The sequence below is a fragment of the Pinus tabuliformis genome, chromosome 8 (genome assembly GCF_031772625.1).
Source record: "Pinus tabuliformis cultivar Carrire ecotype Pingquan chromosome 8, CPIR1, whole genome shotgun sequence".
In the NCBI taxonomy this organism is placed as follows: Eukaryota; Viridiplantae; Streptophyta; class Pinopsida; order Pinales; family Pinaceae; genus Pinus; species Pinus tabuliformis.
Window position 1 is genome coordinate 1,493,407,085 of NC_142294.1, and position 72,089 is coordinate 1,493,479,173.

At 38.6% G+C, this 72,089-nt stretch overlaps 1 protein-coding gene across 1 annotated transcript; it reads left to right on the forward strand.

Moving 5' to 3' along the window:
- The first annotated feature begins 31,994 nt into the window (after positions 1 to 31,994).
- LOC149241478 (calcium-transporting ATPase 8, plasma membrane-type-like) lies at positions 31,995 to 53,841 on the forward strand. Its single transcript, XM_089370557.1, has 4 exons — positions 31,995 to 32,574; positions 52,446 to 52,532; positions 52,634 to 52,679; positions 53,744 to 53,841. The coding sequence occupies exons 1-4, from the start codon at positions 32,332 to 32,334 to the stop codon at positions 53,839 to 53,841; spliced, it is 474 nt and encodes a 157-aa protein (XP_089226683.1). The 5' UTR covers positions 31,995 to 32,331.
- Positions 53,842 to 72,089: the final 18,248 nt, after the last annotated feature.

Sequence of the window (72,089 nt, forward strand, 5' to 3'; positions counted from 1 at the left end):
AATTCCTTTGATGCATTGAAGGAAAAGATCAGTATAGCTCCAATACTTGCACTTCCAAACTTGAGAGTCATTTTAGATTTAGACTGATGCTAGCGACTACGTTATGGGTGCAGTCCTCATGAACTATGGTAAGCCTATATGTTTTCATTCGAAAACTTTTAATGGTGGAGTGATTAAATATCCTACATATGACAAGGAATTGTATGCATTGGTGCAAAGTGTGAAAAATGGAAACGCTACTTGATGGGTAGGGAAACTATCATTCACACTGATCATCAAACATTGCAATACTTGTAATCTCAATCAAAGTTTCAGCAATCGAGACACTTCCAATGGATGGGTTTTCTTAAACAATTCCACTTGGTAATCAGGTATAAGAAAGGTATCTACAATAAAGTTGTTGATATTCTTTCTAGGCCTATTTTTAGTGCAACTACTTTACTCAAGAATAATTATGTTTTATATGAAAGTTATATTGATCAATATATATTAGATAATTACTTTCAAAATGTTTATGCAATCTTGAGTCAAGGTAACCAAGTAGAGGAATTAGATTGTCATTTGCATGATAACTTGTTGTACCATCTTGGCAAGCTTTGTATTCCATGGGGAGAAAGAGTTAACATCATAAGAGAGGCACATACTTCCCTTATTACTGGTTATTTCGGTGTAAGTAAGACAGTGGCACATCTACAAAGGTATTGTCATTGGCCTCTTATGCTTGAAAGTGTGTCTCATTTTATTAAAGGATGTTCATTATGTGCAATGAGTAAGCCTGGCAATAGGACGTTAGGATTGTACACACCACTTCAGGTTCCTTCACGGAGTGTTTCTATGGATTTTGTAGGAGGTCTTCCATTGCCAGAAAGAGATCATGATTATTTGTATGTAGTTGTGGATAGGTTTAGCAAAATCTGTATTTTGATGCCATGTAAAAAACAAGTTACAACTGAACAAACTTCTCATTTGTTCTTTCAAAATGTTTGGCTCTATTTTGGATTGCCCAAATCCATTGTTAATGATCGAGATTCTCGCTTTGTTGGGAATTTTTTGTCAAGCTTGTGGGGATTCATGGACACCAAATTGAAAAAGAGTACAACTTCATCCACAAATAGATGGTCAAATAGAAGTGGTGAACAGAACAGTGATACATCTTCTTCGTGGGTATTGCAGCAAGCATCCTAAGTTGTGGGATGAACATTTTGCACTATATTCAACATGCTTACAACCGAGTCAGGCACTCTTCAACTCAAACTTTACCATTTGAGGCATGCTTGGGATACTTGCCTAAATCTCCTTTGGATTTTATTTTTGGCAAAGATGTTGCTATTGAAGGTCATAGTGACATAGACAAAGAAATAAAGTTTATTGAACAAATCCAATTACTACACCAAAAGTTTCAAGAACAACTTGAGAAAATCCAAGGCAAGTACAAAGAAAGGCACGACAAGCATCGTCAAGATCACAAGTTCCAAGTTGGTATGAATTTTGGCTTCACATTAACAAAGAGAGGCTCCAAGGAGAAGGTAAAAAGCTCAAACCAATTAGATATGGTTCATTTAGAATTTTGGAAAATATTGGTAACAATGCCTTCACGTTTGATTTGCCTTCATATATGTAGGTTTATGTTGTTGTTAATGTTGAGAATTTAAGGTTATATGAGCCTCCTTAAATTGAAGATCAAGGAGAGAATATTCAAATTCCATCTATTGAATATCTTTCTCTAGAATTCCTTGATGAGCTTCAGCAAGACACTATACTTAACAAAAGAACAAGGATATCGAAAAGGGGAAGTGTTGATTATCTTCGAGTGGGCTCAAGGGTAAAAATCCTTTAAAAGTGAAATGGATAGAGGTTGGAAATTTGAGGGAACTATACCCTCACCTACTGGACAATTGAAAGTGATATTTTGGGGTCCAAAAGGCTTCAAGTGGGGAGGAGTGATCAGATGCTCAAAATTAGGCTCAAAACTCAAACTGGTAGAGTCTCAATAAAATTAGCTTCAGATCGAAGTGCTCATTGTCCTGATTCCAATGGTGTGAACGACACTCGAATCTGAGCTCACATGAAGAAGTTAGAGAAAGTCAAAGTTTAGGTTTGACTTAGACAGATGGTAGGAGAAGATGATGTGGCATGACTCTTCAGCGAATGGGGAAGTGCCAAGTGGCAGGCCACCATTGTCCCTGCATTTCGCAAATCGCATATCACAGGCGGTTCGACATTAAAGAATCAGCCCCAGAGAAAGCCAGGGTGCGATGTGATAATTGCAATCGCACATCACAACCGAGAAGGCATTAAAGGGTCAGCCCTAGAGCAAGTCAAGGTTGCGATGTGATGATCACAATTGCACATTGTAGAATGGAAGTGTTACAGAATTGGCCCTGATAGGATCAAGTTACAATTGCGATATTGCGATCGCATATCACACACTTCAAAGTTTTGTTATATGTATTACACTAGCTCTGTCGATTGCGAGATATAATTTAGATGCAAAACAATTATACTGCAGTTGATAGTTTTGTCAGGTTTGTCTTTTATTGCAATTGTATATCGCCCACGCCAAGTTCACAAACCATAAGACCCGCCAGTTCTCTATGATTGTGATTTGTGATGGAGTTGCTGGTGCCGATGATTTATGGGCACCGCGCGGCGATGTTTTCGCCTAGTTAGCACTTTTTGGAGCGAAATTGTAGGATCGTGCTGGAAATGGTGCAATTTGTGGAGCGAATATTGGGAAAACTAGGAGACGTCATAAATGATTCATTTTTCCACCAAATTGGATGCAAAAAGAGGGCAGATAGCCATTTTTGGACATTCTAGACTCATTGGAGTAGGTTTCAGAAGCATTTGAGCTTTGTAAACACATATTTTTACATTTTCTGAGCATAATTGAGAAGCCCACACCATTGGAAGCTGGACCAAGGAGATGTAACCCAAGAGGGGTAGACTCCTTTATCATTTTCCTGTTGTAATGTGTTTTTGATGATGTTTTGTACATGTTTATGCTACTGTTCAGACTTTTATTTATGTCAAATTGCTCATAAAATTAACATAAAAACCCATCATTTCACTTGAAAAATTTCATGAATACTTAAGCACAATGAAAGAATTTTGTTTTTAATCTTAGGAGGATCTTAGCACAACAATCTAATATTCTAAAGCAGATCACTCATAGAAACCCACTATTGTTATTATTGTGCCATTACATTATTATTTTCATTTAATCTCTTATTATATTGTGACCCCGTAGACTCCTATATATACCAAGGAGGTCTTATCATTTGTATAATTTAGGAATTGTTTATTTATGTAATGTAAAGGAGGTTACCCCCCCAAAGAGGATAATATTAAAGTCATTGATCTATCTATTTTGTGATATGGTTACATAAAATTTGGTATCAGAGTTTTGGATTTTAAGGTTTCATTGCTGCAAACATGTCATCTTCGAATTTTCTCTATAACACTTTTTTACATAAAGGTTCATAAGATGAAATTATGACCACATGGATCCGAAGTCCTGATGAAATTCCTATAAAAATTTTAGATTCTTTTCACAATATTTTATGAGATATGATTCGAAGAAGTTAGGGTTTTCACATGCTCCAAAATTCCGTCTCAAATAGGTAACCTTAGGAAAATTGTCAGAACTTCCTCTATGAGCATCAAATTTGAATTTCATAAAAAGTGTCTGAAATTGCACGAACTTTAGTATTTTTTTTTATCATTTTTAGGGCCAAATTTCGAAACAGTGACAAGTGTCACTCCGTACAAGTCCACCCTAATGATCTAGTCTATAATCAGGTCATCGCGGGATATTAGGCATAAATTTAACTTGAAGAATCCAAATTTGGTCTAACTTGTGGCATTGGAAAGAAGACTGAGAGGGATGGTCTAGTATTGAACTTAAGATCTTGGAGATATGAAATCATAGATATACAACAGTTTCAATATCAATCTCCTAAAAAGAAAGAAAAATGTGTGTATTTTTTAAATTTTGCATAATTTTTGTTTGAAAAATCAGTTTGAAGTGATTCAAGGTGTATAGTGAAATATAAATATCATTCTTTGATTCTACAATTTATAAAAACAATAAAATAGACACACCTAGTAAGCAACCAGAAATATCTTCTACGACACATGAAGAAGAGGAAGAAATGCAACATGATATATCAAATTTACAAGACCAAGTGCAACAAATTTTTCTCTCGCAAAAAGTAATAAAAACCAAATTGGAAGCCATGATGAATGTTAAGCTAGATGGTATAAAAAGGGACACAGGAATTAAGATATATGGTATAAAAAGGGACATGGGATTTTTGAATGATGGTTTAAAAGCACACATGGAAGAAATGATGAATGTCAATATAAAGGGGTTGAAGGAAGTTTTGACGAAGTTGCTAAAAGAAAGGTTTCTCAGTGGTGACAAGGTAATCCATGAAAATCATTATGAGGAAAAATAAATATGAATTATGATTTAGAGAATCCAATGTTGGGTTTAAGAACCACCACATTCCAAAGATCGATATGAGGAAGTTTGATGGTAAGGATCCAGTCACATGGATACAACACATGGAGCAATATTTTGATCTCCATGACGTGAAACAAACACAAAAGGTATGTGTTACAATTTTATATTTAGAACCCAATCAATTTGTAATATGGTATCAATGTCTTTGTTCTAATAAACCACTTGTCACTTGGTTATGAGGATACAAAGAGAAACACCCTCTTTAGCCAATTGATAAATATAAAACAAAAGGTTTTAATGGAGGAGCACATTAAAGACTTCCAAAAATTGAATATCAAAATAAATGATATTCCAGAGGAGCATAGGATTGATATCTTCGTAGGGAATTGTAAGGGTAACATCCAACATGAGGTTCGCTTTTTGGAACCTTATTCATTGGAGAAGGCATTTAGGGTGGGAATAAAAGTTGAAAGTAAAATTATGGAAACAAGGAAGTATACCACTCGCAATTACAAAGATGGAAGAGTTGTTGCTCCTAGCCTTCCACAACCTACAAGTTTGACACCACAACAATTGGAGGAAAAAAGAGAGATAGGACTTTGTTGAAGTTGTGATAAAAAATACACTAAAGGTCATAAGTGTGATGAGAAGAAATTATTCTACATAGATTTTGAAGAGGAGGAAGAAAGGGAATAAGAAACATCAAAAGAGGAGGATATACACTAGGGACCAACCCATGAGAAAGAAGAAATGGATTTGACCATTTATTGCAATGCATTGGCAGAAATTAAGACTCCTCAAACTCTCAAGATAGAAGGATATATCAAGAATAGAAAGGTAATAATGTTAATTGATTAAGGTATTACTCATAATTTTTTTCATCGTAACATAGCCAAGGAATTGAATTTCTTCCTGTATCCAACACTAGAGTGTCAAATGATGGTTTCAAATGGAGGAACTATAAATTTCTCTAGAAAGTGCCATATGATGAGTGAAAGTATTGCAGCAAAGATGTTGCAACTCCTGGGCTACCAGCTTTACTTATCAACTCAGGGTTCGTACAAACTTGGAGGTGACAGTGCTATATGCACAAGTAAAAGTGAAGGTTCTGCCTATTGTCACTGTTCATCTGGCGAAAGACCCCAGGGGTTCCAAGTTAGACTTCTTTAGAGTCAGAAGAAGCTTGATTCTTTGATGGAAGTAGAGCAATTCTATTCTAAGAGAGCTGCTCTACTGCAATAATGAAGAAAACAACATGTAATGCTAAATCACACCATATCCTAATTAACCATTTAAATAGCTATGCTAAGTAGAATTTCTAAATCGACACTAACCTAATGCTGCTCTCTAAGTTACAGAATTAAAGAGCACCAAACCATACTAATGTGTAAGCAAGGAAACTAAACTAAATCGGTTTTAACTTTTTTGGTAAAATCAAGCATGCAATTTAATTGTTCTTGTGGATGTGACAGGTGCATGGAAGGTGGTTGAGGATGGCTAGAAGGTCTATGGAGTGTTTGGATGGTGTGGAAGGGTCCTAGGAGGCATTTTGTGAAAGGAAAGGCCACTGATATAGAAGATCAAGCCGAGAACGAACTCATTGTGTAAGTATTTATTTATTAATATAGAAGTGTGATTTATGAGTTTGTGTGGTGTGTATTGAGTAATTGAATTATGAACTGTGTGTGGATTAGTGTAATTCTGCATAACATAAGTGTGCAGGGAATTAAAAAAGAATTTGAGAGAGAGGATAGTGCTCAAAGGAGTATTGTGATGATCGGACAGTGTTTGAGTCTGATTGAATAACCAAATAAAAGCTTAGGAGTGGCAGCATTTAAATAATACGCAAAAGAAAGTTCAGGAAGGAGTCAAGTGGAAGAGAAAACGAACATCAAAACTAGTGAAAGGAAGAAGTAATGAAGCAGCAGTGGACAGGAACTGTTGGATTGGTCGTATCAACAAATAGGATTAACGGAAGATGAGCGACAGAGATCTTATCACAGGAGATTAAGTTAATAGATGGATGGATCACATCAAGTCACGTGTCGACAGAAGGGTGGAAAACGTGTAGAATGATGGAGCGGTCTTTGTAGGTGGTAAGCAGTATCTTGCGTGCCCTAAGAGCTGTAAGTGGTATTCCTAAATTTCATCTAATTAGCCTAAGTGGGTGACTTGTAGCATGGTAAAGCCACTTCTCTCGTGCGCCCTCGATCGGATATCGATCATGCAAGAATTCATGTGAGATTGCGTGATAGCGGTTGGATCATGCGGGATTGATCAATGGTGGAGATCGGACAAGCTAGTTGGCGAGCGGGTGACGTGATAGTCGTTGGATCAAGTGAGACAAATGATCCTAAAGTCAAATGTTGAAATGAATACGTCAGTTATGCAACACACGGTTGACGATGATTGGTCAGGTTTTTTGTGGATCAGATGGTAAGGAAATCCACGGGTATAATCTGATTAAGATGTGATTTATTAGCTTCCTCTTAAGCATTTCAATGTGTCTAGGGGAATTTCAATGAAAGGACGAAATAACTAGTGAGGGTAAGGGTGGACCAAGAGATGGTTGAGGTGGATGAGGTGAAAGATGGATGTTGGTGATGAAGTCTAGACCTCCTCCTGAAGTACCTACAATACTTAAAAAGTGTGTGTCTTCCAAGAACTATGCAACAAGATACATTGTCATAAACTAGAAAAGCATGAATCAGTTGCCCATATTATGCATGAAGAAAGTGCTAAAGGAAATGAGAATATGAGTGAGAACTTATTACAGAAAGAGGGTGATGGAAAAATATGACAATGAAATGAACCAATTACTGAATCAAGATAAAAAACTCCAAAGCTCATGCAAGAACTAGAAATATGTTTTATTTTTGGGTTGCTGAAGGGCTCTTCCTCAGGTCATGGTCCCAGAGGAAGGAGGTGAGGCCGAGATAGCTGCTGACAACCTTATGGTGATCTTTTTCTCCTTGCTAACTTGCTAACTAAAAGAAGGCACAAATGGAAGCAAAGTAAAACATAACCAATCTACTCTACAATGTTGTAATGGAAATGCAACTACTTAAGCAAATGAATAATTAAACCATGAATCTATGATAGCATACATGTATATAGAGAAGAGCCTTGGCTGCTAGGGTTGGGCTCTAATCCAAGATCTTTAGCCCTCTGAGTTAACTCAGTGTTGGCTCAAAACAAAACTCATTCTTATTATCAAAACCATGGATTACATCAAAAATTGTCACAAGTCTTGCAACTAAAAAATAGAGTAGAGTTTTACAATAAAAAATATGAAGCATACTGAGGTCCTAGGCCTCTATACTTATATATATGAAGTCTCCAATGACTTCCTTAATAATTAGGGAGGCTCGACTCCCAAACTCGAAATAAACTAGTGCTTTGACATTCACTTGCTCGACTTCCTTCTAGTCCTCATGATTTGGCTGTTTGCACTCCGAGTTGATGGAGGAATATCCGAATGGGGGGGTAGTAAATGAGGAGGATTTACCTCCTATAATTCCTCTCCCTTGTCCCATTTTAGTTTTGACCAAGGTCTTTTCCAAAATTCCTTGCTTTTATCCTTTAATCCTGCATTAAATGCACATTAGACCACAAAGCAAAATATCCAACTCTAACTCATCTCATAAACAAAATGTAATCAAAAGTATGGAATAAGTTGTGAGAATAGTTGGTTTGACCAAGCTAGGAGGTGAATTAAGGCCCATATAATTACCCAATGATGAGGCTCATCATCACCCCCCTACTAAAAGTGTTCTTCATCCTCTGAGCAACTTAGTCAATGTCCATGTCCTTCATGGCTTTGGTAGCCTCTCTAACATCCCATGCCTCTATTGTGGTCTCTTCTTCTTGTTCATAGAAGCCTACTTTCCTTTCTACTTCTTCCCACTACCTCTTTTCCTCTTCTTCTTTTCTCCCTTTTAAGATCCCACAAGTAGTGGTGGACTGAGTTTTAGGCCTATCCAATTGACCTTCAACCTTTGCATTTATTGCTTATACATAGGTGTCCTGTTGAGTGCCTCTCTCAACCTTTGAGGGGAGTGATATTCTCTGATCTTCAAGCTATGTGGTAGTGTGTTCCATCTCCTTAAGCATGCATGTATACTATCATCTCCTAGCAGCCTAAACATATCCTCAAAATGTGAAATTGCTTGCTCTTGGGCAGCAAGATATCTAGGTGCCAGCTGAGGATCATTTGCAATTAGATTATGGGTGCTGATTAGGGCCATGGGATTTGATTTTTCAACTTTGATGAAAAGAGGTTCATTTTTCTCTCTGGCCAATATTCTTTTCATCTCTACAGCCCTTGACTCCTCATGGTTCATCCATGATGCCAAAGCCATTAATTGTAGATCTCCTAGCTTGGCATTAGGATCCCAAACATTCATGTCTATGAGGGCCATGTTGTGCAAGTAAAAATTAGCCATTTTGGCCCTATCCTCTAGTGTACTTTAATCACAAAGATCAATAAACTGCCTATAGTCCTGAAATGGCATGGTGCCCCTTTGTGCTAATGTTTTAATATAAAATTTTAGCCATTGTTCTCTGAGGTAAAGAGCATAGGATTTAGCTAGCATCCTACACTAGATGGCCTCCAAGGAGAGGCTGGCCATACATGCTAGTTGGTTTTCCCTTTCCTGTATCTGTCCTCTCAGCCATACATTTTCCCTCTCAAGTTGATCTCTCATTATTGCTTCTCTATCCCTTCAGCCACTTAGCTCTTTGCCCATTTCCTTGAGCTTCTCTTCCATGTGCCCAATATCTTCCACCCCTTTTTGAGGTATCACGCTACCTCCTTGAATAAACCGATAGTAGGAGTCTAGGTTAGGTTGGCGACTTGGCTCCTTTGTCTCAGGGTCTTCCTCTTTTGTTTCTTACTACTCCCCTACCTTTCTTTCCGATTTTTGTGCTTCCTGTGGTTTTTGTTGTGGATCCTCTAGGATGGCCTTACCCTTTAAGGAAGTTGATGTGGTACTAGGCCTCCTTACATAGGTGATTGGTGACTTAGTCGAAGGCATTTTGTCTCTTGGTGTAGGGGAATCTTCAATCTCAATAGGGATTTTTGTTGATATTTGTGGCTTCCCTTGTTTGATTCTTGTGCTCTTTCTTCTTCTGAAATATAGAGGGGTTTGCCTCCTTCTTTTCCCTTTTTGCTTTACTGGGGTGCTGAGAGTAGTGACGACAGCTGCTACCTCCCTATCAGGGGCCTCTGGAGACACCCTAGGTGACTTCTCCTTATTTTCTTCGCCTTTTGTTTCAATGCCTTCTTCCTCTGTGTTTTTCTTATCTTCTTCCTCTTGCTATTGTTTCTCATCTCCATTAGTTTATTCCTTCATTTCCTCCTCTGTTTCAGCATCATCCTCCTTCTCTTCTCCCCCTTCTTCTTATACTTCATCATGTTCCTCTGTATTAGTTTCTTCTTCATCCATCTCATCCCCATTTATCTTTGTATCTTCTTTTTCTTATTTTTCCTCTTCCTCACTGACAAAATGACTACATCATAGGTGAGGTTTTTGATGTCATCCTCTTCTGGTAAGTCTCTGAAGACTGACCATGTTATAGGGATCCTGAGGTTTTGGAGGGCATCCTCAATGAGGATCCTGATCAACCTATGGTGAGCCAATTGTTGGGAATTCCCTTCCTTTACTTTGTTTCTGTAGTCTATGAGTGATTGCATCAAGAAATAGGGTATGTTGAGTCTTTGGTGAACTGGTGTTTGTACCCCAAATCTTAATTCTTCAAGCATACTAAAATGGTAGCCATAAACAACACTATATCTACCCTCATATGAGATATATTTCATGAGTTGGTAACCTACCTCACTCCATGGGTATGGCAGACTGTCCCTCCTTGCTCCACTTTTATCCTCTATGGGTTCTTCACCTTCTAAAAAGAATTTCCTTTTTGCTACCTAACTGTCTGCTTTGTCTTCTTTCCTCCATGGAATTCCTAGGGGAAGTGCGGTGACCCTACTGATGAGCTCTAGGGTGAGATCTATAGTGAGCCCTCTAACTATAATAGTGGCATGGATTCTACTATGTGGAGTGAGGGAATGAGAAAATTCTTGAGCCACCTCATCATCATACCCTGTGAATTTTTCGAAAAACCTCATCCATTGGTGTCTTATAAAGATTTCAAGCACTTGGGGGTGTTGTTGTATCCTCACAGTGTTTGTGGGTTCTCTCCTATTAAACCCTCCTATCATCTTGGTTGTGAGGCTTGAGTAGGAAATGAGAGGTTTGACATAAGAATTTTAAATTCAGGAGAAAACAGAGTTTCCTGTGTATGTAATTCACCTCCCATAGTTGTTATATCCACTAGCTTTTAGAGAATTTCTAGTTCATTTGCTTGTAAATGGGGATGGATTTTTAGATCCTACCTCTTTAGAATGGTGGCAGTGGAAAATTCTCATGATATTCCCTCTTGAACCCCTCTTTGCCTATCTTGTAGACTGCCTCTGTGTATCTTGTAGACTGCTCTTGTAGACTATTCCTATAGGAATTCCTGTGCATGCTCCTATAGAAATTCTCTTGCAGAACAATGGATCCTTGCTTCCGGTGGGTGGCCAAAGTTATGAGAGCGACTTGAGTGAGGGAGTTTCGAGGAGGTGGAATGCATGAATGCATGAAAATGATGTTTTGTTTCCCTTTATGGCTTTTCGGGGTGAGGTGGTGTGCTGGCAGCAGAGGTACGTTGCCATTTTTGGACTGTTGGTCCCCACTACCACCTCATCATTCCCACTCCTCGTAATCAGCTCCCACCTCGTAGATCCATAGTTAACCACTTCTTGTCCTACTCCTCCTCTGTCTTTGAGTTGACTGCAGCCACATGTGAGAGGACACCCAGTTTTGTATGTGATGACTGAATGAAGGTGGCCAAGTTAACTGGCCACCTTTTCACTTATAAACCAACTACCTCGTAACTCTTACAACTTTTGATCAAATGATGCATATGAATGAGTGAGCGAGATACTTACCTATGGTCTCGATGCCATGCTGCAATTGTCAAAGATCAAAGGTGTTGCATTATTTATTTGCTGCATGGTCATTCTTCTTCCTCCTTTGCTGTCTGCCGATGGTTTCTTGGCTTTTGCAGGTGTCTATGACTAAAGATCTGATGTTGTTGTTACCGTGGAGCTCTTAGATCATCTTAGTGAAGACCTGTAGCTGATGATTTATATTATGTGGGATAGGTTGCTACAGGAGCTGCTTCTCCCTTATAATTTCTTAATCATGTTTCTAGCTAGGGCTGTGAGGACCGAGGGAATAGGAGTATGTGTGGAGCAAGGGACATTCAGGTAATGCTCTTGGTCTCCTTTCTTTTCCCTTTTTTCTTTTTTCTTTTCCATAACTGGCAGAAACTGATCTCTTTTTGTTTTGAATGGTGAGTGCAGGGATGATGGTAATGGACGAGGTGAGGGGTTAGATCATGTCTAGAATGAATTTTGGGGACCTAACCAACCTACCGTCTGCCCTCAGATTGCTTCTTGTAGGTTTTCGGGGCCATTGTAATTCCTACAGGATCATCCTGTAGGATTTCAGGGGATCCTGTAGGAATACACGAGATCTTGTAGAAAACACAGCCTTCACCTGAATTGAAGAAACAAAGTGAAAAAAACAATGGAATTGATGGAGGGATGAATGGTAAGGAGTGGAGGAGCTGAATATATGTGAGGCAAGGTTCCCTTTGGATCTTCTCTTTGCTCCTTGATTGTCTTTCTCGCCCACCTGCAAATAACAATTATGTCTTTTTTCTCTCTTTTTTTTTTTTGAAAAATAGCTAGGCTGCCTTAGAGAGGTTTTCACCCTAGATGTTTGCCCTGGGTGCCTCAAGGAAGGTTTTCACCCAGGGATCTTCTTATTCTTTTTTTCATTTTTTTTTCATCATTGGGCTGCTTCACGAGGTTTTCAACCCAAAGATGCGACTTAGGTGCCTCATGGAGGTTTCCACCTGAATCCTTATTCTTTTTTCTCTTTTTTCAGTGACCTGATGAGGGAGGATCTGGAACTTTCTCCACCATCACCACTGTCTTCTTGATATTGTCAATGAACTCTTGTTTTGATAAAGGACTCTTGTACATTTTCAATCGGTTTCCATTAACAAGCAATGGAATGACTTCTTCATCTATAGTTTTGATTTGCACTGAACCATTATCATGGCATCTTTCCACCACATAAGGTCCGAGCCATCTTGTCCTTAGCTTGCCCTTGAAGTCTTTATACCTAGAATCATATAACAATGCCCAATCGCCCTCTTCAAATTGCTTCTCCTTAATATGACTATCATGCCAAATCTTCCTCTAAAGCTGAGCTATCTCTGTATGTATGAGGGCATGCATTATGAATTCATCCAAGCCATTCAAATGGAACAATATTTCTTTCTATGCATGACTGAGATCCAAATATAGTTGGGTTTCCATCCTCAATGTGTTATATTCAAACTCAATGGACAACAAAGCTTTTTTCCCATAGACCAGCTCATATGGTGTAAATCTAGTGGTGGTCTTCCATGTTGTATTATAGGCCAAGGTGGCCTCAACTAGTCTCTCTTCCCAATCCTTTATGTTGTTGCTCAGTACCTTGGTTAAGATGCTCTCCAGTGCCCTTTTGGTCACCTCCACTTGCCCATTAGCTTGTGGATGATAAGGAGTGGAGGTCCTATGCTTCATTTTGTGATGGCTGAGTAATTCTTCAATCATGTTGGAGGTAAACTGGTTGCCTTGGTCTGTGACTAGCTCTCTAAGGTACCTAAATTTGTAGAATAAATTCTCCCTTAGGAACTCAGCCACATTCTCTTATGTTGTTGCCTTAACCGCCTTGGTTTCAGCCCACTTAGTCAAATAATCAGTGGACACAATAATGTACTATTTTTTCTTGGAAGGAGGGTTGATAGGCCCAATGAAGTCCATGCCCCACTTGTCGAATGGCTCAAAAGTCACTTGAGGTTCTAGGGGCATTTCATCTCTTGGAGTAGGATTTCCCATCCTCTGGCACTGATCACACTGAATATTGTACTTTTTCACATCCTGATGAAGAGTGGGCCAATAATAGCCTGCTTGTAACACTTTAAATGTTGTCCTCTTTGCTGCAAAGTGACCTCCACAAGGCCCATCATGATAGGTCAGAAGGATGTCAAAAAACTTCCTCTTCCCTTACACACCTTCTCAAGATTTGATCTAGGCCAAGTTTGAAATTATTGCCCCCAATCCAGGTGAAGGGGGTGTTTTTCCTGACTATCTTACTCTTTTCTTTGGAGGGAAATTTTGGTGGGAACTGTGTTGATACCAAATAGTTTACTGTATCAGCAAACCATGGGGAGAGAACTGAAATAGCAAACAAATGCTTGTCTGGTAACTGGTCATCCACCATTCCTTCTTCACCTGCAGGCAGATTCATCCTAGATAGAAAGTCTGCGACAACATTTTCCTTACCAGGCTGATCAAAAATAGTTAGATCAAACTGCTATAATAAAAGAAACCATCTTATAATTCTAGCATTCACATCTGGTTTGTTCATTAAATATTTGATTGCAGTGTGGTCATTATGCACAAATTTTTGGTATCCTGTAATGTAATGCCTAAATTTGTTTAATGAATGCACAATAGCCAGGATTTCCTTTTCGGTCACAATATAATTTAGCTCAGCCTTTGACAGGTTCTTACTGATAAAATAGATGGCATAGGGCAATTTCTCCTCTTCCTGACCTAAGGCTGCTCTTATGGCTTTGTGTGAGGCATCAACATGAATATGAAAAGGGAGGGCTCAGTTTGGGCCTTGAAGAATTGGTGCAGTGGTTAACTTACCCTTTAAAATGTCTAAGGCCTCTTGACAAATTTTTGACCATATAAACTCATAATATTTGGCCAACAACCCAAATAAAGGAGAGGCCAACTTGTTGAAGTCCTTTATGATCCTTCAGTAGTATCTAGCTAACCCCAAGAAACTCCTGGCATCCCTCTGCTTTTGCGGAGGTGGGACCCTTTGGATGATTGTTATTTGTTCAGATCCACCTACAGTCCTTGCTGAGTTATTGAATGACCTAGCACGGTCCCTTCAGTCATTAATAATTCACATTTTTCCAAACTAAGGGACAGGTTCATTTCAATGCATTTGTGCAATATTTTGCCTAGGTTAGTTAGGGATTCTTGAAAATCACAGCCATAAGATGTAAAATCATCAATATAAATTTCCATCACATCATGTACTAATTCATCGAAAATACTCAAGATTGCTCTCTAGAAAGTGGTAGGAGCATTGAATAGGCCAAAAGGAAGGACCCTATAGGCAAAAGTACCCCAAGGATAGGTGAATGTGGTCTTATCCTGGTCTTCTAGGAAGATTTGGATTTGGTTGTACCCAGTGGATCCATCTAGGAAAGAAAAAAACTTCTTCCCTGCCAGGCCATATAGCACTTGGTCAATGAAGGGTAGGGGAAAATGATCCTTCTTTGTGGCTTTATTGAACTCCCTGTAATCGACACAAATCCTCCACTTACCATTTTTCTTGGGAACTAACACTAAAGGAGAGACCCACTCACTGTTGGAGATAGGGTAAATGAATCCTGCATCTAGCAGTTTTTGCAGTTCTTCTTTGACTATATCTTTAAAAGCTGGATTCATCCTCCTTTGTGCTTTCCGGACTAGCTTGCAACCTTATTTGATGTATATGTGGTGAGTACACACTGAGGGGTGTACTCCATGATTTCCTTGTAACTCCAAGCAAAGGTTTCTAGGTTTTCTCTCAACATGTTGCATAGCTTTTCCTCTTCGAGAGCAGAAAGAGATGGATTAATTTTCAAAGTTTTCTTTGGGCTGAATTCTATGGTTTTGACATGGAGCGGGGTGAAATTGGCCAAGCATAAGTCAATTGGACGATTTTTCTGGGTTTCCCTTACGTCTTCTTGTAATGGTAACAAACTAGGAGTTGGACTTTGGAGCAGGTGTTCAATTAAGTCATCCTCATCTTGTTGTCCTCCTCCTATGGTTGCTTCCAAAGCATAAAGTTGGGCTAAATAAACCGCATCTTCTTCCTCCTCCTCCAACCATAAAGGTAAATCATTCTCTAGAGAAGGTTGAGCAGGAGGGTATAGGACTAACTGTTTGGACATATGCCCATTCTTGATGGTCATATTCCCATTTCTGTAGCTGATGTAAGCATCGACTATGGCCAACCATGGCCTCCCAAGGATGAGAGGGTAACCAGTAAGCTTAGCCTTAGGCTGGAGAACTAGAAAATCTGCAAGGTACTCCCAAGAGTCAATGGAGACCATCACGTCCTCCACAATTCCCTTAAGGGTGACTGTGGAATAGTCCGCAAGTTGCAGAACTGTTGTGATCTTCATCAATGACCCTTGGAGTTTGAGCTTGAGCATGGTGTCCTTGGTCATCACATTAATAGCAGCCCCAATATCAATCAGAATGTGTGGGGCGATGGTGCCATTGATGTGCACATATACTATAGGGCTTCTAGGGTCCAAATATTTCGGACATATTATCTGCCCCAACATTAAGTCAGACGGCTGCCCAATGACATTAATGGTAGGGGCATCCATTTTTATTCTTCCTGGATGCTTGAAGCATTTCTCCTTAATCAGCTTACTGTAAATGGGAACATCTTTTATTGCCTGGAGAAGGGGGATCTTTACACATAGATTTTTCAATTCTCCTAGAAGTTCAGTTTCTTCTGGGGTAGGCTGGAGTGGTTGGGCTAATCTCTTAGGAAAGGGTGGATTTACTTTAAGGTTGATTTCCTCTCTTTCTTCCTCAACCTCCCTATGTGGAGAGGGAGGTTGGTTATCCAGGATAATTCTCTTAGATCTTATGTTGATCTCCTGGATTTCTACAACATAATGTGGGTATGATGTCTCTCCATTGTATACTTGTTGAGCTTGCCTATTGTTCAAGTTCGGATTTGGTTGGGTAGGCATCTGGGGTTGCTTGAGTAGAGTAGAGTGTAGGAGTTGTGGTTAGGTATGTTTTGGAGGCAATAGAGCTGGAGCATTGTTGTATTGGGGCCTCCACCCCTGGAGTGGGGTATTCCACTGAGGTTGTGGCAGAGCATAAGGTTGAAATGACTAGCTGGCTGGCTGGGAATGATACTGGGATGCATAGGACCAAGGAGGGGGTGTAGACCAGGAAGGATGAGTAGGGGGTCTCCAAGAAGGTATAGTTGTGGTTTGCTTGGGGTTGTAATATGCATGGGATGACCCTTACATACCCTGGTAGTATGGTCTAGGCCCAGGAGGTATCCTTTGGTTGATGTAGCAAAGTGGCTCAGTGACCCCTTCAGCTCCTTGATATACAACTTTGAGTCCAGGTAAAGAAGGGCACTTGTTTGTGGAGTGGTTTTCTTCACAGACCAAGCAAATCTCAATGCAGTTCAATGGAAATTCATTCCTAGGATGCCTCCTGGTGCATCTAGGGCAAAAGATAGCCAAGGCTCTCTCTACTTCCTCTTGCTTCATTTTGATGTTCATGGTGTCCAATTGCAAGTCAAGGGTTTGGAGCATCTCATTTTTGAAATCTTCCAGCATATTTCCAATTTCACCCTTGATGGATGAGTTGGAAGATGATGTACTAGCCATAGGTTGACTACTCCTACCCTTTTTCCTGGTTTCCCTAGAATGGTTTCTAAATACAGCCTTGATATCCTCATAGGATAATTGGTAGATATCTCCTCCTACTAACAAATGTAAGGTATCCAGAAGATCTTCCCTTAATCCTCTGAGCAGGACTAGCTTTAGTGACTCAGGATCAAGTGTGCACCTGACCCTTTTGTAATTGATCTTGAATCTTTCTTCGTAGTCTTCTAAGGATTCATCCTAGCCCATGGTCATCCTGAAAATATTTTCTTTAGTATCCTTTGACCTACAGTAGTCTCGATATTTGTTGTTAAAATCCTGTTGCATCTGAGCCCAAGTTGTGATGCCATCTCTAGGTAAACCCATGAAGCAGCGCAATGATGCATCCTTGAGGGTAGATGGAAATAGTTTTAACTTTCTCCCATCATCTGTAGAGTCATAGGTTCGGAATATAATGACAAACTCAAATAGGAAAGTGTCGAGATTCTCTGTGGTCAGGCCATGGAAATGAGGTAGTGCAGAGGGGCTTATATTCTTCATCTTAGTGTCCCCATTGGTTTCCCTGATGGGGAAGGCACCCTCATCTCTCTCTCTATTCCCTTTGTCATTTCGATTTTCATACATTGGTTCATTAGGAATGGGTTCTTCTTCTTCTTCTTCCTCTTCCCCTATAGGTTCTTCAAATATGTCAGGTTGCTCAACTAAAGTTTCCTCCAGTTCACAACCACCAAAGAAGAGAGAAGGTTGGCTATTGGATGCAGTGGGGATATTCAACAAGAATTTCCCTAAATTGTCCCTATTCCTATGAGCCATGAAAGGAAATGTTTTTGGGTTGGTTTTTGTAAGATTTTTTTAGCCAGAAAGTACTTTGTATAAATGAAATTGTTGATTGAATGAAAACTACTGACAGAAATAAAAGTTACTTGTTGAATTCAAATTCTACTTGCAGAATGGAAAGGAAAGCAAATAATGAAAATTGAAAGAAAGGAAGCTACTAGATTACTTTTGTAGAAATAAACTAATGGCAGAAAATTGAAGACTAGAGATAGAAGAAAAGAAAGCAGTAATCACATTCTACTCAGACACCTCCCCGGCAACGGTGCCAAAAAGTGATGAGCGGCAGTATTGTAGCAAGGATGCTACAACACCTGGGCTACCAACTTTAGTTATCAATCCAAGGTTCGTACAAACTTGGAGGTGATAGTGCTATATGCACAAGTAAAAGTGAAGGTCCTTCCTGTTGTCACAGTTCATCTAGCGAGAGACCCCAGGGGTTCCAAGCCAGACTTCTATAGAGTCAGAAGAAGCTTGATTCTTTGATGGAAGAAGAGAAAATCTATTCTAAGAGAGCTACTCTACTGCAGTAATGTAGAAAACAACATGTATTGCTAAATCACACCATATCCTAATTAACCATTTAAACAAGTATGCTAAGCAGAATTGCTAAATCAACACTAACCTAATGCTACTATCTAAGTTATAGAAGTAAAGAGAATCAAACCATACTAATGTGTAAGCAAGGAAACTAAACTAATCTGTTTTCAATTTTTTGGTTTTTTTGGTAAAATCAAGCATGTAATTTAATTGTTCTTATGGATGTGACAGGTGGATGGAAGGTGGTTGAGGATGGCTAGAAGGTCTATGGAGTGTTTGGATGGTGTGGAAGGGTCCTAGGAGGCCTTTTGTGAAAGGAAAGGCCACTGATATAGAAGATCAGGCCGAGAATGAACTCATTGTGTAAATATTTATTTATTAATACAAAAGTGTGATTTCTAAGTTTGTGTGGTGTGTATTGAGTAATTGAATTATGAACTGTGTGGATTAGAGTAATTATACATAACATAAATGTGCAGGGAATTCAAAAAGAATCCGAGAGAGAGGACAGTGCTCAGAGGAGTATTGTGATGATCAGACAGTGTTGGAGTCTGATTGAATAACCAAATCAAAGCTCAGGAGTGGCAATGTTTAGATAATACGTAGAAAAAAGTCCAGGAAGGAATCAAGCAGAAGAGAATTCGAAGATCGAAATCAGTGAAAGGAAGAAGTAATGAAGCAACAATGCATAGGAACCATTGGATCAGTCGGATCAACGAACAATATTAACAGAAGATGAGCAGTGGAGATCTTATTGTAGGAGATTAAGTTAATAGATGGATGGATCACATCAAGTCACGTGTCGACGGAAGGGTGGAAAACCTGCAGAATGATGGAGCGGTCTTCGTAGGTTGTAAGCAGTATCTTTAGTGCCCTAAGAGCTATAAGTGGTATTCCTAAATTTCACGCTATTAGCCTAAGTGGGTGACACATAGCATGGGAAAACCACTTTTCTCACTTGCTCTCTATCGTATATCAGTCGTGCGAGAATTCATGCGAGATTTCACGATAACCTTTGGATCATTCGGGTTTGATCAATGGTGGAGATCGACTAAGGTAGTTGGCAAGCAGGTCATGCCATAGCCGTTGGATCAAGCGAGATAGATCGACAATGGAGATCGGCAAAGCTAGTTGGCGAGCGAGTGACGCGATAGCCATTGTATCAAGCGAGATAGATCTATGGTGGAGATTTGAAGCGCCTAAAGTCAAACATTGAAATGAATACGTCATCTATGCAGCACACGGTTGACGGTGATTGGTCAAGTTTGTTGTGGATCAGACAGTAAGGAAATCCACGGGTATAATCTGATTAAGATGTGATTTATTAGCTTCTGCTTAAGCGTTTTAATGTGTCTAGGGGAATTTCAATGAAAAGGGACGAAAAAACTAGTGAGGATGAGGGTGGACCAAGAGAAGGTTAAGGTGGATGACATGAAATATGGATGCTGGTGATGAAGTCTAGACCTCCTCCTGAAGTACCTACGATACTTCAAACATGTGTGTCTTCCAAGAACTATGCAACAAGATACATTCTCATAAACTAGAAAAGCATGAATCAGTTGCCCATATTATGCATGAAGAGAGTGTTGAAGGAAATGAGAATATGAGTGAGATCTTATTATAGAAAGAGAGTGATGGAAAAAGATGTCAATGAAATGAACCAAGTACTGAATGAAGACAACAAACTCCAAAGCTCATGCAAGAACTATAAATATGTGTTTTTGGGGTTGTTTAAGGGTCTCTTCCTCCAGTCATGGTCCCAAAGGGAGGAGGTGAGGTTGAGACACCTGCTGACAACCTTATGGTGATCTTTTTCTCCTTTCTAACCTGCTAATTGAAAGAAGGCACAAATGGAAGCAAACTAAAACACAACCAATCTATTCTATATTGTTGTAATGGAAATGCAACTACTTAAGAAAATGAACAATTAAACCATGAATCTATGCCAGCATACATGTGGAATAAAGAGGAGGCTTGGCCTCTAGGATGGGGCCCTAACCCAAGAGCTTCAAGCCTCTGAGTTAACTTAGTGCTGGCTCAAAAGAAAACTCATTCTTATTATCAAAACCATGGATTACATAAAAAACTGTCACAAGTCTTGCAACTCGAAACTAGAGTTGAGTTTTACAATAAAATATATGAATCCTACTAAGGTCCTAGGCCTCTCTACTTATACATTTGAAGTCTCCAACGACTTCTTTAAAATTAGGGAGGCTTGGCTCCCAAACTCGAAATAAACTGGTGCTTTGACTTTCACTTGCTTGGTTGCCTTCTAGTCCTCATGATTTGGTTGTTTGCACTCTGAGCTGATGGAGGAATATCCGAATGGGGGGGTAGTAAATGAGGAGGATTTACCTCCTATAATTCCTCTCCCTTGTCCCATTCGAGTTTTGACCAAGGTCTTTGCCAAAATTCCTTGCTTTTATCCTTTAATCCTGCATTAAATGCACATTAGACCACAAAGAAAAATATCCAACTCTAACTCATCTCATAAACAAAATATAATCAAAAGTATGCAATAAGCTGTGAGAATAGTTGGTTTGACTAAGCTAGGAGGTGCATTAAGGGCCATATAATTACCCAATGATGAGGCTCATCACCATAATATAAGGTTAACCATGGGGGAATATGTATTGAATAGTCCAATCATTTCCATTCCAATGGGTGGTGTGATTTTGTACTAGGAGTCCAATGGTTACAATATTTGGGGATAATAACTTTTATTTTTCAAGAACTTTTGTATTTCTCTAGATCTCCAAAAAGTATTAGACAATTATTCCAAGGTATTTGAGGCTCCCAAAGAACTCCCACCTATTCATGATCATGATCATGCTATTCATTTGATTCCAGGATGTGTTCCTCCAAACATCACACCTTACAGACATCCCTAATCCCAAAAGAGTGAAATTGAACATATGGTTGCAAAAATGCTAGAGGTTGGTATAATTCAACCTAGTCAAAGTTATTTCTCTGCTCCAGTAGTATTGGTTCAAAATAAGGATGGATCATGGCATATGTGTTCGGATTATATGGATCTTAAAAATCTTACTATTAAGGATAAATTTCCCATTCCTATCATTGATGAATTGTTGGATGAATTACATGGAGAAATTTACTTCACGAAGTTGGATCTTTGTTCAGGACATCATCAAATTAGAATGAAGACTGTAGACATTCCAAAAACAACATTCATAACTCATGAGGGTCATTATGAATTTTTGGTCATACCTTTTGGCCTTACTAATGCACCTTTGACATTTCAAGGTTTGATGAATTCCATTTTCAAACCCTTCCTTAGGAATTGTGTTAGTATTTTTTGATGATATACTAATCTACAACAAGTCTTGGAAGGATCATGTTCAACATGTTAATAGGGTACTCAAAAACCATTAGAAAAGGAACAATTATATGAAAAAAACTCCAAATGTTTCTTTGGAGTACAGGAGTTAGAATATTTGGTTCATATTGTATCTCATGTGGGTGTTAAGGTATAACCTAACAAAATTAAAGACATCAAGAAATTGAAAATCCCAACAACCATAAAGCATCTTCGAGGATTTCTCAGGTCAACTAGGTATTATTGCAAGTTTTTAAAGAATTATGGGAGAATAACAACACCTATAACAACATTACTGAAGAAAGATGCATTTTCTTGGACTCGAGAAGCAACTAAGGCCTTTGAACATCTTAAAGAGGCAATGTTCCAAGCACCGGTATTAGCTATGCCTGATTTCACAAATACCTTTATTGTGGAATGTGATGCCCTATGAAATGGAGTTTGTGTTCTTTTAATGCAAGAAGGAAGACCCATTGCTTTTGAAAGTCGTCCAATCAAAGGAAAGTATTTACACAAACATATTTATGAGAAGGAAATGTTGGAAATACTACATGCACGAAAGCAATAGAGACTTTACCTAATGGGAAGACACTTCAAGGTAAAAAAAAATCATGATAGTCTTAAATACGTTTTCGAACAAATATTATCTTCAAAAGAGAAAAAAAAATGGGTCACAAAAATGTTCGGTTATGACATTGAAATCATCTACAAAAAAGGGAAGAAAAATGTTGTTGCAGATGCACTCTAAAGAAAGGATGAAGATGTGGAATATTTTTTTTGTGTCTTTTCTATTATCCAACTTGATTGGATAACTGAAGCAAGGGATGAATGGAAGAATGACGAAGAGGTGTAGACACTCATTCAAAAGTTGCAACAATATTCTAATACATCTTATACATTTAGCTAGAGAAATGATTCATTATGGTACAAAGATTGCTTATATCTTTGTAAGAATTCCAAACACAAGCAAAATATTCTTTTAGAATTTCACACCTCCCCCTTAGGAGGGCACTCGGGATTTTTAAAAACTTACCACAGGGTCAAGAAGGAATTTTTTGGGATGACCTTAAATATGATATTTAGAAGTTTGTGGTAGAATGTTTGGTTTGCCAAAAATATACAGTTGAGATAATTAAGACCCTGGGTCTGTTACAATCTTTAGCCATTCCAAGTCAACGTTGGGAGGAGGTCTTAATGGAGTTTATCATAGGCTTACCCAAGTCTGAAGGAAAGAGTTTCATCATGGTGGTAGTTGATATACTTACCAAGTGCGCACAATTTTTTGCATTATCTCATTCTTTTAAAGCCAATACAATTCCTACTACATTTATGGAAACAATTCAAAAGTTACATGGAAACCCAAAGATTATTGTAAGTGACAAAGATCCCATTTTCACTGAAAATTTTTGGACAAAATTATTTACTTTTCTTGGTACTCAATTATCTCATAGCGCATCTTATAATCCTAAATCTGACGGGCAAATTGAGATAGTGAACAAATGTTTGGAAGGATATATTCATTGCTTTACACCTGATAAACAAACACAATGGGTCTAGTGGTTACCTCTAGTTGAACGACGACATAACACTTCCTTCCATACCACAGCAAAAATGACCCCACTTATCGCACTTTATGGATGTCATCCACCATCCATCACATCATATTTAAGATAAAACTCTAAAGTTCAAGTAATGGAAGACCATATCGAGCATCAACAACAAGTTCTCTAGATCTTAAAGGATAGCCTCACTCTCACACAAAATTGAACGAAACAATAGGTAGATCAACATCATCGTGAAAGAAGTTTTGATGTAGGCAACTGGGTAATTTTATGGCTACAACCATACAAACAAATGTGCCTCAAGCAAGCTAAGAAGGATAATAAATTACCAACCAAGTACTATGGTCCTTTCAAGGTGTTGCAAAAGATTGGTATTATAGCATACAAATTGGCGTTTTCTACATCTTCTTGAGTACACCCAGATTTCCACGTTTCATGCTTAAAGAAGGTTATTGGTAACAAGCTCCTAGTTCAAACAATGTTGCCAAAACTTGACGAAGAAGGAAAAAACATATTTTATCCTAAAGCAATCATAGAAACATGAACCTGACAGCTCCAACATCGATTAATTTTATAGTATCTCATTAAGTGGAAGAACTTACCTGTTGAAGACTCCACATGGGAGGATGAGAATTTTATACAGAAACATCCAAAAATACTCAAGCATTGAGGACAACACTTTTTTGAAGGAGAGGGGCATGTTAGGTCCCTATAATACTAGTGAATTCCCGCTATTTTTACTATTAGTGTAGCCCCTTATTTTTGGTGTTGTGCCCATGTATCCCCATGTTGTTACTGTTGTGCACCATATAAACCCACTATTGTTATTTTTGTGCCCTTGCATTATTATTGTTATGTAGGCTCTGATTATATCGTGACCCATTATACTCCAATATATACCAAGGAGGTCTTATCATTTGTATCATTTAGGAATTGTTCATTTATGTAATGTAAAAGGGGTTTCCCCTTCAAAGAGGCTAATTTTGAAGTCGTTGATCTGTCTCTTTTGTGACCTAGTTGCATAACACTTAATCGATTGTGTTATGTTTGTTCAAGCTTGCATAAAATATTGTGCTCATGAAATTGTTGTGAATTGAGCATATATGAGAAAGTTACTTTGACCAATCAAGAAGTGTCCATGGAACGACTGATCACAAGATCTGCAGTAGGCTCCAAAATTCAAGTGTCGGTAAAATTGTGGAGATTGTTTGTCGCAGAGACAACATGGAATTAAGTGACACATTTTGGTGGTAAAATATTGTGAATTACACATTGCACCCCCTACAAAAATGCATATATACCTTTCCAATGACACACGAATAACCTCAATTGGAGTCGATATGAAAAAGTTATACCACATGGATATTTTCCTCTATGCTTTGACCATGGCGATTCAAGAGGATGTGACGTCATCCTCTACTATTCGTGGAAAAGGGGGTAGTTACATGATCATGATGAAGAAGACTCTAAACGAGTCCATATTGTAACTCTAGTTAAGAGTTTAAGGAGTCAAACTTAACCACTAGTAGGCTATCGATATATGTTATAAGTGGGACACAATGGGGAAGGGGGTTTCATTCCATTCCAGTGCATTTTTTTTTGTAGATGAGAACAATAGTTGAGAGTAGATAGAGATAGAGATATTCAGAAGGAAAACAACCCTCATATTATAGATTTGATATTTTTAGAATAAAATTATTAGATCTATTGTGATGAATTACCAAGTGGAATATCAATGACAATTTACAAATTGCATCAATATCATAGGTTTATTTGAGTTTATTATGGAGAGTTGTAGGGAATCTATATCAATGAACTCTAAATTCATAAAATCCTATCCATGGCCGACAAATCTATTAATAACCCTCAATATCTCATTAAGGAGAGGTTTACATGGCTAGAATCCCAAGTCATAGATATAAACCATAATGTGAGCTTCCTCTTGGTGGCCCTAACCAATAATTTAGAGCTATTTGTAGAGGATGGATGCTCTAATGTATAGGTTAGATAGGAATGAAAACCAGGATATTGGGAAGAACCATAGAGGAATTCTATGAAAGAACCCAAAAAGGAACAACCCAGTTTGAGTGTCATGAACCACACACAATCCCTATATATTTTTTATTTTTAGTTTTTTATTTTATTATTTTATTATTATTATTATTATTATTATTATTATTATTATTTTCTTTTTCTTTTTTTGAATTGGACTAATTCTATTAATCAAAAATATGGTACAAGAAGATACATTCAAGAGAGACAGAAAACCAGCAACCGGAAATGATAGGACTATCAACCTCGGTTTTGGAGAATAAGTGAAACAAGCAAGAAGCTACAACATATGGCTAGATGCAAAAGAACACTGACTTCTACCCAGAATGGGTAGAAGCCTCAACACGAAGCTTTTTCCCTTTCCTTTTTTCGACTTCGACCCAACCGTCGTGCGGTGAATGAGCAATAGCCACTTGAAGATTAGGGTTCTCAACAGGGGATCCCTCCTTTTCTGAATCAGAGGATGAGGTCAAATGGACGCGTTTCTGAGCGGTGGCTGTGTCGGAGGACTGTGCTAGACCATCGGTGGAAGGGACCACAAGATGAGGGGCTTGATCCATTTCCACATCGCTACTTTCATCTTCAGAGTTGAAGGAATCAGAATCCATGAGTGGAGGTGGAGAGCAAGGAGCCCATCGTTTTGACTTGGGCTTGGAGAGGTTATCCTTATTCTTTTTTGCCAAGCGGGATGGGCAGGTGTTCTGCAAATGCCCTGATTGGTGGCAATGGCGGCAACGGAATGCAGTGTTTTCGTAATCCAGTGTCTGGGACCAGAGGTCACCAGACAAAGTCATTTAACTTGAGATTGATTTGGTCTGGAAGTCCTTTGCTCAAATCTAACTCCACACATATTCTGGCATATGAGTAGAGACCATTGGATTCCCGCCAGTAGTCTCCCATCATGAAACTGCCCAAGGTGTTGCCTATAGTTCTATAGACACGAGTATGCCATAAGTGGGCAAGAAAGTTTGGAAGCCTGATCCATACAAGTGTCCTGGTAATGACTGTAGTTGCTGGATCAAAATCTGGGAACCAAGGAGTCAAGAAGAGCCCCGCAGTTCCCATGAACCAAGGGCCTTCTTCTAAGGCCTTTTCATAATGCTTACTATTATCAAATAGGACAATGAAATAACCTTTTGAGCAGAAACTGACCTTACAATGATGAGTCCAGTTTGCATGGATCCATGCATAGAGATCCTGAGATCGCGGCCACAGTCCGTTAAATCTGCGAATGATGGCTCTTTCTGCAAATTCTTGAAGTTGGGTTGCAAGATCTTCATGGTTGAGTTCAACAGAGGGAACTTATTCTATCTTATCAACCAAAAAGGGCTTAGGTTTAAGGGTCTCCTGCGGTTTGGGGTTCTCAGAGTGTACAGCATCTTTGTATGAGAAGGGATGAGCAGAGGATGACTGTCCCACTGCACCTCCTCTCAGATGAAGGGTTACCACCAAAGAGTTGTTCCTAGTAATGCTATAACAAGAGAGGGGAAGAAGGTCTTCAAGTTGTTTACCTTGAAAGAGAAGTCTCTGAGGGCCTGAAGGGATCCCGATCCGCCGTTCTAGATCCAGTTTGAGATCCAGCACCAGATCTGAAGAACTGACCCATTGCAGGATGGTTTTGCCTATAGGCTGAGAAATTTGGATCTAAAAAGAGTCAATGAAGTGCCTAGACCCAGTGCCAGGGCTTCTTGTGCTTCCGAGAGTAGATCTGCCATGGCAATTTTCCATCCGGGGTGTCAGACTTGCAAGATCATGGCCGATCTATCTATTGAGAGCCCGATCTGATTGATTAATGGCGGATCTGGGGTTTTTAAACTTGATCAGATCAGCGACTTCACTCATAAAAGCAGAAACAGACGAACCCGCCATTGTGGAAGGCATCGTCAGACCAGGGATCGTTGCATGATCATCTACAGGAGTAGGAAACCTGATGTTGGTAGCCTGGTTGCTATGAACGGGGATCCGTTCCATTAATCCAGTATCCTCCTGCAAGTTGTTTTCCTTGATATACTCCCATATCTTCTTAATGGACTTGGTGCGAGGTATCTGGGAGACCCCTAAGAACTTTTGCATTCCCGGCGAAATGGGACGCGGCTGAGTGACACCTCCTCCTCTGCGGATGATGCTCCCCTTCTACGTCTCTGCACATCTGACAACCAGGGGTTGAGAACGGCGCATCTGATAACCATCTCTTACTTTCAGAGGGCAAGCGAATGTAGGGGATAATCGCAAGGAAAATGCCGTGAGAGCCCAGAATCACACAATCCCTATTTAAGATGGAACAAAATTTTGTTATTTAGCCATATTAAAGTGAGGTTGATATTTTGAAGTTAAATCATTAGTTGTAATATTTATACATTTAATTTAATGCTCATCATATATAGGAAGGACAAAAGGTATCATTTTTCAGATTTGAAATTAGAGGGCCTTGTCCTGGGCTAGTGGGAAAGCAACATGGAAACCCTAAGGTTACAGCGAGATCCGCTAGTGACTAAGTGGGAGGATTTCAAAACTTTCATAAAGTCACAATTCGACCCATCACATATGTAGAGGACCAGTGGATTAAGTGTCATTACTTTAAGTGGAGATAGGCACATAATGTACATGAGTGCATCATTTAATATAGAAATATGGCCATAATGTTGGGTATCTCCCTAAAGAACCCATAAATTCTCTTCAAGTATTTGAGGGGCTTACACAACCATCTATGTAATCAAGTGGTATCGTTCAAATATAAAATGGTGGATAAGGCTTGTGTAAAGGCATAATAACTAGAGAACATAAGCCAAAAGAAAGGGAAACCAAGTGGGTCTAAGAAAAAAAAGAACCAAGAAGATTCCAAGGATGGGAAGAAGAAGTAGAAAGGTTGAAAATAAAAAATATAATAGACATATCCCACCAATGCAACGATCCCAACAACCATTGTAATATTGATAGTGATACAGAGGTGAAGTGACCACCAAAACTTCAACACAAGCTCTATTTAGAAAACATAAACATATGGACAAGCTTGTAGAACAATTTAGAGACATATTCATCTCACATACAAGGGTGCCTCTACTCTTCTACATCAAACATCCACATAGATGGGATGAATGCCTTCCATATGCTTAACATGTCTATAGTAGATCTCTCCAAACATCTGTTAACCACATATATTTTCAAACATGTCCAAGGTTCCAAAAAGCATCCCGCTTGTATGTCACTCTTCCAAATGCATCTTCACCAACAAAGCTCTCCCATGCTCATGCCCAATGAAATCAAGCAACCAAAATTATTGAACAGATCCAACACTTACAATAGGTGCATGATGTCTTACAAAAATCCAATGCCAAGTGAAAATTATTACATGACCAACATCAGGTTCCACACAAGTTTTGAGTTACAATGGATTGAATCACGTAAAACAAGATAAAAGATATTTGCTAACAAAACATACGGCTACTAGGCTATGAAAGTAGGGAAGCTTCTCTATCAAGTCAAGTGGCTTCCCAGGAGCCAAACCCAACATAAGTTTATCCAGTTGATGAGAGAAGTTGATGAAATGAGGACTAATGCTTCATAAGGAGGGGGGGTGATCTGAGTGGAAATTGGTAGTTATGCATCTTTCCCATTGAATCAACATGGTTAATTTTTAATTATGATCCAAGGGGAAATTGGTGGTGATCCATATTTCTCATTGAATCAACATGGTTAATTTTTAATTTTAACTAGGTTTTGAAACCATGAGATTGACTCTATAATGTTTAACCCTTTTAATACAATTTGAGTGGAAATTGGTATCTATTTACCTTTTTTCATTGAATTAATACGATTAATCTTGTATTTTTTCTATTCATGAGTTCCAAGCATGTGGTTTTGACAAAATGTGGTATTCACTATGGTAATTCCCTATAGTACTCACCCATGGAGTTCACCATGGTATTTCATAAAAAAACAAATAATGCATGTGCATGACTAATAAGTGAAAAGGTACTGACAAATAATATAGATACATTCCTTCACATTTTTAAAAGCGATGAATTTTTCGAATTACAGTCTTATGATATTTTTATCATTTACTAAAAAGAATTAATATCTTTTCATATTATTATTTCATGTACATTATTTTCTATTATCAATATTTTGTCTCGCTCCTTAGGCAACCTAGAGCAACATCATAATAAACATCATTTTTTTAATTGAAAATGTAGTAGTTGGTTCTGCATGCACACCTAAGGCCTTAAAATTGCAACCAATATAGTGACAAACAATTCACCATTTGCTACACTCTATGACTTAAGATCCACAAATTTTCCCTATAAGGCATTAAATCTTAGAGAACATAAAACTTAAAAACTATTAGGCAAATTTGATACCTTACCACCACAACCACTAGAGATTACTCTACCTACTACATTTTCAATAAAGCTAATAATCATAGTGAATCAATTTTTAACAATTCAATAATTTTTAAAATTTTACAATGAAGTAATAATGCCAAAAAAATTCCATCAAATAATTATTAGAAATTTTAAATGTTTAATTAAATAACAAAAATCAACACATATTTTCTCCAATATTCTTAAATTTCTTTTGAGAAATTTACATACCCACACATTCTCATCATCATATGTTTCACGCCCATTTTTTCTACGCAATACTTCCTAATAATACAAATGGAAAAAATATATATATTGAGTAAAACTTTAAAAACAAATACTTCCATGTTACATGATGGAAAAAAACTTTAAAAACCAAACAAAATTTAAATGGGCAATCATCAAGGTATATTCATTTTAATGCTAATTTAATTAACATTAAACTTAAGGTATGCACATTTTACTAACTTTCATAACACTAATTATAATTAAAATGTATTTTTATTAATATGCTTTAATCTAATAACTTAAAAGAATATAAATGTAGAATACTATGACAAAGGGAAAGATATCTATGTATTATGCCCATTTCTAATTTTCTTTGAATCAGGCATAATTTAATTTACATTTTGATGTTTTAAATCAAATTCCGGTATTTTTTAATATTTTTTTTAAATAAGAATTTGTAAAGTATAAATGAATTAAATGTTTTGTTTTTTTTTTTTTTTTTTTTTTTTTAATTTAGGTAAATTTTATAGTTTAAATAATTGAGTTGAGAGGTTTATTATACAATTTAGTATGAGAGATGTGTAAGTTTATTTGTCTTTTTATTCCTCTTTAAAATAAAAATAAAAAATAAAAATTATGTTCTAAACAGAAAAAAATGAATATGTTTTAAAGTAATTACAAGTACAAAGAAATGTGTGATTAAGATGTTTAAATCTTATAATTTGGTTATTAATAAAATATTATAATACGAATTAATATTGACATATAGTTAAAAATATTAATAATATAATAATATCCATTTTTAAGGTCATAGCGAAGCCAGACACCAAATTGGTGTATGAGAACCCCTTGTTTGTGGGAATTTGGGACCCACGTCCACGCAGCGATTTCACTGCGACCCCCCTCTGGTTTTGAACTTGTGACTTCTTAGGAGGAAACACATGCTCTTAACCGAGGTCATTGTCTCATTGTAGGTCTGTTGAGTAAGCCACTACCATTCAGTGGTAACACATAATGTAAGGTAGTAAGGTTTGTCAGGGTAATGGTTTCCCCACCCACGTCACACACACAACTCAATAAGTTAGCTAGCTTCCTTATGGTTATGGTTAGGTCCTTACCTAGCTTCCTTAGCCATTCTCCTAGCCACTTCACTACCTTCCTTATGGTAGTTCATTACCTATCTCCCTAAATGTGGTGCTTCTTCTTTTTTCGTCTATATATAAAGTTTTGGGATAGGCCCACTCAAGCTGTATAAATTTGTAAGCTTGGTGGGACTATATCTTCATCATGTCCAATATTAAAACTATGTTAATAAAAACTAAAAAAAAAACGTTTTTATGGTTAAAACATTAATGCCGTCCTATATATATTCTATTTAGCATTCAAAAATAAAATTTCAACAAATTGTATTTTATACTGTAAAATAATTTACGTAAATAAATTTAATCCTTCCATCCATACTTAAAATAGATCTATGCTAGTTTTAATAAATTCCTAATAAAATAATCCAAAAACTTTAAAATAAATAACCTTCAACTAAACCTGCTAAACAGCGGAATTGCACCATGGCGTGGTTACACCGACAAAATTCAACCCAAAACCATGGCGTGGTTGCACCGACATTAACTTTACAAACTCCTACCATACAATTTCTGCGAAGCTTCGTAAAAGTTAAGCTGCAAAATATAGTTAGTAACTTTCGAGAGGGAAATGCAAACATTAACCAAGAAAAACCCCACGCGTTATGATGTTTCTGTCGTAAATCACGAAGATCGAAGACATTTTTCTCAATAAAAGAGTATTTTAGTATGCAAGAGAACCAAAAGAAATTTCTCGGAAGAAATCAATGGGACCGCAGATGCCTAATAATCCTGTACGACCGACAAAAGCCCAAAGCATATGGAGGAGATTAGATCTTCTTTTTCCTGTGCACAGATGCTCGCTTTGCTTATAAATTTTTTCGCATGACTGCGTTCTTGAGCTCCTACTCATTTTCATTGGCTCGATATCTGTATTTAAAGTTTAATTTCGCGCAATGCACAGAAATATAGATGATAAGTTTTGTGTTGAAAGCTAGTGTTATCAGTAACTCAGCATCTGGAATTTTGGTGTTCAGAATAGATTTGGAAAAAAGAGAAATCTGAGAAGATTTTGAAAAGATTACTGTGCTTTAATGTGAGTAATACCATGTTCTCACGCCAAGTTTTGCGCCGCAACGGCGATATTAGTTTGATTTTTGTGTATTAATTACTTAAAGGGCAGGCTGTGATTTGCATTGGAGGTGGTCTGCAGATTTGTGTAATTGTGTCCAGTGACATTTTTCCTGCGCCTGAAAAAGCAAGCAAGATCGCCATGAGCTCCGGCGGTCCCGGAAACTCGAGGAGAACTCCTTCGCGGGAGAAGTACGAGCGCCTCAAGGATGGCCACGAGGAAAGGGAAATGCAGCACGTCGTTTCAAATATCCCGCCCACTAACGCCGCAGCAGATGGAGACGTCGTTGTCGATGTCCCTGTCAAAATCGACACACACGATGATAATGATGTTTTCACGATTCCGCACAAGCACGTCACACTGGAGAGGCTCAGAAGATGGAGGGTAAGTATGTATATGTTTGGTTTCTGTTTTTAATTCGCCCATGGTTAACTTCTTATGTTTCTAAATTTGATTATGAGGGCAACAGGAAACCCTATTTACATTTAAATTTGATTATGAGAGCAAGGGAAAGGTCGATGTATTGTAAAGAATGATAGGGGAGTTTTACTTAATTTTGAGTTTATTTAGATTTAAAAGGTAAGTGTTATTATTATATATTATATTTATATATAATGGAATGAGTCAATTTATATTTTATATATAAATATAATAGAATCGGTCGATTTAGATTTAGGTTAAGCTTTTTATATAATTGATAATTTAGCTTGGATTTTAAATCTAGATTAGGGTGGTTAAAGGGAAGTTATAGGTATGATGGAACAAAGGGGATTTTTTCATTTGGAATTAATTTAGTTTTTTTAAAACATGAATAAAATTTGAATAGATGACTTTGCTAAACATGTTCACTCCTTTCCACAAATAAGTGGACTTTCTGGCTTCATATTGTAATAACAACATGGAAGTCATATGAATATGAATAGTAAAATTATGCCCAAATATTTGTTTAAATATGGGTTGATTCCATTCCAAAGAGGCTCTTAGTAGGGTAAAAAAGGGCTGCGAAGGCTCTTGGTATGGTAAAAAAGTGCTGCAAATTTATCAATTCAGTTTGATTTATTTATGTATGAGATGGATATGGGAATTTATGTATAAGATGGATATGGGAATGGATCGATATGATTGGAAGTATTAATTTATAAAGTAAAGGGTTTATCTAAATATAAAATATAATTTAAGTTGTTAATGGAAATTTAGGTTTTGGTGTGAAATCGATTTTATATCATTATTTATCAATTTGAGTCGATTTGTTTATTTATTGAATGAATATGGGAATGTATCTATTAATTTGTAAAAAGTTTATTTAATATTTCTAAGAGGTTAAGAGAATGTTAAGAAATCAAAGGTTATGTTTAGATAGATTTTAGTATAGGATGACTCATATTGAAAGCCATATTCCACGTGAATCTACTATAGGGGACTTGATGGATCCTCCTGGATCCAATGCAAGGGTGCCAATTAATATTTCTTCATCTGACAATGAAGAGAAAATGTAGTAGGTTAAGGAGGTGTAGGGGGACTCCTCATGTTGCTTACCGGTGAGTTTGGCAAAGCATATGGAGTGTCCCTTCTCCTCTAGTTTTTTTAGTGACTTCTATGGTTTGACTATGGTTCATTCATCGACATTTCTCGACTCACAAATTTTGGGTTAAGTTTTGTTTTGGCTATGCAGTCCAGTTTTGATTTTTATCTTTGTTTTTACTTATGGTTATGGTTGAGGGAGTGTCCCTTTCAACGTTAAAGATTTGAACTTTGATGGTTTTATTTGTATTTATGCATTTTTGTTTCTATGCAGGACTCTAGAGAATTTTGTATGCTAATTTATGTATGCTTCTAGTGAAATCTGTATATCTGGTGTTTTAGTCTATGTGGTTATGAGTCTCCCTTGTTAAAGGTGGATGTGGGGTTTTTCTAAGGATCCATGAATCATCGAAGTGAAGTATGGATATCTATGTAACCTCATGTATTTCATATTTTTAGTAATATAAATGCATCTACTTATAAATAAAAAATTCATTAAAAAAATGAATAAAAGAAAAAATGAGTTTCAAATAATGGGGATTGTGGAAAGATATTTACAAAAGGTTGAAATCAATTTTTATATTCATTTTGTTGTGTTAAGCCTCCCTAAACACTATAAATAAAAGAATAAGCATTGAATACATTTCATTAGAATGATATAGATACAATATAGTATTTATGGCTATTGGGTTTTTCTTCCAAGGTCTTTTGGACTCCTTGTGGTAATTCATATTCCACATCATAACCTTTGTAGATTAAGTGTCTAACATTTTACCTTAATCTAAAGGGGTGTATGTGACTCCTAGTAGAGATATTAGAACAAATCCCAATGGTCAAATGTGCTCTTGATATCTATTGGTTTTGGGATGACCACAAACCTAATGGCTAACAAAAGTTGAAGGCTTCTACTAAGTGGTAGTTTAAGGTTGACCATCAACTCTCGAACTCAACTCCAACACTTAGCAACTCCTAAAACATTTTCAAATTTGGTTAGAAGTTGATGTCTTGTACTGATTAGAAGTTCTCACAAATGGTGATTTAAACATGGCCATAAACTTTCAAAACTTGGATCTACGGCTCAATACTTCTAAGAACATTTCCTAATTTCGCTTGAAGCTTATGTCTTTTTCTTCCCAACATTTTTCTCTTTCTATAAACTTCTCCACTAGAGAGTCAAAAGTAATGGACTTGAGTTGCTCACTAGCTTGCACGGGTTTAAGATAATGAGAATATGTAGGGTAGATGGTCTCGGTGAAGGATGTGAAAGAAATGTCCACATTTTGGCTCTAATGGCATATACACATGCATGATAACTCTAATTTTAGAAGTTAGGGAAAACAGTTCATTATGTTTCAACTCATGGTTGAAAATTTTGACCACTAATTTAGTATGTAAGTCATAAATCTTTTAAATTTTTTAATGAAACATAAAAATTTGTAATGAAAACTAAATGATAACTCACCTCATCACTTACAAAAGAAACAATTAGCGGATAAGCCTCGTTATCCTTGTTTTCCCATGACTAGATCGATCCTTATCTAATGTAAGCTTGGTAGGTGCATTTTCCCTATTTCGTACATGCCTTTCCATACGCAATTGAAAATGAAGATAGGTCTAATCTTTATCAACTATTCTCTATAATTCTCCTTTCGAGTGAGCACTACACCGACAAATTTCATTCGCAGATCTTTTTTTTCCTGTGCGCGGATGCTTGCTTTGCTTATAAGACTTTTGAATGCCGGTACGCACAACAGGTGCTTCAATGGTTTCATATTAGGGTTAGCCATTTTCGCGTGGTCGCGTTCTTGAGTTCCAACTCATTTTCATTGGGTAGATATCCGTATTTAAAGTTTAATTTTGTGCAATGCACAGAAATATATGTGAAATGCGTTGAGAAGAGAGAGCATGTGAGAGGAATTCTGAAAAGAATTCAGTGTGCTTTAATGTGATAATACCGTGTTCTCAGGCCAAGTTCAGGAAACGAGGAAAGGGAAATGCATCATGGCTTTTCAATAATAATATCTATTTTTAATGTCATAGTTAAGTTAGACACCAAATTTTTTGTTCGTGGGACAAGGGACCTACTTCAGGGCAACAATTTCACTGCTAAGTCTACAAAGGCATACATACTGACCTCTTAGGAAAAACACATGCTCTTAACCATTAGACCCACTCAAGTTGTATCAAATATCCTACCCACTAAACCAAATGGAAACTCCCTGTCAAAAATGATAACGTAACAGATGATAACGATGTTTTCAACATTCCGCACAAGCACATCACACTGGAGAGGCTTAGAAGATGGAAAGTATGCATATGTTTGGTCTCTATTTTTAATTGCCCCATGAATAACTTCTTATATTTCTAAATTTGATTATGGGGCAAGATCAAACCCCATTTGCATTTAAATTTGATTATGAGAGCAAGGGAAAGCTCGATGTAATGTAATGGATGATAGGGTAGTTTTACTTAATTTTAAATTTATTTAGATTTAAATTTGATCAACAAAAGGAAATTGTTATATATAATGGAATGAGTTAATTTATATTTTACATCTAATTGTTATAGATAATGGAATTTATATTTTATATGTAATAGAATGGGTTGATTTAGATTTAAGTTTTAATCAAATTTTAAATCTAGATTATGGTGATGAAAGGGAAGTTTAAATCTAGATTATGGTGGTTAAAGAGAAGTTTTAAGTATGGTGAAACAAAACAGTATTTTTGGGTTTTTTTCATTTGAAATTTATTTAGGAAAATAGGTTTTGATAGGTAAGGAAAAACAATAATTTAGCTGGGAGTTTTGATCAAATTTTAAATTTAGATTATGGTGGTGAAAGGGAAGTTTAAATCTAGATTATGGTTGTTGTCTTAGTGGGGCCTGACCCAAGTTCAGAGTTGATTTAGCCAAGCAAATCCCGGTACTACTTGCCCTTTCGGCAACAGTTTGCGAAGCGCGAACTGAGGTCTCACCCGAAGTAATATGGGAGGGTGCTAGAACCAGGTTTCCGCACCCTAGGGATGTTTGATATGGGGCGATAGGGACGCGATCCAACCTTCGTGCTTACTGGGCTATGCGCACCAGCGAGCACTTTGCGTCTTGTGTTACTACCTTCACGCAGCTCTAGCCGCAGTGCGACCCGTGTTAATTACCCAAGTATTCTTAATTAGGTTCTGTTCGCTGGTTACTTAGAATATTTTCGTACATAAGCATTCATACAAGTGTTTATCAAGTGCACACATATAAATAACCAAATAAAAATAATGCATAACATCAAAATATAGATCCACGAACAGATGCACAGTACTTCGACTCAAACTTATCTTTATTAATAATCTTTTTCAAGTTCAATTCGATTACAAACTCAACTCCGTCCTGCGCACTCAGCTGGAGGAGTCCGCGCACTCAGTTGTGGACTTTACTAGGACTCTGCGCACTTAGCTGCAGAGTCTTTTCCTATTACTACGATCCAATACACTTCAGATCCACTTCTATCCTCTAACCATGCCTTCACATCTATCTATTACTTCCTACTTCGCTAGCCCTCTTTACACTTAGAGCCTTGCTCTATTTATACAATCCCATGGTCTGCGGACAATGGGTAGGCCCACACAACTTTACAATAAATTACATTATCTTAGGGTGGGCAACCCTATGACTCAATTTTACACTTCGCGCTCCGCTTTCGTACTTTGCAGAGTATTTACATTACATTGACCAAAATTTGAGCTTTAAGCCCCAAAAACATGCTGTGAGGGATCCGCTACCCAACAGGCCCCCAAAACAAACATTGTGACTCACCCTCGAGTCACTCCGTTGGTACAACGATCTTTGTGCGGAGTCCATCTGGCAGGTCTCGCGCAGCTTGGAGGTCCACGTCACACAGTTCTGTTGTTTGTTGTACTTGCTGCATGTGTGTCTCTAAACCTTCGTGAGCAGGGTCACATTTCTGTCTAACCGCATAAAGTCCCTGCATTTGTGCTAGTTTTTCTTCGATGTTAGTTGTAATTGTGAAAGCTTCATCGATCCATGGCTGGATGCACGCTTTAAGCAAGGCCTCTTTTTGTCGCGCAACATCTAACTGGTCCTTCGGTGCCTTTTCCTACTATAGTTTGGCAAGTCATTGAGTAAGGACGACCACTTGCACAGTGTCCTGGACATTGTCGTACTCCTGCTGCAACTCGCACGCCTTTGTCTCTAGGCGCTGTAGGTTTGGATCTTCCTACAGGTGTGTAAGCATGGTTAGTGCTTGATCCAACATCTCGATGCAATCCTGTATCACCTGACCAATTTTCTCCAACCCCGTCTGGATAGCGTGGGTGCGCTGCTCTCTGACTTCCGGGGTCGTGGACGGTTGCGCCTTCAATCGCAGCTCAATGATATGCAGGTTCAGCGCCAACTGAACCTTCGCCATTTCCTCCCTGGCCTCACAGAGTTCGGCCGCCAATCTGTGGACTTGCTCTGTTGTTGGTAGCTCTGCTAGCACGACAAACTCTGGGACGCTCCTACACGCATCCTCTACTGCTTGCTCCAGTCCGCAAGCCTGCACAACCAGCTCATCACGCTGGAGGCTGAGCTGATCCATGTTGATTTTCTGCTCGTTCAAGACCTGGATTACGCAGCCTTCCCGGGCGCGAAGCTCTGCGATGACCCCATCCTGCAGCTGGTACAGAGTTTCATGAGGCAGGGCTGCCAAGTTCAAGCTGACGCCTTTCATGCTACTCATTGCAACCTGGTCAACCTTGCTTGCTGCTGCTAGCACGCCTTCGGGCAACACGAAAGGCTTGTCCATACGGGTGCGTAGCGTCTGTTTGGCCTCGGCGGTTTCGGTTGTGACGTACTGAGACATTGTACCTGGTTGGGGGGTTTGTACCTGTAAGCCTTGTAGCTGCGCTCTAAGCACCCCCAACACAGTGTGCTCCTCCATCATCACTTATTGGAGCGCGTCTTTAGTGACATCGCAAACCGTTTCGCCAATGTCAAACAGATCACCTTCTGTGAGCATGATCGGGTCCACGAACGTCTTTGTTGCCTTCACCTTCTTCCTGGTAGCTGGTTTCTTCGGGACACGTGGTTGCTTGAGTTAGGCTGATGCTAAACTGGGGTCCACATGCTCTTCTGTCCTGTCCCCTTCCCCAATCTGCTACCCCATAGACATTTCCTGGCCTTCCTCAGGCTCTTCTGCTGTAATTTTTTCTGCTACCTGTGTTGTTGTTGCTGCCTCCTCAGCCTTTTTATGTGCCGCTGCCTTTACTACCTTTTCACAGAGATCCCTAGCCTCCACAGTTTCCTTCTCATTGCGTCGCTTCTCGGCCAGCTTGGTGATACGATGCTTGGCTGCTTGCTTTTGCTTCTGCGCGGCTACCTTTTCCAACTCAGTCAAGTCCGAGGCATGTCAGTCCAGGGGCCAAGACTCCATTATTGCGAAGATCGCATCATCCATTGCGATGAACAGAAGCTTCACCCATTTCTGCCCTGGATCCTTGTGCACCCCGATATACAGGTTATGCATATCTTCCTTGAACTCGGCCGAGCTCTGCAAGTTTTTATAAATCGTGGGAGATAGGCGCGACCTTCGGTTGATCCACATTCGGATGCTTGCCTCCATGAACACCTAGAACACCTTCGTCTCGCGAATCCTCTTTGCATATTTTGTAGCCCAAAGCGAGGTGTACCTCGCGGCTTTGGGCAGATCATCCTCAATACTGTGAAACTGGTTGTCCTTAGGCAGTTCCCCTGCAACTAACAAAATGGATAAGAGCAGCCACGCGTAGTGGAAGGTCTTACCCTGCTCCTCAGCCTCCTTGTAGTTTGTTAAAAACTCCTCGCAGAGGAACTGCACCCAGTTGAACTGGACCCCCTCTGCGCATTTCTCTGCTAGTGCAATCACAGACGCTAGTAGTTCATCAGCGCGACATTTCCTCATCAGTTTTCTAGCCAGCAGCTGGGTGGCTACGTGCACCCCTTCGTCCTTAATTCTTGCGATGGCGTACCCTCGCTTTTTCTTTTCTAGTTTATACTTGGCCTTCATAGCTTCTGCGAGGGTCATGTCACTGCTTTTACCTGCTATGGTAGCGGGGTCGTGTCTTTTGAAGGGCAGGTGAGAAATTCTATGAATTAGGTCGGTCGTGATGGGAATAGGCTCCTCCAGCCAGAGATACCCATCATGCACCAAGCACAGCAGCTGCCTAATGACAAAAATGGTGATGGGCGTGCGATGGTAGTGGGGTATCCATCGCAGATGGAGTAACCCAGCCTTCTCCACACTGCGCAACCATTTTCGTGGATCCAAAATGGTAGCGGTCCCCTCTGAGTTCTGCTTCATTAAATTCTTCGTAGCCAGGTGTGGGAACTTCTCACTATCCGTGAGGTCCCAATCCTTAAACTTCATAGTAGGTACTCGTCCCAAAAGCGGACCTTCAAACATTATACCGTCAGGGAGGAGCGGGGTCTGGAGTGCACTCTTCGTGGCCTTTCCATGGAGGGACGTACATGGGTAACTTCACTACGAAAGGCATTGGTGAGACATCCTCCTCCAAATAATCTTCCGCCTCAATTTGAACAATTAGAGCTTGTAAGTCTTCCTCCTCTTCATCTGTTTCAATGATGACGACTTTTCCTTTCTCTTCCAATGACAGCTTGCCGAACCATGGGTTCCTTGGGGATACGCGGATTGGTCCCATGGCCTGCTTGTCTTTCTTTGGCCACGGTGTTCCTGATGACTTTGGAACTTCTGGCGCAACTTCTGCCTCTCTGGTCTCCTCATGAACCATATGGGGCTCCGCAACCTCACCAGTGATATCTTCGACGAATCTCACTCCTAGTCTGGTAGCAGTCATCATGTCTACACTTGAAGGTGGTAAGAGTACGTGATGCTCAATGCTTTCTAATTGCTCAATTCTCAAACAACCAAGTGTTGTCTCGTGGCTAGCCCTAGGTGTTTTATAACATCTTTTGAATTGGAATTTGACCCTTCCCCCCACTTCTAAGTCATTAATGCCTTCTTGGCGGTAGATCGTCCCAAACCTAGCTCTTAATTCATGTCTTAATTGCTCGCCGCCCACTCCTCTTTGCCTTAAATTGGACATCTTGTCGTGAACAGTGACACCAACAGTCACTTCCCAGCCTATCTACCCGGCAACGCAGCCCCCTCTGCACGGTCGTGACCCTTGTGACATGTCAATCCTGCTTGAAACCTCCTTATCGCGCAGCTTCCCCACATACTCTTTTATAGTCCCACGCTCTCTTTCAACTGCTTGGAGCACTGAGACTGTGCTCCCTCCGGCTAGTCAGGTGGTTGCACCACCTATGCGAGACTTCAATTCACTGTCCAGCCTAGCCCATGGGCACTTCTTAATTATCCTTGCAACAGTTAGCGCTATGCAGTCTGCCTTATGCGATGCACTCCTCTGGTTACTTTGTTTGGTAAGGTGTGTTCGCAGCCAAGGTAGTAGAGTCACAAGTCCTCGACAACAATCTTCTAATGCAAGAGTTTGGCTATCCATATCTTGTCTTGTCATTCTTAGTTTGTCGACGAGACATGCTTGCATGATGTCATTTTCCTGTTCTTTGATCTCTACATCCATGAACACGCTTTTCTTCCATAGTCGTACCCTATCTTTGAGTTCGCTAAACTTAAGGTTTCCTCGCCAAATGGCATCCTGAAGCTGCATATGTTCCCCCTCGCGCAGCTGCATAATTCCTTCGTCTGGTTCCTCGCGTACTATCCCAACTGTGAGAGCTATTGTGTGCGGATTCCTTTCCTCCAAAATTATGGTCTCTACTCTACTCCTTAGCTTTGGAATCATCTTCACACTCAAGTTTTTGTACATGGCCCTATAGGTCCATTACATCGTTGGTATGCATAGGTCCCAATCAGTTCGTCTCGCCTGGTGAACCCTGTTCAGGACTCCGCATACCCTATTGAATGCTTCCATGTGGAATGTTGGTGGTGCATGTTGCCTTTCCTGATGTTGCGTCCTGTTTCGATTTTCAATCCTTAGTTTGGGGTGTGCTTGTGTGGACTGCACAGCACACGTCTGTACCCATCGACACAGGTGGGCACACAAGCTGCTCCGTCCTGGCTGCTCGACTCTCATTCACAGCTGGGGGCTTCCAAACTGTAGGCGCATCATCCTTCTACATCCACGCTAGTCCTCAAAGTTTTCTTGATGTGTACCCCACCATCATGCGGGTGTTGTGCGTAGTGCTCATTTCAACGCAACGAATCGCTGCTGTTCCAGTACTTCGCTTTCAAATTTTCTCAAGAATTCATCCATCGTTGTCAATCCATCATATGTCGGTAGCTCTCGTGCCTCTGTCACATAATGTAGTGATCTAATCATCTTGTTGCAATTCAGCATTGTCACTTTGTGCAACCGATTCTGCCAACGCTCTACTTCCTCGTCTGAATCCAAAGTGCAGGAGCTTTCACACTCCCATGAGATTCTCCCATCAGTAGTCAGATTCACCCAATCCTGGTTTCATGCAGTTATCTTGTAAATACAGTCAAGATCATCGTCGTGCATTGGTTCAGTGTAGTGCACTCCTTCGGCTGGGTCTAGTGGGATTACTATGCGTAGCGACTTTTTCTCAAAGATCATTTTGCACTTCTTCAGATTGATGACTCCATTCATATCGGTGGCCCAGTCTATTGCTAACAATGCAGGATAGGGATTGTTGTCATCGACAATCTCTATCACTTCAAAATCTGTCTATGTGCTCACGCCTTCAATATCAACTGTTACCCCTTGCAACCTTCCCATGGGAAAAATCTTTTATTGGTTCTCCATTCGTAATTGAATAGGGGCCCACTGTAATGCGGGCCTGCCCATACGTTCCCATGTTTGCTTCGGTAATACATTTGCGTCCGAACCCATGTCTAGGATTACCTGATCCATTTCATATACCCCAACCTATGAAGTCAACCTCATTTATCTTCCAGTGAAAAATTCATGCTTCCCCAATTTCCGGACGATGCATGGTTCCCCTGACCCCGTGCACCTGGTGATCAGCTCCTGTAGTCCCTTAACCGCCTTGTTACCGCGCAGTAATTTCATGCATGTCTCCAAAAAGGTAGTAAACATTGAAGGATCCATTCCTGGCTCTAGTTGATCCTTACTACCTGAAGTGGAAGCCTCCACGAAGCTCTTCTTAGCTTCCATGAATGTCTCCTTTGCGCGTTCTAAGTCAAACTCAGGTTCCTTTGCAGGAGCCTTACGAACCCATGTATCTTCCTCTGGTTGCTTCCCCTTATCCTCTCCCGTGGTTGCACCACTTCTGAGCATCATGTTCACATTCGGGTCTTCTTTGCGTGGTTCAGACCTCATCATTTGTATATTCTGAGCCGGAGGAGGCTGGAATACCCCTTTTTCGTGCATCTGTGTGATCAACATAGGAAAATCTATTGTTTCATGATCAAACTGAGCACAATACGAATAGGATATCCTCGTCGGGTTGGTACAATCATGGGCATAGTGCCTTGGTCCTTCGCAATTGTAACAAATTCACTGTCCGCGGCCCCTTCCTGGTCTCATTCCTCCTCGTCCTCAACCTTGCCCCTGAAATCCAGCTTGTGCCATCCCTGTAGCTGGGTCGAGGGCTCGTGTTTCTGTCTGCATCTTATAAGTTGGGGTCTGATCCATCATGAGCTCGTAGCTGCGACAAGTGTGCTCATCATGGCCTACCGACCTGTAGAAATTACAAAACAACTGCTGTGGTGTCTGCGTATACTTCTGCAACAAATGATAATTCTCTGTCATGTGTTTTCCTCCTATCCGAAAGATCGCGCACCATAACAGGGGTGCCGCACTTGGCCCTGCCTGTGCCTTTGGTCTTAACAACATTGGCCCTCCTCCTACCAAGTAGTTTGTGAACACTGGGCAGTGATCCTTGTCATGGCCCTGTTCTTTTCATTTTATGCACCATACTTCCTTGCGCACCTCTAGCTGTGGTTCCTTATCCTGCTTCAAACTTTGCATTTCTAGGCATAGATTCTGTAGTTGTGTGTGGATTTGTTGAACTCCCAACCTAGGGTCTTGTATCGGGGTCTCATGCAACGTCATCGCCATTTCCAACGCTTCGGCCTAGGTGGAAAGTTTCTATTGTGACAGCGTCGTCCTCAAGTACGGTGTCAGAGATGCCACAAACCATGCGCGATGCTATCCATCTGTCAATGTCATATTTGCTTCGCGGATCATACTCTTCATCCACTGATCCAAATCCCACGGAGTCTTGCTTGAGAGCATCGCAATTTCTTTAAAACCGATGATTGATTGTGTTTCTGACTTTGGCCTGCTGAATTCCCTGTTCAACGCGATCTGGATTTCTGATCCCTACGTTTGGGTGGTCGTTAGAGTGCTTGATATACCATGTCAATGCATGATCCTGCAGTGCGCTCACCAATGTAGCCTTCTTAATATTGTCATCCGTGACACCTTGCGCTTCCCATACTGCTCTTACCATGAACCAGAATTGGTCCAGATCTTCATTCCCTACTCCTATGAATACTGGTTGTTTGATTGCGCTCGCCATACTAAACTGTGGAGGTGGTGGAGGTGGAGTGGATGGAGATGGAGGTGAGGGAGGTGAAGCGGGTGGTGGTGTGGGTGGAGGTGGTAACCGCAGAATGTGCTTCCTTATCAAACTGACCGCGCTTCTCAGAGAGACCTCAGCGAGCTCTTCCTCACTCTCTCGCGAAGGTGAAATTAAGGGATTGTTTTCTAATTCTTCGCTACTTTTGTAGATATTTTCGCTCCGCGTAATCCCAAACATTAATGTATTCTCATGACCCTCTTTTCGCACAATAGCATCTTAATCGAAGTATTCAAAGACTTAATATACTTACCTTGCGGTCGTTTGAGAAAGCGTCATTTTGCTTTGTTGTAGCTCACGGTCGTGTCTACTGCAAACTCAGTGATAAATCCCCCTATTATCTAGTCAAGCCAATGGTCCACCGCTCACGCGAGCTTATCTTCTGATGCCTCTAGTCTGTGCACTAATTCCAGAGTCCACACTATTGGTTTGTCAAGCCTACCCCTACCCTCGCTGTCGTCTAACTTCACAATCCACTCATATAGCTTAGATGGAAAGGATGCAAAGAAAATTTCGTGGATTTTCGTATACATGTAGCGCTCCAACCACTTTTCCTTAGATACTTGCAGAGCTCTATTTTCCTGTGTCACGAACTCGTGAATTTTTTTGTCCAACCACTCTTCACTTTCCTTCTTTGTTGGGTTCTAGTGGCACGACATCAGACATCCCTTAGGTAGATCCCGGTCCCGGCAATAGAACCATTTTTTGGCTTAGTGGGGCCTGACCCAGGTTCAGAGTTGATTTAGCTAAGAAAATCCCGGTACTACTAGCCCTTTTGGCAACAGTCCATGGAGCACAGACTGAGGTCTCATCTGAATTAGTATGGGAGGGTGATAGAACTAGGTTTTCGCACCTTGGGGATGTCTGATATGGGGCGATAGGGACGCGATCCAACCTTCGTACTTACTAGGCTACGTGCACCGGTGGGCACTTTGCGTCCTATGTTACTGTCTTCGGGCAGCTCTAGCCGCAGAACGACCCGTGTTAATTACCCAAGTATTCTTAATTAGGTTCTGTTTGCTGGTTACTTAGAATATTTTCATACAAAAACATTCATACAAGTGTTTATCAAGTGCACACATATAAATAACCATATAAAAATAATGCATAACATCAAAATATAGATCCACGAACAGATGCACAGTGCTTCGAATCAAACTTATCTTTATTAATAATCCTTTTCAAGTTCAATCCAATTACAGACCCGACTCTGCCCTGCGCAGTTAGCTGCAAGGGTCCGTGCACTCAGCTGCGGACTCTACTAGGCCTTTGCGCACTCAGCTTCAGAGCCTCTTCCTACTACTATGACCTAATACACTTCAGATCCACTTCTATCCTCTAACCATGCCTTCGCATCTATCTATTACTTCCTACTTCGCTAGCTCTTTTTACACTTCAAGCCTTGCTCTATTTATATAATCCCATGGTCCGTGGACCATGGGTAGGCCGACACAACTTTACATTAAATTACATTATTTTATGGTGGACAACCCTATGACTCAATTGTACACTTCGCACTCCGCACCCGTACTTTGTAGAGTCCTTACATTACATTAACCAAAACTCGGGCTTTAGGCCCCAAAAACATGTTGTGGGGGATCCGTTGCCCAACAATGGTGGTTGAAGAGAAGTTTTAAGTATGGTGGAACAAAACATATTTTTGGGTTTTTTTCATTTGAAATTAATTTAGCTGGAAAATGAATAAAATTTTGATTTCTTTTGCTACATGAATAGATGACTTTCCTAAATAAGTTCACTCCCTCCCACATATAAGTGGAGTTTGTGTCTTTATATTCTAATAACAACATGGAAGCCACATGTATAGTAAAATGATGCATCAAATATTTGTTTAATTTTGACTTGATTCAATTCCATGAAGATTTTTTAGTAGGGTAAAACGGTGCTGCAAAATTATTAATTCAGTTTGATTTTTTTTTATGTATGAGATGGATATGGGAATTGATGACATTGTTGGGAGTATTGATTTATCAGGTAAAGGGAGATATTGAGCTTTGGTTCCTAGAGTCACAGAGATTTGGGCAGGGTGCACAGAAGAGAACATTCACAATTTATTGCTCGTATGGATAATTACCCTTACTACAAGAGCCTATGGTTTTCAATAGCGAATGGACCAGTGTCAACATGGTGTAGTTAGATCTTGATTGACAGTTGCAGAACTAGTTGTAGTTAGTTATTTGAGGGGTGTAGAACCAGTTAGGGCGCAGAAAGATACTCAGTATACAGTGCAAAGGCTAGTTACAGTTAGAGACTCAAGATACAATTGTAGAGTCATTCCAAGGACACAATTGATTCAGAGTTTTCTTCTCAGTTGCAATAGTTGTAGCAACAACAACATCATGTGATCAGTGGCATCACTGAGCAATGTTAGCAGCATCAAAGGGATGTACAATGCAATGTTAGCAACAACGCAAATGCATTATGGTTCAACTATAGGGTTGGAAGATGAATCAGAGTATGCATAATGGCTTGGTGGGTAGTGGTAGAGTGTCACAGTTGTCAGAAATCAATTGTGTGAAGGAAGATGTTACAGGTGAAGACAGAGAGAACACCTTCCTCGCTAAGGAGTGTTATTTTTTTGTAGCATCATAAAGGTGTTCTAATCTCAAATTTGGTCAAAGAGGCTACGAAACACAAGATATCCAAAACGTACAAAAGGTTTCAGGAGAAAATACCGAGAGACAACTCAATTAAATTAATTGATCAATAATTAAAAGTTGCTTAAGTCTAATATAGGGAAATTGATTAATTAAAGGGATTAATTGAGGAAGGTCAAAATTCTATAGAAACTCAAATGTATTGAGTTTGAGATGACCTTAGTCATTGATGGGGACCTAATCATGTCCATTGGTTTGCCAATGAATTGGGAAGAGAATTCAAGCCAGAGATTAGTAGCAAAGATAGAGGAGAAGTAGTAGAGATTCTAGAGGAGATTTCTAGTGATAAAAGAGTCAGTTGAGAGAGGTTGAGTTATTTCATAGGAGTTTTTGTAGGGTTTGCGCAGAGCCTCAAAGAGGCAATTCGATTCAAATGAAGAGGAGGTTGATTCAGGTGCTGGAGGACGAGTTAATTTTCTAGAGGGCCAGAGAATCACTTCGTGAGGTATCAACAGGCAGGACATCTGATTCAAAAGAAGATATAGGGAGTGTGTGTGAGGGACTATGCAACATTTGTGTAGATGCCTGGAAAAGGGTCTTGGACAGCCAGTTTATGTGGGAAACTTATTGCTGAATTATTTAGGGGAGAAGGGAAAAATTCTCTCAATAATTTTTCCAGTATTTTCTCAACATTGGATTGCCAATTTGGGCATCAAGTCTATTATACTCATAATTTTGCTGCTGAAGCATAATAATAACCGTTCACTTACTTGACATTTTCCCCACATTGGGTTATTTTCAGGGATATTTGTCCAAAAATAATGGTGTCAATTTTATTGTGTGTGTGCTCTATTTTCTCAATTTCAATTTTGTTTTTGTAACATATTTTATTTTGGTGAAATTGCGATTGTGATTTTATTCATTGTTTTTTGTGGTAAATAAAACACACTTAATAATAATCTGTTAAAGAGATAATTTCCAATCATTGCAATAGATTGAAAATTTCACACATCATTGCAATCTAATGGGTATAAAATCTGATGAACAACATCCTTGAAGTTTTCCCAAACATTGATCAAGGGTTTCTAGTTGGTTTCTAAGTGCTTCGTGGGTCTCTTACTATGTAAGGGATTGTTCCTCCATGTGAACTTTAGTGACCATGATCTTGTTGACCTCTATCAAGTTCGACTTGGCTTTGAAATAAGTTCTGATGTTACATATTCAAGAATCAAGTTTGTCATTCTTGAGAGTCCTATCAAATTTAGGCAATAACATATCCACATCTAGCTTGAAGGTTTGTTGAACTAGACAAATGGCTTGGTGCATAATGGGTTGAAATTGAGGTTCTAGCTAGGCTTTTTTCACCTATGTTTTTTCAACCAAGGCTTGGGAAAATTTGGATTCTCGGAAGTCTCCTAATTTGTTGGAGCTTTTAGAGGGAGCAATGGGACTTAAGAGATGAAGAAATAAAGTTTGTTTTACACCATGAATAATGATCCACAGGTTATAATAAAAAATGAAATTAACCAAAGAAAGAGGGTCAAAAATGTAAATACTACTCAATGAAATTTTAGTTTCTCTCCATGCTACATCCGTAATTCCATCTTAAAAGTTACAATTATTGTTACATGACTTGCATAGATTGATTTTTTTAATAGGAGGACAATTTCAATGGAAACCTGAAATAGTGAACTTCTTAAGAAGCCCTAAACTTACAACTCTAATACAAAATTATATTAATACAATATCAACCAATGACAATAGTGCAAATATTCACATATGAGAATACAAAAAAGTAACTATGCCACTATTAAAGTATAAAACTGTGAGAAAATTATTAAGTTCAACCATATCTCCCACAAATACAATATATTGGATAAAAAACAATTTATAATAAATCATTCAAAAATAATAATAACAAAATACAATATAATACATATAGTATAACAGTAAATATTCACTAAAACAAGTCTCATTAATTCCATTTTCATCGATACATCTATATGCCTTTTCCCATTCTTATTTTTGGTCACTAACGAATACAAGTATTTGAAATTCCTACCCATATTCTTATTTTTGGTCACTAGCGAATACAAGTATTTGAAATTCCACCCATATTGACCTTTTAGATTCTAGTACACACCTTTTTCTTAGTCTCTTTTATTTTCTACCAATAGTTAATCTCACTCCCACTATTTTGGATGCTGCCAACATTAACCTTTTCGATTCTACTATGTTTTACGTGACACTTCCATTTCCTCTTCTTGGATTTTGTGTTAGTTTCTAAAGGATACTTTAGTAGTCTTTTTTATTTTCCTTAACCTACAGATTTATGTTGTAACTCTACAAATCCACATCTACCTCAAAACCCGCATCATCACAATCTTCTCTGAATTCTTATTTTTGTGATCTTCACTTTTCAAATATTATCTTTCCAAACTTCTCTTCATACGTAAGCATTAAAAATTTGGATTTTTTTTTAACTTCACGCCATCTATAATTTTCTGTTATCTATATTGTTGTTTGTGGGACCAACCTCATTTAACTTCTACCAAACTATCCATGTTTTACAAATATTCATATAATTAACTCAGTGGGATTTCTACCCATGATTTTCTCACACTCCATATCTACACAGATTCCTCATATTTTAATTCTCATTCAATTTTCCATCAAACACTTAACTTTGTCAATACTCTTGCATCAAAATGAATGGAAAATGAATGGATAAAAGGGTAGGCTATAGATAAAACTAAAATCATGTAGAAAAACAACAGCCATTAATGGAAATCGTGCAAAAAAACAACAACCCTTACTACCTTAAACATGGTTGAAAAAAGAAGTGAATTTTAAGCTGAACATTTGTACAACTTGACTATTGAAAGAATCCTCAACATCTAATATTACAACAAAATTTAGTATCCCCAAATGATAGGAAGCAAGAAGCACCAAAAGGATAAAATTTTACACTCAAGAAGGATACTCACTATAACTATGATAACTCTCCCTCACACTTTTGGGTAGCTATTCTCCAACTCATGGGGAGCTTCCTTAAAGATAGGAATGCTAAGGCTATGGAGTGGAGGGACAGGGTGATTATTGAAGAGTAAGCCTTAACGAAATGGGCGGTGATAGTATAGTGGATTATAGAGTAATGTGAGAACAAAGGTGATGGAAGAGATTACACATATTAAGCATTCAAGAAATCATACATCTCCCTCATACATGGGAAGTTAAAAGAACCTATCGGAAAGATAAGAAATTTTTTCCTTTCAACTACTCCTCACTATCTTTCTTCGTACATATATATTTGATGTAAAATTATTTTTCTTAAGATGGACATTTCAATATTTTATTTTCGGTTGATATCAAAATATTTCATTTATTGTTAATAATTTGTTAAATGTCATGAGTGAATTCTATGTCGAGCACATAAGAAACTACACATCTTCCTTGTACTAGGTCATAGAAAGTGGACATCTAAGCCATTGTTCTTTATTTGGATATATTAGATTTAAATTCACCATCGAATACTAGTTGAAGCAACTTTAACATGTTTGTACAAAGGTTAATACTCAAATATAACCCTAATTTTTCTCCTAAGAAGTCACCAACAAATTAAAATCACCATGAACATGTGTGTCAAGGGTGGAGTTTACGAAAGTGTTGTACCATGTAAATAAAGGATGTGTCCTAAGAAAAACACTTCCATATAACAAAAAAAAAGTCCAAGCTAAAATCATATAGGATTATTGCATCAAAATCACCATCTAAAATTATAAAAAAGTTAGATCTCCGTAAAAAATCAAAATTAGGAAACAAAATATCATGAAAGTACTAATATGACAAAACACATTTGTCCCTTGGTGATGTCTAGCAAATGTGACATTATAAAGTCACATCACCTAGGAAAATCTCACCAAAACAACATGAATCATCCCACTATAGCCACATCACAAAAAAAGGGCATAATAAAACAGTTAACCCATTCCACCATCAAGTTTCTCCCCTATAACACGTCCAACCTGACCATGTACCAAACTTATTCAAGTGCCACCAAATAATACCACATCATTATGCAAGTTCATTAGGGAACTTAAACAATCATAAAACATATATCTCCTAACCATCATCATATAACCTCTTGGGGGTTTAGAAAGATCATCCATATCTAATATAAACATATTTATCAAACCACCATAATGACATAATATGCTCCACATCCATCAAAAGTGCAACAAAGGAGTGAGCAACAAGGCAAGCAATGAAAAGACTACCAAGCAACAAGTATAACCACCCTGCAAAGAGAGAGAAGTAATACTCCCTCATCAAAGGTCTCCATAAGTAAACAATTGTAATGAAGAAAGAAATTCCATAGGAATGTATCCCTCTAAGTCTATCCAATACTCCAAGAGTCTATTTGCAAATCTCCATACAATATTAGTTGTACTATTTGCTATAAAGAAGAAACAAAATGTCATATATTTTCAAAGATCTAATATTTCTCTGTATAATGTGATCAAAGACCTAAATCTTAATTTTTCTGAAACATCATATAGGAAATGTACTTAAAGATGATTAAGGCATTTGGAGGTTCATAAATAATCAATACCACCTTCCCTTTAAGAAAAATGTTGTTGGATGGTATCTTTTTCAATTTCTTGTTTTCTTTTCACATCACAAACAATATATGAAGTTGATTTTGTGTTTAATTGAACAAGTACTACTAGACTAGTTAGAGAGAAAAATTAGCCCAATTATAGGATTATATGAATATTGTGGCTAACTAATTTGCAGGTATGTTGCAGAGGAAGGCTATATTATTTTGAGCTTCTATGTTGTCTATACTCAAAATGGACTGAGCTTGTTCAAATAAAAAGTCCAACCTTGTGTAGAATTCTTTGTTCGAATCTATTCACCTTAGAAGAAGGCATTTTATTTTTTAATTTTTAGTAGGCTAACTCTAGTTGTTGTTTTATTTAAGTGGATTCCTTTAGTCAAGAGGAACCTGCCCAAATATTTTATCAGGTGCTTATAGCAATGTGAAACATCAATGCATATATTGCAGCTTTGTTTGACTTTTATTTCTTTGCGGTTAAGCCTTACATTTCTTCGTTATCCTTTCTACTCTTGATTATCATTTTCTGATAATCTCTTTTCTTCCTTTTCCATTTCTTTGGGATATACTAGCTTTGTACTCCTAACTCCTATATAATACATTGGACTCCTCTTGTTTTCTTGGTTGTGAGCTGGTGAGTGAGTTGATAAGCTACTTTCTGCAACTCTTTTATAGCATGTGACTAATTTTCAGTTACTAAAGCAAAAACACATAAATTACATTCTTCACAAGTCAGCTATATTCATAACAACATTGAACTAAATAATGAATAGCCTTCTCATATGGTAACTAATGAGAACTATAGGAATTAAATATGTTGGCATTAACTTACTGGAATATTTAACATGTTTGGACTTCCTTTGTTTTGTATATTCTAATGTATGCTTTATGATGAGCATATGCAGAAAGCAACACTGTCTCGGAATCCCAGTCGCCGATTTAGGTATACTTTAAAACGGGATTTGGCCAGAATCCATAGTGAAACATTAGAGGTAAGTCATCTATAATTGTGGCTTTTGTTGTTTATTTCTATGAAGGCAAATTGCATGTTAAGCATACAACATTCCTAAACCCTTTCTTTTCATTCTTGCAGGCAACCAAGCTCGTTAGGGAAAAAACTTTGAGTGGAATAGAGAACGGTATGAAATTTTTTCCTTCTTTTGATACTATAACACTTTAATCCGTTAACTAAACTACATAATTCTATATGTGGAACAAAAGAAATTGGTGAGTGGTTATTGAAGAATTAGAATAATTATTGATTATAGTCATTATGGCCAATACTATTAACTTTTTCTTATGGGCCTTTGCCCCAAATTTTGGTAATAGAACGTGGTTACAAATCCCTATATCCCACATGCATTTAAGTGTTTTTCAATGGGATAAATGGGCATGACTTATTGTCAAAAGAAAACAATGTAGCCCACTTTCGCAGTTGAAGACTAATAACCCAAATTTTGATATGGTTACAAATCCCTATATCCCACCTGCATTTAAGTTCAATGAACTAAATGGACAACCCTGGTGTTGTTAGAAGAAAACACTGTAGCCCACTTTTGTAGTTGCATATAACATTCAAATGATATCATGACGACTCAAGAAAACACTGTAGCCCACTTTTGCAGTTGCATATAACATTCAAATGATATCATGATGACTCAATATTTTTATTTATTTCTTTTTAAATTGTGGAACAAAACTTATCGATCTTTATTATACCCTCGTGGCATCTTTTGAAATATACTGCAGGTTCGTGTTCGGCATATCACATGCCTTAGCTTTAATGTCAGCGGCTTTTGGGTCTTAGTTTTAGCTTACTGACACTCGTGGTCCTTCTGGTTATGCCCAAATAGAGACTTTAGAGAGTCTTTGCTTTAATGTTAGAGCTTTTGGATCTTCATTTTAGCTCCAGTGGACATTTGGAATGAAGAATATTATATGTAAAAGTTTCTGTATCTAGACTCTAGAGTTAGCTTTGTTAGATGCCATCCACCCAGAACTTTGATCAATATCTTGACATGTTTCATGCTTTGTCTGTTATTACAATTACCATTTAATTGCCATGTGGAAGGAATGAATGCTATTGATTATTTTTTGTCTTTTACTTTCATGTGCATATTAAATGTTCCAGAACGCCTGTTCAGTTTATGGTTAAACCATGTTAACTAATTATTTAAAAATCATGAATTATTGCCATCATTAGCTCCAAATGAAGGATATGGAATTGGACCAATAACGCTTGCAAAGTTGGTTAGAGACCAGGATCTTAATGCTCTGGAGCAGAATGGAGGGGTAAGTTGAGAAAGAGATGAGTTTTTTATTTTGTTCACACATCTCAATTATGATGGACTTATGCTTTTAGGTTCCTGCTGAAGTAGTTATTACAGTAAGAACCCTAAATGATAACAGGTAAATGGAGTAGCCAATCTATTACATACGGATATCGAGAAGGGCATTAGAGAAGATCCAAGAGAGTTTGAAAGTCGAAGGAAAGCATATGGAGAGAACACATATCCACGGAAGGCTGCACGCAATTTTTGGGTAATGTTTTGTTTGGCATTCTTCGGTACATCACACTATATATTTGACCTGCAGGCGTATTTATCCCTTCTGAAATTGGCTTTGTAGTTATTTATATATATGAACTTGCATCCTTTGGTAGGTATTTGTGTGGGAAGCGTTTCAGGACACGACACTCATCGTTTTGATGATTTGTGCGGCCTTGTCACTTGCTTTGGGCATAAAAACGGAAGTAAGTTTTTCATGTATGTACGTACGTACTTTTACAAGATCAAGGTTTACATTATTTAGAAACAGAATGCAATACCCATAGTCTGCTGTACATGTATGTGAGCGATTCAGATGATGCATTGTGTCAATTTAACGGGAAAAAAAAAAAAAAATGTCTAGATTCAAAGTAAAACTTTTGAGATCTAACCATGTGTCTCAAAAGCTAGAAGCTCATGCTCTACCTATTCATGTTAGCTGGTACACAAAGTGGATAAGGAACTAATCGTATGTTTAAACGTAGACATAAATGGAAAAAATTTAAACAGAAGGGAGTAAACTACAAAGCAACAATCTCTAAATAAGATAGTAAACTAATGAACCTTATGTTGAAGTAAAACTAAATATTGATCTTGGGAAAAGCCCACCCTTGGCTATCTGGGTCTCGGAACAAATTCCTTGATAAATGACTAGTCAATAAAAATATCTTAGTTTATAAAAAAATCTTAGTTTATAAAATATTTGCTAGATCAAACATTTTGGAGTCAATATACCCATCTATCCTTGGGATATCTAAATAGCCATCTAGCATTGAGAACTGGGAAAAATAGATGTTTGTGATGAAAACTAAAAAAAACATTCACATACAATATTAATGCTAATGTGGGTGACTAAAACTCCATCCCCAATCACTCCAAAAAGACCCTAGCATCATTGTATCCCTTTCAAACATGTTGCTTTGTAGGATGATCCCTCTCAACTTTAGAGATGAAAGATGGTCAAGGGAAATCAATCCATACTCTTGAGATAGGGAGTGCCACTCCTTCCTAGAGCATGTGGTTGTATCCCACAAACCTCCCTAGAGGAAGATTCTTTTCCTACTCAACATATGCACTTGAAACAATGACATCTCAACAACACACATGTCTTGCAACCTCTATCTCCAAATTGGCTATTATGCTAAGTCCCAATGTGCCCTATTGTCCTCCCATTTCCATCAAATGAAACCTGCAATGGATTTCCAAGTTGACCATGTACTTTTGAAAATAAAGGAGCTTGAGACTTGAAACAAGTACAATGAGGAAATAAGATGACAAAAACTAACCATATATGTAAGCTAACCAAACATCTCTTATGTTGAAACAAAACCTCACAAGTGGTGGATCCCGAATAAATCATGCAACCCACTTTGTTGCAAGAATACTACTCTAAGTGGCAACATTAGTCAAGACAAGCTCTCCCTCATCCTTGGGTATAGTACACAAATCCCATGGAAAAAGAGGAAGGCACCACTCTCCACCATACTTAGACCACAAATATGACCATAGAATCTTCTCTAATCATTGAAATTGAGCCTTTCTAGGAAACCAACAAGAGACATAATAAACATGAGAGTCCAAAGAATGCACCTAACTGCAATCAACTTACCAATAAATAGGGGATCCTTTTGATGCCAAACATGAAGTTTTCTCTAAATACTCTGGAGACACCAATCCCATATATAGATTGGAAATAGCCCCACCCCAGAAGAAATTCCCAAATACCTCACTATCACTCCTAGTATAATATGTCTATGTTAAAGGAATCTACTCTATTGGATAATCCAACCCAATGAATTAGATGTTTATCTTGTGGATGCTAACCACAAAACCTAATGCAAAGCAAAGATATCAACATGCAAGGGTTCCATTAATTGAGCATTTCTTAACACTCATAGAGGGGAGAATGATTTGTAAAATGATTATCCGCCATCCTTGAACCACCTGGGAGAAGAATTCCCCAAAACTATGGGTAACCTCTATCAAATAGCCAAATCATCTATTTTCAAAATAAATAAATAAATATGTGGGTAGAAGGAACCCTTGATAGATGCACTCATGTAGGGAAACTTGTGAGGATAAAGAGTTATTCACTAAGATAAAGGTTAATGCATTAGTAAAGACAATGTTCATTATGGTCACATGTCTTGGTCCAAAACCCAATAAAGTTAGCATCCATGTAATGAAGAACTAATCTATTGATCATATGCTTTGTGAAAGCCAAGTTTAGAAAAAAGGAACTGTTGGGCAATGCCTGAAGCCCACTTTGAGGTCTCCTAAGCTAAAATCATAATGAAAAGGATGGGTTCCCATTCAAAAATATTTTTAGTTCATTGCTAAATGAATTTCATACCATCGAATGAATAATCAAGGCCAAATTATTAACCATAATTTTGTAACAAACACTAAGCGAGGTGATAGATCTCTAGCCCCCAATGGTATCACTAGCCATAATCTTTAGAATAAGTTCAATAAAGCCCTGATTGATAAACTCTAAAGTCTATTAGAAGATAACACTTCTAATGCCAAAGAAGAAAAGGCATCCTCAATGGTGTCCCTGATAGCCTTATAAAATTCAGAAGGACAATACTCCAATACTTGATATTTTGGGTGGTAGTAGAAGTAGAAAATTACTACTCATTAGAGAGGTTTCTATTCAAAATTTTGTGAACACCAATTATAGTTTATGAGGAACAACCCAACAATCAGAATTTTTAATAGCTATCACATAATTTTTAAAGCATAATAAGAAAAAAATATTTGGAAAATGTTTCCCAAACATACCTCAGACTTAAGAAGGGTATTTTGCAAGAGACCCATCTATATTGCACATACCAAGAACCCTATATACAACCACCTTCCTCTTCAACAAGTTGAAGAATAATTTGGAGCCTTAATCCCATATTGAATCATCGCAAGCGATGATGAACCCATGCATCTCTATCAATGTAGTCCTTTCCTCTACAAACAACCATCTCCATCTTCATAGCCTCCTTTTGAAGAGTTACATTATGAACATCCTCTTCAAGAAATATGTGAACCACCTCAAATCTAAATATGAACTCCCATCAATATTTTCTCCATTTACAAGCTATCATCCAACCCCATCCCCTAATAAAACCCGAGTTCTCATTAGGCTAGGAAAAAAATTATAGACTCTATATTAAGGCACGAAAATCCTCTTACTCTAAATGTGATACATTCAACTTAAACAAAGTTAAGGTAGGAAAATCCATCAAGTGACCCATGTTGACCAAAGTGATAATAGGAAAATGGCCAAAACCTATCAGATCCATCAAAAAATCTAGAGAGGAAAGCTTGAAAAGGACATAGCCTCTTATTGATTGTAAATCCAATCCAACAAAACCTCTGCCCTATTACAATCTTGCCTATAGTTGGTCCAAGTGAACCAAACTCCATATTCAATCCCTTTTTACTTTTGATTAGTGTTAAAAATCTAGAGTGTGGTCTTACAATAGGCCCAAGCCTACTTATCAATATAATTGATAGAGAAATATATACCATTGGATAAGTCACCCTCCCACCCACTGTGTTAAAATCCCTTCAGACATTCGACTCTGAAGTTGGAATAGAAGTATCCATCAAATCCCAATGTTTTCCACCCTTAAAACTAGGGTTAGGAACATAAAAAACATAGAACCCTAATGGACAATCCTACACCAAGAATGTTACACAAACACACAATCCATTGGGATCTGAACCCTGAGCTATTTGTGAATAGGATGAAAGGGAAGTCACCACCACATCACTTTCCTGAAAATAATCTAAAGCCAAAAGAGGACAATTCCAATAATAGTTCAAAAATTTTTGAAGCTCAATTCTAAAATGGTAGATTCTAACCATATATGTAATCTAACCAAACATATCTAATGTTGAAACAAAACCTGGCAAGAGGTGGATCCCTTAATAGGCCATAACACCCACTTTGTTGCAAGAGTAATACTCTAAGTGGTAACATTAGTCAAACCAATCTCTCCCTCACCCTTGGGTACAATACATACATCCCATGTAAAAAGAGGAAGGTACCACTCTCCACCATACTTAGACCTCAAATATGAATATAGAATCTACTCTAATCATTGAAATTCATCCTTTCTGGGAAACCAACAAGGGACATAATCAACATGAGAGGCCCAAATAATACACCTGACTATGATAAACTTACCAAAAAATGGGAGATCCTTATGCTACCAAACATGAAGTTTTCTCTAAATCATCTGGAGACACCAATCCCATGTAGAGATCGAAAATAACCCCACCCGAGAAGAAATGCCCAAATACCTCACTATCACTCCTAGTCTAATATGTCTAGGCTATAAGAATCTACTTTGGTGGATAATTTGACCCAATGAACTAGATGTTTATCTCGTGGTTGCTAACCACAAAACCTAATGTAAAGCAAAGATATCCAAGCATGAAATGGTTACATTAATTGAGCATTACTTAAGACTCATAAAGGGGATAATTATTTGCAAAATGGCTATTCACTATCTTTGAACCATCTAGGAGAAGAATTCCCCAAAACTATGGGAAACCTCTAGCAAATATCCAAAGCATCCATTTTCAAAATTAATAAATACGTGGGTAAAAGGAACCCTTGGAAAATGGACTCATGTAAGGAAACTTGTGAGGATAAAGATTTATTCACTAAGATAAAGGCTAATGCATTAGTAAAGAGATTGTTTATTATGGTCACATGTCTTGGTCCAACACCAAAGAAAGTTAGCATCTATGTAATGAACAACTAATATACTGATCATATGCTTTGTGAAAGTCAATTTTAGAAAAAAAGGAACTGTTGGGAAATGTCCAAAGCCCACTTTGAGGCCTCCTAAGTTAAAATCGTAATGACAAGAATGTGTTGTTCATGCACAAGACTTTAGTTCATTCCTAAATTCCTCTCATACCAATGAATGAATCATCAAGGCCAAATACTTAACCATAATTTTGTAAGAAACACTAATCGAGGTGATAGATGTCTAGCCCCCATTGGTATCACTAGCCATAATCTTTGGAATAAGATCAATAAATCCCTGATTGAGAAACTCAAAAGTATATTAGAAGGTAACACTTTTAATGCCAAACAAGAAAAGTCATCCCCAATGGTGTCCCACGTAGCCTTATAAAATTCGCAAGACAATACTCCAATACTTGTTATTTTGGGTGGTAGTAAAAGTATAAAATTACTCCTCCTTAGAGAGGTTTCTATTCAAACTTTTGTGAAAATCAATAGATAATTTATTAGGAACAACCCAACATTGAGAATTTCTAATAGCTATCGCATGATTTTTAAAGCATAATAAGAAAAAAATATTTTGAAAATGTTTCCCAAACATACCTCTGACTTGAGAAGGGTATTTTGCAAGAGACCCATCTATATTTCACATACCAAGAACCCTATCTACAACCACCTTCCTCTTCAACAAGTTGAAGAATAATTTGGAGCCTTCATCCCATATTGAATCATTACAAATAAACATGAAGCCATGCACCTCTACCATTGTAGTCCTTTCCTCTACAAAGAACCATATCCAACTTCATAACCTCCTTTTGAAGAGTTACATTATGAACATCCTCTTCAAGATATATGTGAACCCCCTCAAGTCTAAATTTGACCTCCCATCAGCGTTTTCTCCATTTACAAGCTATCATCCAACCCCATCCTCTAATAAAACTTGAGTTCCCATTGTCTTAAGAATTTTTTTATAGACTCTCTATATTAAGGCATGAAAATCCTCTTACTCCAAATGTGATACATTCAACTTAAATAAAGTTAAGGGAAGTGAATCCATTAAGTGGCCCATTTTGACCAAAGTTCCAATAGGAAAATGGCCAAAGCCTATCACATCCATAAAAAAATCTAGAGAGGAAAGCTTGAAAAGGACATATCCTCCTATTGATTGTAAATCTGATCCAATGAAGCCTATGCCCTATTGCAATCTTTCCTATAATTGGTCCAAGTGAACTGAAATCAATATGTTGAAATGTGGCAACAAGAATATTCCAATTTTAATTTGTCCTTGAATTAAAATTGAGAATTAAAATTCGAATTTAGTCTCACTAGCTACTTGGAAAATAATTAATTAATTCATCTTGAGTTAATTAGTTGGAGAAATTCAAGCCAGAAGCCTTTGTGAAGTCATGCAACAATCATCCCTTAAATTAAGGAGATTATCCCTTAATTAAGGAGATAAGGATGAGTTGTATTTGAGTTGTAATTAGTTAGCTCAGTTAACTAAGTCAAGTCCAGTTAAATTAGTTCCAAACAGTTTGAGGAACTAATTGTGAGTTTAGTCAGTTAATGCATGCATGCATGCAACTAGTGTACTCCAAATAACTGAAGATTGTCTCATAAATAACTCATGCCTGTCAGTTCAGACAAAGACCCAGTTGAGATTAAAGATAGGGACAATGTACTATCAGTTGTAAGAATTTTCTTATAAGAAAATCTCTTGCATGTAGAAGGAATTCATTCCTTGAGATTTGCACAGTTTTACAGTGTGTTGGAGTAGTGTGTAAGATCAGTGTCACACAAGGTTACAACTGGATCACCTAGGGGAAACTGCGCAAGGAAATAGGAGGCTTGGAGGGTAGAGGAGAAGGCATATGAGCAGTCTATTCTGTCTATGAACTGCAATGAGGGATTGTACTGAGAGCTGGATAGCTGTGAGAGCTAAAGTTGTGTGTAAGCTTGAGATATTTCCACTTGTATGATAATACAGATAGTGGGGTTTTTAGCTGAGGCTTTCCCCATAGTATTCTTATGTGTTTCATGTGTATTGATTCTTCTTCTCTGTTATATGTGTTCTGCTTGATCTTGCTCAAATCGATTAAGCTTCCGCAAGTTTGATTGTAGAAGTAGATGAAGTATTTTTCTTTAGTTCTATTGCATAATCAGGTTAATCTACAGTCAGAATTTCTACATGGTATCAGAGCAAAGGTGATTGAAGCTATGAACAGTATACTGAGAAGGGAAATTCAAAGTTTGAAGTTCTTGGTTGGAGGTGTAAAATCGAATTCTTATCATACTTCTAAGTTCACCAATGGCGTTCAATGGCTTGAGACTCGAGTATGCTCTGGATGGCAGCTCGAATTACATAGCATGGAAGGATCACATGGAAGCAGTATTAGAAGACAATGGTTTGAAGGATTTCATTGATCAAGAAATCCCCAAGCTAGCTACAGCTAATGCACAAGAATTGGTTGAATGCAGGAAGTGTGTGGCGAAGGTGAGACATATTCTTTTGGAGGGAGTTCGAGACCATATTGTCTCGAGTCTCCATGGGAACGAGACTCTATTTTCAATGTGGAAGACATTGAAGGACCTCTATCAAAACAGTTTCGACCAGAGGAAACTAGTGCTCAAGGTTAAGCTTCAGAAAATCAAGATGGAGAAGGGAGATACTATTTCTACATATCTGAACAAGCTCACCACCTATAGAGATGAGGTTGGTAGTGTGGGAATAACTATAGCCGATGATGGTATGGTGAGTCTTACTCTCCTCAATCTTCCAAAGAGCTGGAATAGCTACCAAGACTCTGTGAATGGAAGAGAGAAATTACCAGATTGGGAACGACTGTGGTCGGATCTCATGCAGGAGGAGATCAGGAGGAGCACAAGAGATGGTTCTTCATCTAAGCATGATGATGAAGAAAATATGGCCTTAGTAAGTAAGGCAAGGGAAGGGAAAGGGAAGGCTTCTCATTCCAAATCAAATTCTTCTCATGGAGGGAAGAAGAATGACAAATCTAAAGTGAGATGCTTTAATTGTCATGAGGTGGGCCATTATGCAACTAATTTCCCATTGAAGAAATCCAAGAAGGGATCCTCAAAAGGATCAGAAGGTGAGGCATTAGCCTCTCAATTTGAATTGGATTTTACCCTCATCGCATGTATGGTTTCATCGATGGTGGGTTGTGTTTGGTATCTTGACAATGGAGCTTTATTCCACATGACCGGTGAAAAAAGTTTATTTAGTACCTTGGAGGAGAAAAACCTCAAGATGCGCATAGAGATGGGTGATGATGGAAAGTACAGTGTTTCAGGAGTGGGCAAGTTTTCTTTTCAGAGGGAGCATGGATCTCCTCTCACCTTGACAGATGTGAAGTATGTGCCTGGACTAAAGAAGAACTTGGTATCAGTCGTGATGTTGGAGGACAAAGGCTATGATGTTGTCTTCAGTAAAGGAAAGGTGTTCCTGAGACACATAGCCATGGGTCAGACCAAGAGGATTGGGATTCGAGTGAAGAATCTCTATAAACTAGAGGTAGATGACTGTGCTGCATTGAGTTCGAAAGAAGAATTGGTGCAAAGCCAAGACATTGGTGAGTTATGGCATAGGCAGTTGGGCCACTTGCATCATGGGGCCTTGAAGATAATGCAACAGATCTCTATCGGACTTCCCAAAGGTAAACTTGAGCAAGTGGACACATGCAAAGGTTGTACCTTGGGAAAGTATGCCAAGTCTTCCTTTCATGATCGAGACAGTCGAGCTGAAGTGATCTTAGAGCGAGTTCATACTGATTTGTGTGGACCATTCTCGACAGCATCCACCACGAAGCAAAGGTATTATGTGATTTTCATTGATGATTTTTCTCGTAAATGCTGGATTTATTTCATGTAGAAGAAGGACCAAACCTTCTCAAAGTTTTATGAGTTCAAAGCTTTGGTTGAGAAAGAGTCAGGGAAGAAGATAAAGGCCTTAAGAAGCAAAAATGGTGGAGAGTATGTCTCTCAAGAGTTTAAGGACTTCTATGCAGCGAAAGGAATTAAACGAGAGTTGACGACACCTCATAACCCACAGTAGAATGGGGTGGCCGAGAGGAAGAATATAATGATTGTGGGGGCAGCTCGGGTGATGCTGCATGACTAAAGCCTACTACTTCATTTGTGGGGTGAGGCATGCAGCAAAATAGTCTATATGCAGAATAGAATCCTGCATCGCATACTTGGGATGAAGACACCAAAAGAAGCTTTCTCCGGGAAGAGACCAGATGCGGGTCACTTCAAGATATTTGGCTCATCGGTATATTTCCATGTGATCAAGGATGCCTGGAAGAAACTTGAGCTAATAGCTAAGTTGGGAATACTTGTGGGGTACACTGATAAACCTCACAACTATCAGGTGCACTTTCCTACCAGTCAGAGGAGAGTGGTTCACAGAGATCTCAAGTTTGATGAGCAGAAGGCCATGCGAGTTTCCCTAGAGAGGGAGATTCAACTATAGGCTATGGAGGAACTTTTGGTTCCTAAGGAGGAGGAGCCTCATACTGATGTGGAGCAGTCGCATGCAGAGGTTCCAGGAGTGGAGACATACACTCAAGCAGAGTGTTCCAGATATGGACAAAAGCGCACAAGAGAAGCTGATAAATTGTTGTCGGATGCGAGAGAGAATGTGGGAGTACCATCTTCTCAGCGTAGATAGATGAGGTCACCTAATAGGTACACTAGATACATGGCCCTTGTTGGGGAATGTGTTGAGACTGAGCCATCTTCCTTTGAGGAAGCAGTGCAACAGCCGATTTGGGTTGATGCTATGGTGGAGGAGTATGACTCCATAGTTCAAAACAGTGTTTGGGATGTGGTTCCAAGACTGGAGAACAAGTCAGTTGTGAGTTCCCGTTGGCTTTACAAGGTAAAGCAAGTTGTTGATGGTAGTGTGGAGAAACATAAGGCAAGCTTTGTTGCTCGTGGTTTCTCACAGGTCAAGGGGATCGACTATGATGAGACTTTTTCTCCTGTTGCAAGGTACTCATCTATCAGATTGAAGTTGGCACTATTAGCACAGATGGGTTGGAAGATCCATCAGATGGATGTGAAGACTGCATTCCTCAATGGAAAGATTGAGGAAGAGGTGTACATAGAGTAGCCAGAAGGTTTTGAGACCTTCGATCATGAGTCGCATGTGTGCTGACTCAAGAGAGCTTTGTACACGCTGAAGCAAGCACCTCGTTCTTGGTACACTAGGATCGACAACTACTTCACCAGGTTGGGCTACACAAAGAGTGAAGTAGATGTGAACCTATATCACATCATTGTGGAAGGTAAGCCATTGACCATTGTTCTTTATGTTGATGATCTCATATTAACAGGTGATGATCAATTGATCATGTCTTGCAAGGAGGACCTTGCAAGAGAATTCGAGATGAAAGACATGGGTCTCATGCACTACTTCCTTGGCATGGAAGTGTGGCAGAAGGATGGGGAGTTGTTTGTGTCTTAGGGAAAGTATGCCAATGAGATACTTAGGAGATTCCACGCTGAGAAGTGCAAGCCCATGCAGAGTCCTCTAGCAGGTAACTAGAGGAAGGAGGATGCTACTTCAAGAGAAGTAGTAGAAGCTATTGTGTACAGGTAGCTTGTGGGTTCATTGATGTACTTAGTGAACACATGACCAAATTTGTGCTATGTGGTGAACCAACTAAGTCAAGCTATGCTTCAGCCTACCAAGATGTTTTGGAAGGTGGAAAAGCATGTCTTGAGATACCTCAGAGGCACATCTCAGTATGGATTATGGTACAGATGGACAGAGGGAGTGAAGCTATAGGGCTTCACTGATGCAGATTGGGTAGGGAGTCCATCAGATTGGAAGAGCACACTAGGAGGAATTTTCAACCTTGGGTCAGCAGCATTTTCTTGGTACAGCAGGAAATAGAGGTTGGTTGCACTCAGCTCGGCAGAGGCTAAATACATGGTTGCAAGTCAGGCATCATGTGAGGCCATCTAGATGCGGAAAATTCTAGTTGGTTTGTTTGATCAGAGGATGGATCCCGCTGTGATCTGTTGTGATAATCAGAGTTGTATCAAACTCTCTAAGAATCCAGTATTTCATGATAGGTCCAAATTACATCGACATTCGGTACCATCATCTCAAAGACTGTGTGGCGAGGAGGATCATGTTGTTGCAGTACATTTCGATCGAGGAGCAAGATGGTAAAATTTTGACTAAGGAATTGTCAAAGTGTAAATTTGAGTTCTATAGAGACAGGGTCGAGGTGGTAGATAATCCCTTTCTTGTTGAGAGGGACTGTTGAAATGTGGCAACAAGAATATTCCAATTTTAATTTGTCCTTGAATTAAAATGGAGAATTAAAATTCGAATTTAGTCTCACCAGCTACTTGGAAAATAATTAATTAACTCATCTTGAGTTAATTAGTTGGACAAATTCAATCTAGAAGTCTTTGGGAAGTCATGCAATAGTTATCCCTTAAATTAAGGATATTATCCCTTAATTAAGGAGATAAGGATGAGTTGTAATTATTTAGCTCAGTTAACTGAGTTAAGTCCAGTTAAATTAGTTCCAAATAGATTGAGGAACTAATTGTAAGTTCAGTCAGTTAATGCATGCATGTGTGCAACTAGTGTACTCTAGACAACTAAAGATTCTCTCATAAATAACTCATGCATGTCAGTTCATACAAAGACCCAGTTGAGATTAAAGATAGGGACAGTGTACTATCAGTTGCAAGAATTTTCCTATAAGAAAATCTCTTGCATTCAGAAGGAATTCATTCCTTGAGATTTGCACAGTTTTACAGTGTGTTGGAGCAATGTGTGAGATCAGTGTCACACAAGGTTACAACTAGATCACCCAGGGAAAACTGCACAAGGAAATAAGAGGCTTGGAGGGTAGAGGAGAAGGCATATGAGCAGTCTATTCTATCTATGAGCAGCAGTGAGGGATTGTACTGAGAGTTAGATAGTTTTGAGAGCTAAAGCTGTCTATAATCCTGAAATATTTCCACTTGTATGATATTACAGATAGTGGGGTTTTTAGATGAGGCTTTCCCCATAGTATTCTTCTATGTTTCATGTGTATTGATTCTTCTTCTCTGTTATATGTGTTCTACTTGATCTTACTCAAATCTATTAAGCTTTCACAAGTTTGATTGTAGAAGTAGATTAAGTATTTTGCTTTAGTTCTATTGCATAATCAGGTTAATCTACAGTCAGAATTTTTACACAATAGTCAATCCCTTTTTACTTGCAATTAGTGGTAAACATATAGAGTGTAGTATTATAATAGTCCCAAGCATAGATCCTTAAGAACCCCCCCTAAGTTTACATGTATAATAAATGGGCGAATCTCCATGGTATATAGGAAAAATGGAAGGCGATTTTATCAATAATATGATATGTATATATAATTTTTTGGCGAATCTCTCACCAGGCATGGCGAATATTTTACTCAATTATAAATCTTGTGTTTATTGAATACACAAATGAAATCATTGCATTTTTTAAAAATATCTTTTGAAATCAAAATTAACGAAATTACATATCGATAACCTAGTCGGTGTAAGATAAAATTCACCTGTGCCATTCACAGAAAGCATGAGAAAAAACCTAATACTATATATAAAACCAAGAAAAATTCAAATTCATCACTTCCAGGGACCTCGTAACCACCTTGCCAATACACAAGTATGTTCCTGTTTGCAATTATAAAAATTACCCAAAACCAAGAAAAATTCAAATTCATCACTTCTAAGGACCTCGTTGGTGGGCTCCAGTATTGTAGCAATAATGCTACAACTCCTGGAACTCCCTTCTTTAATTTTATCAACCTGGTAGTTAGTAACAAACTTGGAAGCGACGGTGTTGTATGCACAAGTACTAGCTCTTGCCGCAGCTGTCACTTGGTCAGCTGGCACAAGTCCACTAGGAGCTTAAGCCAACTTCTATGAGCTCTTAGAAGAAGCTTTTTAATTCATGGATGAAAGCTAACTCGAAGGAAGCTAATCTAATTGCAAAAGGAAACTGAAAGCCAAAAAGAAACGCAAACCCTAGCAAACCCTAATTCTACCAGCTAGTCCTACTGATGCAAAGGAGAGAATGCAAACTACGAAAAGAGATGCCATTACTTCTAGGAAGGTAAAATGCATGTGTCTAAGTTATCACTATCTGAAGAAAACATCTTTTTGTATTTTTGCTTAAGTTGTTGAAATTATCATGCATGTGCTTCTAACTAGTTTTCCACTGTGCAGGGATGGATCAAGGGATGAAATGCTTTGGGAAAGGTTGGGATAGTACAGAGAGGGTCTAAGGGATCCCTAACATTCTTTCTGAGAGTTTCACAAAGTTTGGCTGCCAAGGAACCATGCTTATGAGCTTCTACAGGAAGTCTGCAGGGGTTTCTACAGGAAGTTCTGTAATTCTTCTAAAGGATGTTTCGTGATTGGGTTTTTGACTGATAGGTGAGTGGGAGAGAATGAATGAATGGGTAGGGAGGTAGGGTAGGGGCCTGGAATGACCCAATGACTGAGGGATGAGGTGATGAGAGGGTGTGGAAGTCTAGCTTGCATCAAAGAAGGTTTATGCAATGGAAAGGCAAGAAGGTAGGGTTACGTGGCAAAAGAGCAGATGGGAGATGAGGAAACAGACTTGGTGATGGAGGAGCTGATCTAGATGAGGCTCAGATGAACGAGGAGGTGATGAAGGTGCCCTGCATAGTGTTTACCTGATCAAACCAACTACGTCTTGCATACAATCAAAATATTAGATGATCTATCTAACAATTTAATGAGATCAGTGAACAACAACTTTATTCATGACAAGAATCACGTACAGCATGTGAACAAAACATTAGCAAAGAGATATAAACGCATGACTAACTCCTACCAATCCATCCTAAACATAAAAAGCTACTTCAACCATCAAAAGCAACCTAAGTAACAAAGCACGAATTAAATCTAAAGAGCAGACTTTATTTTAAGAATGCAGCGAACACACATAAAGATAAACAAGGGAGGTACTGGGCGCTTGAGATGGGCCCAACCCCAAGAGCTACAACCTCCCAAGAGAGATTTAGAGCTGGTGCAAAGCTGGATTCATCTTTATTAATCAAGAATGAAGAGTTACATCAAAACTGTCCACAAGGAGAGCTTGAGAATGAGCTGAAAGCAAAGCTAATCTATTGCCTACAAATCGAATTACAAAATGACTACAACAAGGCTATGAAATGACCAACTACTAGCTACTATCTACTGGCTAACTAGCTAACATCCACTGGCTAACAAAATGACTAACTGGCTAACCAAAATGAGGCCCTAAGCCTTCTTATTTATACAAATTGAGGACCCACAGTCCTCCTAAACTTTAGGGACTCGGTTGCCCAAAACTTGGAGTTAACAGTAGTCCTACTTGACTTGCTTGGCTGCCCTTGTGCTGATTGATTCGGTGGCCCTTAAACTCCGAGCTGATGGTGGAGAATTTGTGGTAAGGGCCCATAAATGAAGGGGACACCTTCCTACAAATCCTCTAGCTTGTTCTCCCACGAATTTGGCTGCCAAGTGCTCATTAAGACCTTCAATTTTGTCTCCAAGTTGACCAAAAAGGCTACACAAAGCACCCATTAGACTTGTTGGCATAATGACTAACCAAATTCACTCTATTAACATAAATATCATAAAAAACATGCAATAAACTAATGAGAATGGTGGATTAAGTCAAATTAGGAGGTTGAATGAGCCCAAATAATTGTCCATTTTTGGGGCTCATCATCACCCCCTACTGAAAGTGTTGCTCATCCTCTGAGCAACCAATCTCTCTCCTCATATTTGATGGCCCTGGTGGCCTCCTTTGGCTAACATCTCGGCCGATTTCTCCTTTGGCTTCCCTCTTTTCAAACTTCCTGTAGAAACAGTTCGCTGGCTTCCTGTAGAAACAGTCCTCTGTCTTCCTGTAGAAACAGTCTGCTAACTTCGTGTAGAACCAATTTGATTTTGCTTGCTTGGCTGGGGGTGCCTTCTCCTTGAACTGTGCTGCTGCCTGAAAGCTGACGAATCCAACACAAATGGCAAGTCTAATGTATTATAAAAGCACACAAGTACAATGAACTGCCCGAGAATAGATATTGCATGCCAAAGCTGGATGGGAAAAAGTGTTTCCAGGCCTTTAACTGAATCAAATGGCATTCTTAATCTTGGATTTGAACTCTGCTAAAAATTGATAACAGAAGCAGAACAGAACATAAGATAGATCAAGGGCAGAGAAAATATGACTTGCTCACATATCACTGCTATGAATCAGCATTTCCCTTCAATCTGAAGTTGCTTCATTGAGATCTTGATCTTGCTATGAATGTAATTATGCCAAGACTTCCAGCGCTGAGACTGAGGTTGTCCTCATTATTGCACCATTATTACATCATCATTGAGACCCTCACTATTGCTGCTTTATCATATCCATGAATTCTACCTGAAGGTTAGATCTCCATGTGTGTCTAAACTGTGATTGCAACTGTGGAATTTTATTTCAAATACCCATTGAGAGATATTAAATTACAGTTCACACTGAGGTATGCAAGCTAATATAAATTGTATGCTGAGATCCTTGATCATAGGACAGATCCTTCAACTTCATCTCTTTGATGAAAACACTTGCAGGTTGACAAGATGATGTTCATACATATTCCTAGGTTTATACATCCATAGATATTTCCTTTAATCATAGGTATGTTGAGTATCACATATATTCGTTGTGATATGTCTAGACAGATCTGAATATAGAGCCGAGATGTAACCCTTGTTATTTCTGCAATATATATACACAGTCTTCTCTGTCCCTCAACTGCAAGTTTCACAGTAACAATCCTTCCATCAATGGTTTTGTTTGGTTCCTCACGGGCTCACTTAGTAGCCTCCACAGTCTTGAGAGTCACAAATGCAAATCCCTGGTTGGTTGCTTCCCTGCAATGCTATAGAGCTCTGTCTAACCAACGCCAGGAGACCTTTCAAACAAGTCAAAGCCACAGATGGAAGTCTTTTAGCACATCGTCCAATTGCAGAGACTGCATCTGCGGCAAACTTTCTATCTGGATCCCTAATATAGTCTTGAAACTCTAGCAATATTGTATGAATAGATGATTTCGTTGCAATGAGAGACAAGATCTCCAGCTTGATTTCTCGCATATGGCATGTATCAGAAGATTGAACAAAGAAATCTTCAAAGAATGGCTCAAATAAGGAGGGCATTGCTGCAACAAATGTTGCCAGATTTGATAGTACCACATACTGTGAGTCATAAGAGGACCTGAGAAGGAACAAAAGCAGCTTCACAATTCTTTTCACATCCTTGACTGGAGCCATAAGCCAATGGACTCCAGCAGCAGCAACAATGACCCCACTGTTTTGACTCCATAACAAAGGCAATGTGCATTGCAATAGAAGTTTCAACTCACTATGTAGCTCAATAGTAGGAGTAGCATCATCTGACTCCGATGAATCACTGCTCAAGGAAGTCGTCCTTTATAACTTACGTTGATCATTTCTCAAGTAGCTTGAAACCAGGCCCTGTCCTTCCATTTTTTTGACCTTCCTCTACGTTAGAGGCACTGCTTCTGCCATATCCGTGGTTCATAAAACCCTCTGATGAACTATCAGAATTTTCTGTTTCGATGTTTAGTCTCTTTGAATAACCTGAATTGAATGCGGCAGACATTTTTGAAATTCCATGTTTTGCAACAGCATAACGTAATAAAATCTCAATCAAGATAATCTGGCCCATATGAACTGCTGTGCTATCATGAACTGCAGTGGTTAACTATTTGTTCTCTGCTTGAAATCTCATCCATCAGTTGCACTGGAGTTTAGACTACCCACACTGTCTGTGTTTTTTTTAAATTTCAAGTGCATGACTATCCACGTGTACTGCGTGACTGCCGGCTGAGTTCTAGAGAAGACAATCAGCTTAACCTTGATAATTTGTGGCTTAATCCCACCATTCCATTAATTCATGCAGTTTTTAAATTAAATTTATGCAATAGAAGAATGAGTTTCAGTCACATACCTCGAAGTTGAATGGCTGCCGTGAGCTGCTGTGGCCTGTCATTATTGCATGCATTGGTTTTTCTGATTGCATGTGGCTTGGCTGCTAATCTTTGATTGTTTTTTCCTTGTGTAGGTGTTCTCTGGCTAGATCTAAGCTCTAGGCAATTGTTTCCACGTTCAAATCTGCACGTTCAAGCTGCTGCTGCTGCATTGTCACAGAACCAGAACTTGTTTTCGCCATTTCTCCCAAACGGTAAAGCGGATCGATCTGAAACTTTCTAAGCATGTTTCTATCATCATGATGCACCTCCCATAGCAAAATCGTGATCAATGGATGCATGGATTTCGAGAAAAATGGAAAATGGCTGAAGATTTCAGCGATCGATTTCTCGGAAACCATGCATCAGAATCGGTTGAAACTTCTTGGGTAGGCTACTATCACCCATATGCATATCCCCATGAAATAGGTTTTGAAACGGATGCACGGATATGGAGAAAATGCAAAAATAGCTGATGGTGATGGAGGCTGATTTCTTGGAAACCGTGCACCGGAATTGGCTGAAACTGCTCAAGCATGTTGCCATCACCCTTGTACAATTCCCCATAAAACGGTTTGTCAAATGGATGCATGGTTTTCAAGTTATGGCAAAAACAAATTTTGTTCTATGGATTTTTGCCTCAAGGCTTTTTGCAAATGTTTGCATGGAAGGGAAAACTGAGCTTGGGCTGTGATGCAGGTATGGAGATGATGGAGGAGGAGTTGGAAGATTGCATGAGGGCTTCTGAACCCTTGAGGAAGCTACCATGTTCACCAAACCACTTTTTGAAGTCCATGTCTAGTTTCCCACAATTTCTACAGGAAGTTCCTGTAGAAGCACAATGAGAAGCACAATGAGGTGGAAAAAATGATGGAGAAAGGCAAGGGATGGACACACAAGTACTTGTAGGCCTAATCAACAGATTCCCACCATCAGATTCCATTTTAGACTTGAATTTGGTTCGTCCAAAGGTTCTACAGGATGTTTCCTGTAGAAATACAGAGCTTCCTGTAGAAGGCACAAGAAAAATTCCTTTAACCTTGATTTGAGTTCTCCTCCTATCATGAAACGTCCTTCTTGCAACTTGCAATTAGCCAATGGAATTAGTTTTATTTTTCTTTTTCTCTTTTTTTTTTGAAAAACAACTAGGGCGCCTCATGGAGGTTTTCACCC

What these genes read in the sequence shown, in the direction of transcription:
- LOC149241478 (XM_089370557.1), top strand. Translation starts at nt 32,332, where the DNA reads ATGAGCTCCGGCGGTCCCGGAAACTCGAGGAGAACTCCTTCGCGGGAG. An exon ending in TCCATAGTGAAACATTAGAG is followed by an intron (nt 52,533 to 52,633) that starts GTAAGTCATCTA and finishes TCATTCTTGCAG; the next exon opens with GCAACCAAGCTCGTTAGGGA. An exon ending in TTTGAGTGGAATAGAGAACG is followed by an intron (nt 52,680 to 53,743) that starts GTATGAAATTTT and finishes TGCCATCATTAG; the next exon opens with CTCCAAATGAAGGATATGGA.